This window comes from Chaetodon auriga, chromosome 20, assembly GCF_051107435.1.
Source record: "Chaetodon auriga isolate fChaAug3 chromosome 20, fChaAug3.hap1, whole genome shotgun sequence".
NCBI lineage: Eukaryota > Metazoa > Chordata > Actinopteri > Chaetodontiformes > Chaetodontidae > Chaetodon > Chaetodon auriga.
The window spans coordinates 19,413,238-19,485,326 of NC_135093.1; positions in this window are offsets into that span (position 1 = coordinate 19,413,238).

Sequence of the window (72,089 nt, forward strand, 5' to 3'; positions counted from 1 at the left end):
GACGATTCTGGAATGGAATGTTCGTCAACATTCTAAAAGCAAAGACTGACGATTCTGGAATGGAATGTTCGTCAACATTCTAAATCACATGTTTGACAGTTCTAGAATGGAATGTTCGCCGACATTCTAAATCACATGTTTGACAATTCTAGAATGGAATGTTCATGATCATTCTAAATCACATTGTCTCACAATTCTAGAATGGAATGTTCGTCAACCTTTTAAAACACGTTTGACAGTTCTACAATGTAATGTTCATCAACATTCTAAATCACATTTTTGACTAATCTAGAATGGAATGTTCGCCAACATTCTAATAGCAATGTCTGACCATTCTGGAATGGAATGTTCGTAAACATTCTAAATCACATGTTTGACAATTCTAGAATGGAATGTTCGCCGACATTCTAAAAGCAATGTCTGACCATTGTAGAATGGAATGTTCGTCAACATTCTAAATCACATGTTTGACAATTCTGGAATGGAATGTTCGCCAACCTTCTAAAAGCAATGTCTGACCATTGTAGAATGGAATGTTCGTCAACATTCTAAATCACATGTTTGATAATTCTAGAATGGAATGTTCACCAACATTCTAATAGCAATGTCTGACCATTCTGGAATGGAATGTTCGTCAACATTCTAAATCACATGTTTGGCAATTCTAGAATGGAATGTTCGTCAACATCCTAATAGCAATGCTTGACAGTTCTAGAATGGAATGTTCGTCAGAATTCCAGAACTTAGTTTGAATGTTTGAAAATTCTAGAATGTAATGTTCGCCAACATTCTAAATCACGTTTGACAATTCTTGAATGGAATGCTCGTCAACATTCTAAATCACATGTTTGACAATTCTAGAATGGAATGTTCATGATCATTCTAAATCACATTGTCTGACAATTCTAGAAAGGAATGTTCGTCAACCTTCTAAAACACGTTTGACAGTTCTACAATGTAATGTTCGTCAACATTCTAAATCACATTTTTGACAATTCTTGAATGGAATGCTCGTCAATATTCTAAATCACATGTTTGACAATTCTAGAATGGAATGTTCGCCAACATTCTAATAGCAATGTCTGACCATTCTGGAATGGAATGTTCGTCAACATTCTAAATCACATGTTTGACAATTCTAGAATGGAATGTTCGCCAACATTCTAAATCACATTTTTGACAATTGTAGAATGGAATGTTCGTGATCATTCTAAATCACATTGTCTGACAATTCTCGAATGGAATGTTCGCCAACATTCTAAAAACAATGTTTGACGATTCTAGAATGGAATGTTTGTCAACATTCTAGAATGGGATGTTCGTCAACATTCTAAATCACATGTTTGACAATTCTATAATGGAATGTTCGCCAGCATTCTAAATCACATTTTTGACAATTCTAGAATGTAATGTTCGCCAACATTCTAAATCACATTTTTGACAATTCTAGAATGGAATGGTCGCCAACATTCTAAAATCAATGTCTGACGATTCTAGAATGGAATGTTTGTCAACGTTCTAGAATGGAATGTTCGTCAACATTCTGAATGACATTGTCTGACAATTCTAGAATTGAATGTTCGCCAACATTCTAAAAACAATGTCTGATGATTCTGGAATGGAATGTTCGTCAACATTTTAAAAGCACATGTTTGACAATTCTAGAATGGAATGTTCGTCAACATTCTGAATGACATTGTCTGACAATTCTAGAATTGAATGTTCGCCAACATTCTAAAAACAATGTCTGACGATTCTGGAATGGAATGTTCGTCAACATTTTAAAAGCACATGTTTGACAATTCTAGAATGGAATGTTCGCCGAGATTCTAAAAGCAATGTCTGACGATTCTGGAATGGAATGTTCGTCAACATTCGAAATCACATTGTCCAACAATTCTAGAATGGAACGTTCGCCGACATCCTAAAAGCAATGTCTGACCATTCTGGAATGGAATTTTCGTCAACATTCTAAATCAAATGTTTGACAATTCTAGTATGGAATGTTAGTCAGAATTCCATAACGTTGTTTGAATGGTTGAAAATTCTAGAATGGAATGTTCGCCAACATTCTAAAAGCAATATTTGACGATTCTGGAATGGAATGTTCGTCAACATTCTAAAAGCAAAGACTGACGATTCTGGAATGGAATGTTCGTCAACATTCTAAATCACATGTTTGACAGTTCTAGAATGGAATGTTCGCCGACATTCTAAATCACATGTTTGACAATTCTAGAATGGAATGTTCATGATCATTCTAAATCACATTGTCTCACAATTCTAGAATGGAATGTTCGTCAACCTTTTAAAACACGTTTGACAGTTCTACAATGTAATGTTCATCAACATTCTAAATCACATTTTTGACTAATCTAGAATGGAATGTTCGCCAACATTCTAATAGCAATGTCTGACCATTCTGGAATGGAATGTTCGTAAACATTCTAAATCACATGTTTGACAATTCTAGAATGGAATGTTCGCCGACATTCTAAAAGCAATGTCTGACCATTGTAGAATGGAATGTTCGTCAACATTCTAAATCACATGTTTGACAATTCTGGAATGGAATGTTCGCCAACCTTCTAAAAGCAATGTCTGACCATTGTAGAATGGAATGTTCGTCAACATTCTAAATCACATGTTTGATAATTCTAGAATGGAATGTTCACCAACATTCTAATAGCAATGTCTGACCATTCTGGAATGGAATGTTCGTCAACATTCTAAATCACATGTTTGGCAATTCTAGAATGGAATGTTCGTCAACATCCTAATAGCAATGCTTGACAGTTCTAGAATGGAATGTTCGTCAGAATTCCAGAACTTAGTTTGAATGTTTGAAAATTCTAGAATGTAATGTTCGCCAACATTCTAAATCACGTTTGACAATTCTTGAATGGAATGCTCGTCAACATTCTAAATCACATGTTTGACAATTCTAGAATGGAATGTTCATGATCATTCTAAATCACATTGTCTGACAATTCTAGAAAGGAATGTTCGTCAACCTTCTAAAACACGTTTGACAGTTCTACAATGTAATGTTCGTCAACATTCTAAATCACATTTTTGACAATTCTTGAATGGAATGCTCGTCAATATTCTAAATCACATGTTTGACAATTCTAGAATGGAATGTTCGCCAACATTCTAATAGCAATGTCTGACCATTCTGGAATGGAATGTTCGTCAACATTCTAAATCACATGTTTGACAATTCTAGAATGGAATGTTCGCCAACATTCTAAATCACATTTTTGACAATTGTAGAATGGAATGTTCGTGATCATTCTAAATCACATTGTCTGACAATTCTCGAATGGAATGTTCGCCAACATTCTAAAAACAATGTTTGACGATTCTAGAATGGAATGTTTGTCAACATTCTAGAATGGGATGTTCGTCAACATTCTAAATCACATGTTTGACAATTCTATAATGGAATGTTCGCCAGCATTCTAAATCACATTTTTGACAATTCTAGAATGTAATGTTCGCCAACATTCTAAATCACATTTTTGACAATTCTAGAATGGAATGGTCGCCAACATTCTAAAATCAATGTCTGACGATTCTAGAATGGAATGTTTGTCAACGTTCTAGAATGGAATGTTCGTCAACATTCTGAATGACATTGTCTGACAATTCTAGAATTGAATGTTCGCCAACATTCTAAAAACAATGTCTGATGATTCTGGAATGGAATGTTCGTCAACATTTTAAAAGCACATGTTTGACAATTCTAGAATGGAATGTTCGTCAACATTCTGAATGACATTGTCTGACAATTCTAGAATTGAATGTTCGCCAACATTCTAAAAACAATGTCTGACGATTCTGGAATGGAATGTTCGTCAACATTTTAAAAGCACATGTTTGACAATTCTAGAATGGAATGTTCGCCGAGATTCTAAAAGCAATGTCTGACGATTCTGGAATGGAATGTTCGTCAACATTCGAAATCACATTGTCCAACAATTCTAGAATGGAACGTTCGCCGACATCCTAAAAGCAATGTCTGACCATTCTGGAATGGAATTTTCGTCAACATTCTAAATCAAATGTTTGACAATTCTAGTATGGAATGTTAGTCAGAATTCCATAACGTTGTTTGAATGTTTGAAAATTCTAGAATGGAATGTTCGCCAACATTCTAAAAGCAATATTTGACGATTCTGGAATGGAATGTTCGTCAACATTCTAAAAGCAAAGACTGACGATTCTGGAATGGAATGTTCGTCAACATTCTAAATCACATGTTTGACAGTTCTAGAATGGAATGTTCGCCGACATTCTAAATCACATGTTTGACAATTCTAGAATGGAATGTTCATGATCATTCTAAATCACATTGTCTCACAATTCTAGAATGGAATGTTCGTCAACCTTTTAAAACACGTTTGACAGTTCTACAATGTAATGTTCATCAACATTCTAAATCACATTTTTGACTAATCTAGAATGGAATGTTCGCCAACATTCTAATAGCAATGTCTGACCATTCTGGAATGGAATGTTCGTCAACATTCTAAATCACATGTTTGACAATTCTAGAATGGAATGTTCGCCGACATTCTAAAAGCAATGTCTGACCATTGTAGAATGGAATGTTCGTCAACATTCTAAATCACATGTTTGACAGTTCTAGAATGGAATGTTCGCCGACATTCTAAATCACATGTTCGACAATTCTAGAATGGAATGTTCGCCAACATTCTAATAGCAATGTCTGACCATTCTGGAATGGAATGTTCGTCAACATTCTAAATCACATGTTTGACAATTCTAGAATGGAATGTTTGCCGACATTCTAAATCACATGTTTGACAATTCTAGAATGGAATGCTCGTCAACATCCTAATAGCAATGCTTGACAGTTCTAGAATGGAATGTTCGTCAGAATTCCAGAACTTAGTTTGAATGTTTGAAAATTCTAGAATGTAATGTTCGCCAACATTCTAAATCACGTTTGACAATTCTTGAATGGAATGCTCGTCAACATTCTAAATCACATGTTTGACAATTCTAGAATGGAATGTTCATGATCATTCTAAATCACATTGTCTGACAATTCTAGAAAGGAATGTTCGTCAACCTTCTAAAACACGTTTGACAGTTCTACAATGTAATGTTCGTCAACATTCTAAATCACATTTTTGACAATTCTTGAATGGAATGCTCGTCAATATTCTAAATCACATGTTTGACAATTCTAGAATGGAATGTTCGCCAACATTCTAATAGCAATGTCTGACCATTCTAGAATGGAATGTTCGCCGACATTCTAAATCACATGTTTGACAATTCTAGAATGGAATGTTCGCCAACATTCTAATAGCAATGTCTGACCATTCTGGAATGGAATGTTCGTCAACATTCTAAATCACATTGTCTCACAATTCTAGAATGGAATGGTGGCCGACATTCTAAAAGCAATGTCTGACCATTGTAGAATGGAATGTTCGTCAACATTCTAAATCACATGTTTGACAGTTCTAGAATGGAATGTTCGCTAACATTCTAAATCACATTTTTGACAAGTCTAGAATGGAATGTTCGCCAACATTCTAATAGCAATGTCTGACCATTCTGGAATGGAATGTTCGTCAACATTCTAAATCACATGTTTGACAATTCTAGAATGGAATGTTCGCCGACATTCTAAAAGCAATGTCTGACCATTGTAGAATGGAATGTTCGTCAACATTCTAAATCACATGTTTGACAGTTCTAGAATGGAATGTTCGCCGACATTCTAAATCACATGTTCGACAATTCTAGAATGGAATGTTCGCCAACATTCTAATAGCAATGTCTGACCATTCTGGAATGGAATGTTCGTCAACATTCTAAATCACATGTTTGACAATTCTAGAATGGAATGTTTGCCGACATTCTAAATCACATGTTTGACAATTCTAGAATGGAATGCTCGTCAACATCCTAATAGCAATGCTTGACAGTTCTAGAATGGAATGTTCGTCAGAATTCCAGAACTTAGTTTGAATGTTTGAAAATTCTAGAATGTAATGTTCGCCAACATTCTAAATCACGTTTGACAATTCTTGAATGGAATGCTCGTCAACATTCTAAATCACATGTTTGACAATTCTAGAATGGAATGTTCATGATCATTCTAAATCACATTGTCTGACAATTCTAGAAAGGAATGTTCGTCAACCTTCTAAAACACGTTTGACAGTTCTACAATGTAATGTTCGTCAACATTCTAAATCACATTTTTGACAATTCTTGAATGGAATGCTCGTCAATATTCTAAATCACATGTTTGACAATTCTAGAATGGAATGTTCGCCAACATTCTAATAGCAATGTCTGACCATTCTAGAATGGAATGTTCGCCGACATTCTAAATCACATGTTTGACAATTCTAGAATGGAATGTTCGCCAACATTCTAATAGCAATGTCTGACCATTCTGGAATGGAATGTTCGTCAACATTCTAAATCACATTGTCTCACAATTCTAGAATGGAATGTTCGTCAACCTTTTAAAACACGTTTGACAGTTCTACAATGTAATGTTCATCAACATTCTAAATCACATTTTTGACTAATCTAGAATGGAATGTTCGCCAACATTCTAATAGCAATGTCTGACCATTCTGGAATGGAATGTTCGTCAACATTCTAAATCACATGTTTGACAATTCTAGAATGGAATGTTCGCCGACATTCTAAAAGCAATGTCTGACCATTGTAGAATGGAATGTTCGTCAACATTCTAAATCACATGTTTGACAGTTCTAGAATGGAATGTTCGCCGACATTCTAAATCACATGTTCGACAATTCTAGAATGGAATGTTCGCCAACATTCTAATAGCAATGTCTGACCATTCTGGAATGGAATGTTCGTCAACATTCTAAATCACATGTTTGACAATTCTAGAATGGAATGTTTGCCGACATTCTAAATCACATGTTTGACAATTCTAGAATGGAATGCTCGTCAACATCCTAATAGCAATGCTTGACAGTTCTAGAATGGAATGTTCGTCAGAATTCCAGAACTTAGTTTGAATGTTTGAAAATTCTAGAATGTAATGTTCGCCAACATTCTAAATCACGTTTGACAATTCTTGAATGGAATGCTCGTCAACATTCTAAATCACATGTTTGACAATTCTAGAATGGAATGTTCATGATCATTCTAAATCACATTGTCTGACAATTCTAGAAAGGAATGTTCGTCAACCTTCTAAAACACGTTTGACAGTTCTACAATGTAATGTTCGTCAACATTCTAAATCACATTTTTGACAATTCTTGAATGGAATGCTCGTCAATATTCTAAATCACATGTTTGACAATTCTAGAATGGAATGTTCGCCAACATTCTAATAGCAATGTCTGACCATTCTAGAATGGAATGTTCGCCGACATTCTAAATCACATGTTTGACAATTCTAGAATGGAATGTTCGCCAACATTCTAATAGCAATGTCTGACCATTCTGGAATGGAATGTTCGTCAACATTCTAAATCACATTGTCTCACAATTCTAGAATGGAATGGTGGCCGACATTCTAAAAGCAATGTCTGACCATTGTAGAATGGAATGTTCGTCAACATTCTAAATCACATGTTTGACAGTTCTAGAATGGAATGTTCGCTAACATTCTAAATCACATTTTTGACAAGTCTAGAATGGAATGTTCGCCAACATTCTAATAGCAATGTCTGACCATTCTGGAATGGAATGTTCGTCAACATTCTAAATCACATGTTTGACAATTCTAGAATGGAATGTTCGCCGACATTCTAAAAGCAATGTCTGACCATTGTAGAATGGAATGTTCGTCAACATTCTAAATCACATGTTTGACAGTTCTAGAATGGAATGTTCGCCGACATTCTAAATCACATGTTCGACAATTCTAGAATGGAATGTTCGCCAACATTCTAATAGCAATGTCTGACCATTCTGGAATGGAATGTTCGTCAACATTCTAAATCACATGTTTGACAATTCTAGAATGGAATGTTTGCCGACATTCTAAATCACATGTTTGACAATTCTAGAATGGAATGCTCGTCAACATCCTAATAGCAATGCTTGACAGTTCTAGAATGGAATGTTCGTCAGAATTCCAGAACTTAGTTTGAATGTTTGAAAATTCTAGAATGTAATGTTCGCCAACATTCTAAATCACGTTTGACAATTCTTGAATGGAATGCTCGTCAACATTCTAAATCACATGTTTGACAATTCTAGAATGGAATGTTCATGATCATTCTAAATCACATTGTCTGACAATTCTAGAAAGGAATGTTCGTCAACCTTCTAAAACACGTTTGACAGTTCTACAATGTAATGTTCGTCAACATTCTAAATCACATTTTTGACAATTCTTGAATGGAATGCTCGTCAATATTCTAAATCACATGTTTGACAATTCTAGAATGGAATGTTCGCCAACATTCTAATAGCAATGTCTGACCATTCTAGAATGGAATGTTCGCCGACATTCTAAATCACATGTTTGACAATTCTAGAATGGAATGTTCGCCAACATTCTAATAGCAATGTCTGACCATTCTGGAATGGAATGTTCGTCAACATTCTAAATCACATTGTCTCACAATTCTAGAATGGAATGGTGGCCGACATTCTAAAAGCAATGTCTGACCATTGTAGAATGGAATGTTCGTCAACATTCTAAATCACATGTTTGACAGTTCTAGAATGGAATGTTCGCTAACATTCTAAATCACATTTTTGACAAGTCTAGAATGGAATGTTCGCCAACATTCTAATAGCAATGTCTGACCATTCTGGAATGGAATGTTCGTCAACATTCTAAATCACATGTTTGACAATTCTAGAATGGAATGTTCGCCGACATTCTAAAAGCAATGTCTGACCATTGTAGAATGGAATGTTCGTCAACATTCTAAATCACATGTTTGACAGTTCTAGAATGGAATGTTCGCCGACATTCTAAATCACATGTTCGACAATTCTAGAATGGAATGTTCGCCAACATTCTAATAGCAATGTCTGACCATTCTGGAATGGAATGTTCGTCAACATTCTAAATCACATGTTTGACAATTCTAGAATGGAATGTTTGCCGACATTCTAAATCACATGTTTGACAATTCTAGAATGGAATGCTCGTCAACATCCTAATAGCAATGCTTGACAGTTCTAGAATGGAATGTTCGTCAGAATTCCAGAACTTAGTTTGAATGTTTGAAAATTCTAGAATGTAATGTTCGCCAACATTCTAAATCACGTTTGACAATTCTTGAATGGAATGCTCGTCAACATTCTAAATCACATGTTTGACAATTCTAGAATGGAATGTTCATGATCATTCTAAATCACATTGTCTGACAATTCTAGAAAGGAATGTTCGTCAACCTTCTAAAACACGTTTGACAGTTCTACAATGTAATGTTCGTCAACATTCTAAATCACATTTTTGACAATTCTTGAATGGAATGCTCGTCAATATTCTAAATCACATGTTTGACAATTCTAGAATGGAATGTTCGCCAACATTCTAATAGCAATGTCTGACCATTCTGGAATGGAATGTTCGTCAACATTCTAAATCACATGTTTGACAATTCTAGAATGGAATGTTCGCCAACATTCTAAATCACATTTTTGACAATTGTAGAATGGAATGTTCGTGATCATTCTAAATCACATTGTCTGACAATTCTCGAATGGAATGTTCGCCAACATTCTAAAAACAATGTTTGACGATTCTAGAATGGAATGTTTGTCAACATTCTAGAATGGGATGTTCGTCAACATTCTAAATCACATGTTTGACAATTCTATAATGGAATGTTCGCCAGCATTCTAAATCACATTTTTGACAATTCTAGAATGTAATGTTCGCCAACATTCTAAATCACATTTTTGACAATTCTAGAATGGAATGGTCGCCAACATTCTAAAATCAATGTCTGACGATTCTAGAATGGAATGTTTGTCAACGTTCTAGAATGGAATGTTCGTCAACATTCTGAATGACATTGTCTGACAATTCTAGAATTGAATGTTCGCCAACATTCTAAAAACAATGTCTGATGATTCTGGAATGGAATGTTCGTCAACATTTTAAAAGCACATGTTTGACAATTCTAGAATGGAATGTTCGTCAACATTCTGAATGACATTGTCTGACAATTCTAGAATTGAATGTTCGCCAACATTCTAAAAACAATGTCTGACGATTCTGGAATGGAATGTTCGTCAACATTTTAAAAGCACATGTTTGACAATTCTAGAATGGAATGTTCGCCGAGATTCTAAAAGCAATGTCTGACGATTCTGGAATGGAATGTTCGTCAACATTCGAAATCACATTGTCCAACAATTCTAGAATGGAACGTTCGCCGACATCCTAAAAGCAATGTCTGACCATTCTGGAATGGAATTTTCGTCAACATTCTAAATCAAATGTTTGACAATTCTAGTATGGAATGTTAGTCAGAATTCCATAACGTTGTTTGAATGGTTGAAAATTCTAGAATGGAATGTTCGCCAACATTCTAAAAGCAATATTTGACGATTCTGGAATGGAATGTTCGTCAACATTCTAAAAGCAAAGACTGACGATTCTGGAATGGAATGTTCGTCAACATTCTAAATCACATGTTTGACAGTTCTAGAATGGAATGTTCGCCGACATTCTAAATCACATGTTTGACAATTCTAGAATGGAATGTTCATGATCATTCTAAATCACATTGTCTCACAATTCTAGAATGGAATGTTCGTCAACCTTTTAAAACACGTTTGACAGTTCTACAATGTAATGTTCATCAACATTCTAAATCACATTTTTGACTAATCTAGAATGGAATGTTCGCCAACATTCTAATAGCAATGTCTGACCATTCTGGAATGGAATGTTCGTAAACATTCTAAATCACATGTTTGACAATTCTAGAATGGAATGTTCGCCGACATTCTAAAAGCAATGTCTGACCATTGTAGAATGGAATGTTCGTCAACATTCTAAATCACATGTTTGACAATTCTGGAATGGAATGTTCGCCAACCTTCTAAAAGCAATGTCTGACCATTGTAGAATGGAATGTTCGTCAACATTCTAAATCACATGTTTGATAATTCTAGAATGGAATGTTCACCAACATTCTAATAGCAATGTCTGACCATTCTGGAATGGAATGTTCGTCAACATTCTAAATCACATGTTTGGCAATTCTAGAATGGAATGTTCGTCAACATCCTAATAGCAATGCTTGACAGTTCTAGAATGGAATGTTCGTCAGAATTCCAGAACTTAGTTTGAATGTTTGAAAATTCTAGAATGTAATGTTCGCCAACATTCTAAATCACGTTTGACAATTCTTGAATGGAATGCTCGTCAACATTCTAAATCACATGTTTGACAATTCTAGAATGGAATGTTCATGATCATTCTAAATCACATTGTCTGACAATTCTAGAAAGGAATGTTCGTCAACCTTCTAAAACACGTTTGACAGTTCTACAATGTAATGTTCGTCAACATTCTAAATCACATTTTTGACAATTCTTGAATGGAATGCTCGTCAATATTCTAAATCACATGTTTGACAATTCTAGAATGGAATGTTCGCCAACATTCTAATAGCAATGTCTGACCATTCTGGAATGGAATGTTCGTCAACATTCTAAATCACATGTTTGACAATTCTAGAATGGAATGTTCGCCAACATTCTAAATCACATTTTTGACAATTGTAGAATGGAATGTTCGTGATCATTCTAAATCACATTGTCTGACAATTCTCGAATGGAATGTTCGCCAACATTCTAAAAACAATGTTTGACGATTCTAGAATGGAATGTTTGTCAACATTCTAGAATGGGATGTTCGTCAACATTCTAAATCACATGTTTGACAATTCTATAATGGAATGTTCGCCAGCATTCTAAATCACATTTTTGACAATTCTAGAATGTAATGTTCGCCAACATTCTAAATCACATTTTTGACAATTCTAGAATGGAATGGTCGCCAACATTCTAAAATCAATGTCTGACGATTCTAGAATGGAATGTTTGTCAACGTTCTAGAATGGAATGTTCGTCAACATTCTGAATGACATTGTCTGACAATTCTAGAATTGAATGTTCGCCAACATTCTAAAAACAATGTCTGATGATTCTGGAATGGAATGTTCGTCAACATTTTAAAAGCACATGTTTGACAATTCTAGAATGGAATGTTCGTCAACATTCTGAATGACATTGTCTGACAATTCTAGAATTGAATGTTCGCCAACATTCTAAAAACAATGTCTGACGATTCTGGAATGGAATGTTCGTCAACATTTTAAAAGCACATGTTTGACAATTCTAGAATGGAATGTTCGCCGAGATTCTAAAAGCAATGTCTGACAATTCTGGAATGGAATGTTCGTCAACATTCGAAATCACATTGTCCAACAATTCTAGAATGGAACGTTCGCCGACATCCTAAAAGCAATGTCTGACCATTCTGGAATGGAATTTTCGTCAACATTCTAAATCAAATGTTTGACAATTCTAGTATGGAATGTTAGTCAGAATTCCATAACGTTGTTTGAATGTTTGAAAATTCTAGAATGGAATGTTCGCCAACATTCTAAAAGCAATATTTGACGATTCTGGAATGGAATGTTCGTCAACATTCTAAAAGCAAAGACTGACGATTCTGGAATGGAATGTTCATCAACATTCTAAATCACATGTTTGACAGTTCTAGAATGGAATGTTCGCCGACATTCTAAATCACATGTTTGACAATTCTAGAATGGAATGTTCATGATCATTCTAAATCACATTGTCTCACAATTCTAGAATGGAATGTTCGTCAACCTTTTAAAACACGTTTGACAGTTCTACAATGTAATGTTCATCAACATTCTAAATCACATTTTTGACTAATCTAGAATGGAATGTTCGCCAACATTCTAATAGCAATGTCTGACCATTCTGGAATGGAATGTTCGTCAACATTCTAAATCACATGTTTGACAATTCTAGAATGGAATGTTCGCCGACATTCTAAAAGCAATGTCTGACCATTGTAGAATGGAATGTTCGTCAACATTCTAAATCACATGTTTGACAGTTCTAGAATGGAATGTTCGCCGACATTCTAAATCACATGTTCGACAATTCTAGAATGGAATGTTCGCCAACATTCTAATAGCAATGTCTGACCATTCTGGAATGGAATGTTTGTCAACATTCTAAATCACATGTTTGACAATTCTAGAATGGAATGTTTGCCGACATTCTAAATCACATGTTTGACAATTCTAGAATGGAATGCTCGTCAACATCCTAATAGCAATGCTTGACAGTTCTAGAATGGAATGTTCGTCAGAATTCCAGAACTTAGTTTGAATGTTTGAAAATTCTAGAATGTAATGTTCGCCAACATTCTAAATCACGTTTGACAATTCTTGAATGGAATGCTCGTCAACATTCTAAATCACATGTTTGACAATTCTAGAATGGAATGTTCATGATCATTCTAAATCACATTGTCTGACAATTCTAGAAAGGAATGTTCGTCAACCTTCTAAAACACGTTTGACAGTTCTACAATGTAATGTTCGTCAACATTCTAAATCACATTTTTGACAATTCTTGAATGGAATGCTCGTCAATATTCTAAATCACATGTTTGACAATTCTAGAATGGAATGTTCGCCAACATTCTAATAGCAATGTCTGACCATTCTGGAATGGAATGTTCGTCAACATTCTAAATCACATGTTTGACAATTCTAGAATGGAATGTTCGCCAACATTCTAAATCACATTTTTGACAATTGTAGAATGGAATGTTCGTGATCATTCTAAATCACATTGTCTGACAATTCTCGAATGGAATGTTCGCCAACATTCTAAAAACAATGTTTGACGATTCTAGAATGGAATGTTTGTCAACATTCTAGAATGGGATGTTCGTCAACATTCTAAATCACATGTTTGACAATTCTATAATGGAATGTTCGCCAGCATTCTAAATCACATTTTTGACAATTCTAGAATGTAATGTTCGCCAACATTCTAAATCACATTTTTGACAATTCTAGAATGGAATGGTCGCCAACATTCTAAAATCAATGTCTGACGATTCTAGAATGGAATGTTTGTCAACGTTCTAGAATGGAATGTTCGTCAACATTCTGAATGACATTGTCTGACAATTCTAGAATTGAATGTTCGCCAACATTCTAAAAACAATGTCTGATGATTCTGGAATGGAATGTTCGTCAACATTTTAAAAGCACATGTTTGACAATTCTAGAATGGAATGTTCGTCAACATTCTGAATGACATTGTCTGACAATTCTAGAATTGAATGTTCGCCAACATTCTAAAAACAATGTCTGACGATTCTGGAATGGAATGTTCGTCAACATTTTAAAAGCACATGTTTGACAATTCTAGAATGGAATGTTCGCCGAGATTCTAAAAGCAATGTCTGACGATTCTGGAATGGAATGTTCGTCAACATTCGAAATCACATTGTCCAACAATTCTAGAATGGAACGTTCGCCGACATCCTAAAAGCAATGTCTGACCATTCTGGAATGGAATTTTCGTCAACATTCTAAATCAAATGTTTGACAATTCTAGTATGGAATGTTAGTCAGAATTCCATAACGTTGTTTGAATGGTTGAAAATTCTAGAATGGAATGTTCGCCAACATTCTAAAAGCAATATTTGACGATTCTGGAATGGAATGTTCGTCAACATTCTAAAAGCAAAGACTGACGATTCTGGAATGGAATGTTCGTCAACATTCTAAATCACATGTTTGACAGTTCTAGAATGGAATGTTCGCCGACATTCTAAATCACATGTTTGACAATTCTAGAATGGAATGTTCATGATCATTCTAAATCACATTGTCTCACAATTCTAGAATGGAATGTTCGTCAACCTTTTAAAACACGTTTGACAGTTCTACAATGTAATGTTCATCAACATTCTAAATCACATTTTTGACTAATCTAGAATGGAATGTTCGCCAACATTCTAATAGCAATGTCTGACCATTCTGGAATGGAATGTTCGTAAACATTCTAAATCACATGTTTGACAATTCTAGAATGGAATGTTCGCCGACATTCTCAAAGCAATGTCTGACCATTGTAGAATGGAATGTTCGTCAACATTCTAAATCACATGTTTGACAATTCTGGAATGGAATGTTCGCCAACCTTCTAAAAGCAATGTCTGACCATTGTAGAATGGAATGTTCGTCAACATTCTAAATCACATGTTTGATAATTCTAGAATGGAATGTTCACCAACATTCTAATAGCAATGTCTGACCATTCTGGAATGGAATGTTCGTCAACATTCTAAATCACATGTTTGACAATTCTAGAATGGAATGTTTGCCGACATTCTAAATCACATGTTTGACAATTCTAGAATGGAATGCTCGTCAACATCCTAATAGCAATGCTTGACAGTTCTAGAATGGAATGTTCGTCAGAATTCCAGAACTTAGTTTGAATGTTTGAAAATTCTAGAATGTAATGTTCGCCAACATTCTAAATCACGTTTGACAATTCTTGAATGGAATGCTCGTCAACATTCTAAATCACATGTTTGACAATTCTAGAATGGAATGTTCATGATCATTCTAAATCACATTGTCTGACAATTCTAGAAAGGAATGTTCGTCAACCTTCTAAAACACGTTTGACAGTTCTACAATGTAATGTTCGTCAACATTCTAAATCACATTTTTGACAATTCTTGAATGGAATGCTCGTCAATATTCTAAATCACATGTTTGACAATTCTAGAATGGAATGTTCGCCAACATTCTAAATCACATTTTTGACAATTGTAGAATGGAATGTTCGTGATCATTCTAAATCACATTGTCTGACAATTCTCGAATGGAATGTTCGCCAACATTCTAAAAACAATGTTTGACGATTCTAGAATGGAATGTTTGTCAACATTCTAGAATGGGATGTTCGTCAACATTCTAAATCACATGTTTGACAATTCTATAATGGAATGTTCGCCAGCATTCTAAATCACATTTTTGACAATTCTAGAATGTAATGTTCGCCAACATTCTAAATCACATTTTTGACAATTCTAGAATGGAATGGTCGCCAACATTCTAAAATCAATGTCTGACGATTCTAGAATGGAATGTTTGTCAACGTTCTAGAATGGAATGTTCGTCAACATTCTGAATGACATTGTCTGACAATTCTAGAATTGAATGTTCGCCAACATTCTAAAAACAATGTCTGATGATTCTGGAATGGAATGTTCGTCAACATTTTAAAAGCACATGTTTGACAATTCTAGAATGGAATGTTCGTCAACATTCTGAATGACATTGTCTGACAATTCTAGAATTGAATGTTCGCCAACATTCTAAAAACAATGTCTGACGATTCTGGAATGGAATGTTCGTCAACATTTTAAAAGCACATGTTTGACAATTCTAGAATGGAATGTTCGCCGAGATTCTAAAAGCAATGTCTGACGATTCTGGAATGGAATGTTCGTCAACATTCGAAATCACATTGTCCAACAATTCTAGAATGGAACGTTCGCCGACATCCTAAAAGCAATGTCTGACCATTCTGGAATGGAATTTTCGTCAACATTCTAAATCAAATGTTTGACAATTCTAGTATGGAATGTTAGTCAGAATTCCATAACGTTGTTTGAATGGTTGAAAATTCTAGAATGGAATGTTCGCCAACATTCTAAAAGCAATATTTGACGATTCTGGAATGGAATGTTCGTCAACATTCTAAAAGCAAAGACTGACGATTCTGGAATGGAATGTTCGTCAACATTCTAAATCACATGTTTGACAGTTCTAGAATGGAATGTTCGCCGACATTCTAAATCACATGTTTGACAATTCTAGAATGGAATGTTCATGATCATTCTAAATCACATTGTCTCACAATTCTAGAATGGAATGTTCGTCAACCTTTTAAAACACGTTTGACAGTTCTACAATGTAATGTTCATCAACATTCTAAATCACATTTTTGACTAATCTAGAATGGAATGTTCGCCAACATTCTAATAGCAATGTCTGACCATTCTGGAATGGAATGTTCGTAAACATTCTAAATCACATGTTTGACAATTCTAGAATGGAATGTTCGCCGACATTCTCAAAGCAATGTCTGACCATTGTAGAATGGAATGTTCGTCAACATTCTAAATCACATGTTTGACAATTCTGGAATGGAATGTTCGCCAACCTTCTAAAAGCAATGTCTGACCATTGTAGAATGGAATGTTCGTCAACATTCTAAATCACATGTTTGATAATTCTAGAATGGAATGTTCACCAACATTCTAATAGCAATGTCTGACCATTCTGGAATGGAATGTTCGTCAACATTCTAAATCACATGTTTGGCAATTCTAGAATGGAATGTTCGTCAACATCCTAATAGCAATGCTTGACAGTTCTAGAATGGAATGTTCGTCAGAATTCCAGAACTTAGTTTGAATGTTTGAAAATTCTAGAATGTAATGTTCGCCAACATTCTAAATCACGTTTGACAATTCTTGAATGGAATGCTCGTCAACATTCTAAATCACATGTTTGACAATTCTAGAATGGAATGTTCATGATCATTCTAAATCACATTGTCTGACAATTCTAGAAAGGAATGTTCGTCAACCTTCTAAAACACGTTTGACAGTTCTACAATGTAATGTTCGTCAACATTCTAAATCACATTTTTGACAATTCTTGAATGGAATGCTCGTCAATATTCTAAATCACATGTTTGACAATTCTAGAATGGAATGTTCGCCAACATTCTAATAGCAATGTCTGACCATTCTGGAATGGAATGTTCGTCAACATTCTAAATCACATGTTTGACAATTCTAGAATGGAATGTTCGCCAACATTCTAAATCACATTTTTGACAATTGTAGAATGGAATGTTCGTGATCATTCTAAATCACATTGTCTGACAATTCTCGAATGGAATGTTCGCCAACATTCTAAAAACAATGTTTGACGATTCTAGAATGGAATGTTTGTCAACATTCTAGAATGGGATGTTCGTCAACATTCTAAATCACATGTTTGACAATTCTATAATGGAATGTTCGCCAGCATTCTAAATCACATTTTTGACAATTCTAGAATGTAATGTTCGCCAACATTCTAAATCACATTTTTGACAATTCTAGAATGGAATGGTCGCCAACATTCTAAAATCAATGTCTGACGATTCTAGAATGGAATGTTTGTCAACGTTCTAGAATGGAATGTTCGTCAACATTCTGAATGACATTGTCTGACAATTCTAGAATTGAATGTTCGCCAACATTCTAAAAACAATGTCTGATGATTCTGGAATGGAATGTTCGTCAACATTTTAAAAGCACATGTTTGACAATTCTAGAATGGAATGTTCGTCAACATTCTGAATGACATTGTCTGACAATTCTAGAATTGAATGTTCGCCAACATTCTAAAAACAATGTCTGACGATTCTGGAATGGAATGTTCGTCAACATTTTAAAAGCACATGTTTGACAATTCTAGAATGGAATGTTCGCCGAGATTCTAAAAGCAATGTCTGACGATTCTGGAATGGAATGTTCGTCAACATTCGAAATCACATTGTCCAACAATTCTAGAATGGAACGTTCGCCGACATCCTAAAAGCAATGTCTGACCATTCTGGAATGGAATTTTCGTCAACATTCTAAATCAAATGTTTGACAATTCTAGTATGGAATGTTAGTCAGAATTCCATAACGTTGTTTGAATGTTTGAAAATTCTAGAATGGAATGTTCGCCAACATTCTAAAAGCAATATTTGACGATTCTGGAATGGAATGTTCGTCAACATTCTAAAAGCAAAGACTGACGATTCTGGAATGGAATGTTCGTCAACATTCTAAATCACATGTTTGACAGTTCTAGAATGGAATGTTCGCCGACATTCTAAATCACATGTTTGACAATTCTAGAATGGAATGTTCATGATCATTCTAAATCACATTGTCTCACAATTCTAGAATGGAATGTTCGTCAACCTTTTAAAACACGTTTGACAGTTCTACAATGTAATGTTCATCAACATTCTAAATCACATTTTTGACTAATCTAGAATGGAATGTTCGCCAACATTCTAATAGCAATGTCTGACCATTCTGGAATGGAATGTTCGTCAACATTCTAAATCACATGTTTGACAATTCTAGAATGGAATGTTCGCCGACATTCTAAAAGCAATGTCTGACCATTGTAGAATGGAATGTTCGTCAACATTCTAAATCACATGTTTGACAGTTCTAGAATGGAATGTTCGCCGACATTCTAAATCACATGTTCGACAATTCTAGAATGGAATGTTCGCCAACATTCTAATAGCAATGTCCGACCATTCTGGAATGGAATGTTCGTCAACATTCTAAATCACATGTTTGACAATTCTAGAATGGAATGTTTGCCGACATTCTAAATCACATGTTTGACAATTCTAGAATGGAATGCTCGTCAACATCCTAATAGCAATGCTTGACAGTTCTAGAATGGAATGTTCGTCAGAATTCCAGAACTTAGTTTGAATGTTTGAAAATTCTAGAATGTAATGTTCGCCAACATTCTAAATCACGTTTGACAATTCTTGAATGGAATGCTCGTCAACATTCTAAATCACATGTTTGACAATTCTAGAATGGAATGTTCATGATCATTCTAAATCACATTGTCTGACAATTCTAGAAAGGAATGTTCGTCAACCTTCTAAAACACGTTTGACAGTTCTACAATGTAATGTTCGTCAACATTCTAAATCACATTTTTGACAATTCTTGAATGGAATGCTCGTCAATATTCTAAATCACATGTTTGACAATTCTAGAATGGAATGTTCGCCAACATTCTAATAGCAATGTCTGACCATTCTAGAATGGAATGTTCGCCGACATTCTAAATCACATGTTTGACAATTCTAGAATGGAATGTTCGCCAACATTCTAATAGCAATGTCTGACCATTCTGGAATGGAATGTTCGTCAACATTCTAAATCACATTGTCTCACAATTCTAGAATGGAATGGTGGCCGACATTCTAAAAGCAATGTCTGACCATTGTAGAATGGAATGTTCGTCAACATTCTAAATCACATGTTTGACAGTTCTAGAATGGAATGTTCGCTAACATTCTAAATCACATTTTTGACAAGTCTAGAATGGAATATTCGTGATCATTCTAAATCACATTGTCTGACAATTCTATAATGGAATGTTCGCCGACTATCTAAAAGCAATGCCTGACCATTATAGAATGGAATGTTCGTCAACATTCTAAATCACATATTTGACAAATCTAGGATGGAATGTTCTCCAACATTCTAATAGCAATGTCTGACCATTCTGGAATGTAATGTTCGCTAACATTCTAAATCACATGTTTGACAATTCTAGAATGGAATGTTCACCGACATTCTAAAAGCAATGTCTGACCATTGTAGAATGGAATGTTCATCAACATTCTAAATCACATGTTTGACAGTTCTAGAATGGAATGTTCGCCGACATTCTAAATCACGTTTGGCAATTCTAGAATGAAATGTTCGTCAGAATTCCAGAACTTAGTTTGAATGTTTGAAAATTCTAGAATGTAATGTTCGCCAACGTTCTAAATCACGTTTGACAATTCTTGAATGGAATGCTCGTCAACATTCTAAATCACATGTTTGACAATTCTAGAATGGAATGTTCATGATCATTCTCAATCACATTGCCTGACAATTCTAGAAAGGAATGTTCGTCAACCTTCTAAAACACGTTTGACAGTTCTACAATGTAATGTTCGTCAACATTCTAAATCACATTTTTGACAATTCTTGAATGGAATGCTCGTCAATATTCTAAATCACATGTTTGACAATTCTAGAATGGAATGTTCGCCAACATTCTAATAGCAATGTCTGACCATTCTGGAATGGAATGTTCGTCAACATTCTAAATCACATGTTTGAGAATTCTAGAATGGAATGTTTGCCGACATTCTAAAAGCAATGTCTGACCATTGTAGAATGGAATGTTCGTCAACCTTCTAAATCACGTTTGACAGTTCTAGAATGTAATGTTCGCCAACATTCTAAATCACATGTTTGACAATTCTTGAATGGAATGCTCGTCAACGTTCTAAATCACATGTTTGACAATTTTAGGATGGAATGTTCTCCGACATTCTGATAGCAATGTCTGACCATTCTGGAATGTAATGTTCGCTAACATTCTAAATCACATTTTTGTCAGTTCTAGAATGTAAAGTTTGCCAAAATTCTAAATTACATTTTTGACAATTCTAGAAACTAATGTTCGCCGACATTCTACACGCAATGTCTGACAATTCTAGAATGGAATGTTCGTCAACATTCTAAATCACATGTTGGACAATTCTAGAATGGAATGCTCGTCAACATTCTAAATCACGTTTGACAATTCTTGAATGGAATGCTCGTCAACATTCTAAATCACGTTTGACAATTCTAGAATGGAATGTTCGCCGACATTCTAAATCACATGTTTGACAATTCTAGAATGGAATGCTCGTCAATATTCTAAATCACATGTTTGACAATTCTAGAATGGAATGTTCGCCAACATTCTAAATCACATGTTTGACAATTCTAGAATGGAATGTTCGCCAACATTCTAAAAACAATGTCTGACGATTCTGGAATGGAATGTTCGCCAACATTCTAAAAGCAATGTCTGACCATTCTGGATTGGAATTTTCGTCAACATTCTAAATCAAATGTTTGACAATTCTAGATTGGAATGTTCGCCGACATTCTAAAAGCAATGTCTGACCATTCTAGAATGGAATGTTCGTCAACATTCTAAATCACATATTTGACAGTTCTAGAATGTAATGTTCGCCAACATTCTAAATCACATTTTTGACAATTCTAGAATGTAATGTTCGCCGACATTCTACACGCAATGTCTGACAATTCTCGAATGGAATGTTCGCCAACATTCTAAAAACAATGTTTGACGATTCTAGAATGGAATGTTTGTCAACATTCTAGAATGGGATGTTCGTCAACATTCTAAATCACATGTTTGACAATTCTATAATGGAATGTTCGCCAGCATTCTAAATTACATTTTTGACAATTCTAGAAACTAATGTTCGCCGACATTCTACACGCAATGTCTGACAATTCTAGAATGGAATGTTCGTCAACATTCTAAATCACATGTTTGACAATTCTAGAATGGAATGCTCGTCAACATTCTAAATCACGTTTGACAATTCTTGAATGGAATGCTCGTCAACATTCTAAATCACGTTTGACAATTCTAGAATGGAATGTTCGTCAACATTCTAAATCACATGTTTGACAATTCTGGAATGGAATGTTCGCCAACCTTCTAAAAGCAATGTCTGACCATTGTAGAATGGAATGTTCGTCAACATTCTAAATCACATGTTTGATAATTCTAGAATGGAATGTTCACCAACATTCTAATAGCAATGTCTGACCATTCTGGAATGGAATGTTCGTCAACATTCTAAATCACATGTTTGGCAATTCTAGAATGGAATGTTCGTCAACATCCTAATAGCAATGCTTGACAGTTCTAGAATGGAATGTTCGTCAGAATTCCAGAACTTAGTTTGAATGTTTGAAAATTCTAGAATGTAATGTTCGCCAACATTCTAAATCACGTTTGACAATTCTTGAATGGAATGCTCGTCAACATTCTAAATCACATGTTTGACAATTCTAGAATGGAATGTTCATGATCATTCTAAATCACATTGTCTGACAATTCTAGAAAGGAATGTTCGTCAACCTTCTAAAACACGTTTGACAGTTCTACAATGTAATGTTCGTCAACATTCTAAATCACATTTTTGACAATTCTTGAATGGAATGCTCGTCAATATTCTAAATCACATGTTTGACAATTCTAGAATGGAATGTTCGCCAACATTCTAATAGCAATGTCTGACCATTCTGGAATGGAATGTTCGCCGACATTCTAAATCACATGTTTGACAATTCTAGAATGGAATGTTCGCCAACATTCTAAATCACATTTTTGACAATTGTAGAATGGAATGTTCGTGATCATTCTAAATCACATTGTCTGACAATTCTCGAATGGAATGTTCGCCAACATTCTAAAAACAATGTTTGACGATTCTAGAATGGAATGTTTGTCAACATTCTAGAATGGGATGTTCGTCAACATTCTAAATCACATGTTTGACAATTCTATAATGGAATGTTCGCCAGCATTCTAAATCACATTTTTGACAATTCTAGAATGTAATGTTCGCCAACATTCTAAATCACATTTTTGACAATTCTAGAATGGAATGGTCGCCAACATTCTAAAATCAATGTCTGACAGTTCTAGAATGGAATGTTTGTCAACGTTCTAGAATGGAATGTTCGTCAACATTCTGAATGACATTGTCTGACAATTCTAGAATTGAATGTTCGCCAACATTCTAAAAACAATGTCTGATGATTCTGGAATGGAATGTTCGTCAACATTTTAAAAGCACATGTTTGACAATTCTAGAATGGAATGTTCGTCAACATTCTGAATGACATTGTCTGACAATTCTAGAATTGAATGTTCGCCAACATTCTAAAAACAATGTCTGACGATTCTGGAATGGAATGTTCGTCAACATTTTAAAAGCACATGTTTGACAATTCTAGAATGGAATGTTCGCCGAGATTCTAAAAGCAATGTCTGACGATTCTGGAATGGAATGTTCGTCAACATTCCAAATCACATTGTCCAACAATTCTAGAATGGAATGTTCGCCGACATCCTAAAAGCAATGTCTGACCATTCTGGAATGGAATTTTCGTCAACATTCTAAATCAAATGTTTGACAATTCTAGTATGGAATGTTAGTCAGAATTCCATAACGTTGTTTGAATGTCTGAAAATTCTAGAATGGAATGTTCGCCAACATTCTAAAAGCAATATTTGACGATTCTGGAATGGAATGTTCGTCAACATTCTAAAAGCAAAGACTGACGATTCTGGAATGGAATGTTCGTCAACATTCTAAATCACATGTTTGACAGTTCTAGAATGGAATGTTCGCCGACATTCTAAATCACATGTTTGACAATTCTAGAATGGAATGTTCATGATCATTCTAAATCACATTGTCTCACAATTCTAGAATGGAATGTTCGTCAACCTTTTAAAACACGTTTGACAGTTCTACAATGTAATGTTCATCAACATTCTAAATCACATTTTTGACTAATCTAGAATGGAATGTTCGCCAACATTCTAATAGCAATGTCTGACCATTCTGGAATGGAATGTTCGTCAACATTCTAAATCACATGTTTGACAATTCTAGAATGGAATGTTCGCCGACATTCTAAAAGCAATGTCTGACCATTGTAGAATGGAATGTTCGTCAACATTCTAAATCACATGTTTGACAGTTCTAGAATGGAATGTTCGCCGACATTCTAAATCACATGTTCGACAATTCTAGAATGGAATGTTCGCCAACATTCTAATAGCAATGTCTGACCATTCTGGAATGGAATGTTCGTCAACATTCTAAATCACATGTTTGACAATTCTAGAATGGAATGTTTGCCGACATTCTAAATCACATGTTTGACAATTCTAGAATGGAATGCTCGTCAACATCCTAATAGCAATGCTTGACAGTTCTAGAATGGACATCCTAATAGCAATGCTTGACAGTTCTAGAATGGAATGTTCGTCAGAATTCCAGAACTTAGTTTGAATGTTTGATAATTCTAGAATGTAATGTTCGCCAACATTCTAAATCACGTTTGACAATTCTTGAATGGAATGCTCGTCAACATTCTAAATCACATGTTTGACAATTCTAGAATGGAATGTTCATGATCATTCTAAATCACATTGTCTGACAATTCTAGAAAGGAATGTTCGCCAACATTCTAATAGCAATGTCTGACCATTCTGGAATGGAATGTTCGTCAACATTCTAAATCACATTGTCTCACAATTCTAGAATGGAATGGTGGCCGACATTCTAAAAGCAATGTCTGACCATTGTAGAATGGAATGTTCGTCAACATTCTAAATCACATGTTTGACAGTTCTAGAATGGAATGTTCGCTAACATTCTAAATAACATTTTTGACAAGTCTAGAATGGAATATTCGTGATCATTCTAAATCACATTGTCTGACAATTCTATAATGGAATGTTCGCCGACTATCTAAAAGCAATGCCTGACCATTATAGAATGGGATGTTCGTCAACATTCTAAATCACATGTTTGACAATTCTATAATGGAATGTTCGCCAGCATTCTAAATCACATTTTTGACAATTCTAGAATGTAATGTTCGCCAACATTCTAAATCACATTTTTGACAATTCTAGAATGGAATGGTCGCCAACATTCTAAAATCAATGTCTGACGATTCTAGAATGGAATGTTTGTCAACGTTCTAGAATGGAATGTTCGTCAACATTCTGAATGACATTGTCTGACAATTCTAGAATTGAATGTTCGCCAACATTCTAAAAACAATGTCTGATGATTCTGGAATGGAATGTTCGTCAACATTTTAAAAGCACATGTTTGACAATTCTAGAATGGAATGTTCGTCAACATTCTGAATGACATTGTCTGACAATTCTAGAATTGAATGTTCGCCAACATTCTAAAAACAATGTCTGACGATTCTGGAATGGAATGTTCGTCAACATTTTAAAAGCACATGTTTGACAATTCTAGAATGGAATGTTCGCCGAGATTCTAAAAGCAATGTCTGACGATTCTGGAATGGAATGTTCGTCAACATTCCAAATCACATTGTCCAACAATTCTAGAATGGAATGTTCGCCGACATCCTAAAAGCAATGTCTGACCATTCTGGAATGGAATTTTCGTCAACATTCTAAATCAAATGTTTGACAATTCTAGTATGGAATGTTAGTCAGAATTCCATAACGTTGTTTGAATGTCTGAAAATTCTAGAATGGAATGTTCGCCAACATTCTAAAAGCAATATTTGACGATTCTGGAATGGAATGTTCGTCAACATTCTAAAAGCAAAGACTGACGATTCTGGAATGGAATGTTCGTCAACATTCTAAATCACATGTTTGACAGTTCTAGAATGGAATGTTCGCCGACATTCTAAATCACATGTTTGACAATTCTAGAATGGAATGTTCATGATCATTCTAAATCACATTGTCTCACAATTCTAGAATGGAATGTTCGTCAACCTTTTAAAACACGTTTGACAGTTCTACAATGTAATGTTCATCAACATTCTAAATCACATTTTTGACTAATCTAGAATGGAATGTTCGCCAACATTCTAATAGCAATGTCTGACCATTCTGGAATGGAATGTTCGTCAACATTCTAAATCACATGTTTGACAATTCTAGAATGGAATGTTCGCCGACATTCTAAAAGCAATGTCTGACCATTGTAGAATGGAATGTTCGTCAACATTCTAAATCACATGTTTGACAGTTCTAGAATGGAATGTTCGCCGACATTCTAAATCACATGTTCGACAATTCTAGAATGGAATGTTCGCCAACATTCTAATAGCAATGTCTGACCATTCTGGAATGGAATGTTCGTCAACATTCTAAATCACATGTTTGACAATTCTAGAATGGAATGTTTGCCGACATTCTAAATCACATGTTTGACAATTCTAGAATGGAATGCTCGTCAACATCCTAATAGCAATGCTTGACAGTTCTAGAATGGACATCCTAATAGCAATGCTTGACAGTTCTAGAATGGAATGTTCGTCAGAATTCCAGAACTTAGTTTGAATGTTTGATAATTCTAGAATGTAATGTTCGCCAACATTCTAAATCACGTTTGACAATTCTTGAATGGAATGCTCGTCAACATTCTAAATCACATGTTTGACAATTCTAGAATGGAATGTTCATGATCATTCTAAATCACATTGTCTGACAATTCTAGAAAGGAATGTTCGCCAACATTCTAATAGCAATGTCTGACCATTCTGGAATGGAATGTTCGTCAACATTCTAAATCACATTGTCTCACAATTCTAGAATGGAATGGTGGCCGACATTCTAAAAGCAATGTCTGACCATTGTAGAATGGAATGTTCGTCAACATTCTAAATCACATGTTTGACAGTTCTAGAATGGAATGTTCGCTAACATTCTAAATAACATTTTTGACAAGTCTAGAATGGAATATTCGTGATCATTCTAAATCACATTGTCTGACAATTCTATAATGGAATGTTCGCCGACTATCTAAAAGCAATGCCTGACCATTATAGAATGGGATGTTCGTCAACATTCTAAATCACATGTTTGACAATTCTATAATGGAATGTTCGCCAGCATTCTAAATCACATTTTTGACAATTCTAGAATGTAATGTTCGCCAACATTCTAAATCACATTTTTGACAATTCTAGAATGGAATGGTCGCCAACATTCTAAAATCAATGTCTGACGATTCTAGAATGGAATGTTTGTCAACGTTCTAGAATGGAATGTTCGTCAACATTCTGAATGACATTGTCTGACAATTCTAGAATTGAATGTTCGCCAACATTCTAAAAACAATGTCTGATGATTCTGGAATGGAATGTTCGTCAACATTTTAAAAGCACATGTTTGACAATTCTAGAATGGAATGTTCGTCAACATTCTGAATGACATTGTCTGACAATTCTAGAATTGAATGTTCGCCAACATTCTAAAAACAATGTCTGACGATTCTGGAATGGAATGTTCGTCAACATTTTAAAAGCACATGTTTGACAATTCTAGAATGGAATGTTCGCCGAGATTCTAAAAGCAATGTCTGACGATTCTGGAATGGAATGTTCGTCAACATTCCAAATCACATTGTCCAACAATTCTAGAATGGAATGTTCGCCGACATCCTAAAAGCAATGTCTGACCATTCTGGAATGGAATTTTCGTCAACATTCTAAATCAAATGTTTGACAATTCTAGTATGGAATGTTAGTCAGAATTCCATAACGTTGTTTGAATGTCTGAAAATTCTAGAATGGAATGTTCGCCAACATTCTAAAAGCAATATTTGACGATTCTGGAATGGAATGTTCGTCAACATTCTAAAAGCAAAGACTGACGATTCTGGAATGGAATGTTCGTCAACATTCTAAATCACATGTTTGACAGTTCTAGAATGGAATGTTCGCCGACATTCTAAATCACATGTTTGACAATTCTAGAATGGAATGTTCATGATCATTCTAAATCACATTGTCTCACAATTCTAGAATGGAATGTTCGTCAACCTTTTAAAACACGTTTGACAGTTCTACAATGTAATGTTCATCAACATTCTAAATCACATTTTTGACTAATCTAGAATGGAATGTTCGCCAACATTCTAATAGCAATGTCTGACCATTCTGGAATGGAATGTTCGTCAACATTCTAAATCACATGTTTGACAATTCTAGAATGGAATGTTCGCCGACATTCTAAAAGCAATGTCTGACCATTGTAGAATGGAATGTTCGTCAACATTCTAAATCACATGTTTGACAGTTCTAGAATGGAATGTTCGCCGACATTCTAAATCACATGTTCGACAATTCTAGAATGGAATGTTCGCCAACATTCTAATAGCAATGTCTGACCATTCTGGAATGGAATGTTCGTCAACATTCTAAATCACATGTTTGACAATTCTAGAATGGAATGTTTGCCGACATTCTAAATCACATGTTTGACAATTCTAGAATGGAATGCTCGTCAACATCCTAATAGCAATGCTTGACAGTTCTAGAATGGACATCCTAATAGCAATGCTTGACAGTTCTAGAATGGAATGTTCGTCAGAATTCCAGAACTTAGTTTGAATGTTTGATAATTCTAGAATGTAATGTTCGCCAACATTCTAAATCACGTTTGACAATTCTTGAATGGAATGCTCGTCAACATTCTAAATCACATGTTTGACAATTCTAGAATGGAATGTTCATGATCATTCTAAATCACATTGTCTGACAATTCTAGAAAGGAATGTTCGCCAACATTCTAATAGCAATGTCTGACCATTCTGGAATGGAATGTTCGTCAACATTCTAAATCACATTGTCTCACAATTCTAGAATGGAATGGTGGCCGACATTCTAAAAGCAATGTCTGACCATTGTAGAATGGAATGTTCGTCAACATTCTAAATCACATGTTTGACAGTTCTAGAATGGAATGTTCGCTAACATTCTAAATAACATTTTTGACAAGTCTAGAATGGAATATTCGTGATCATTCTAAATCACATTGTCTGACAATTCTATAATGGAATGTTCGCCGACTATCTAAAAGCAATGCCTGACCATTATAGAATGGGATGTTCGTCAACATTCTAAATCACATGTTTGACAATTCTATAATGGAATGTTCGCCAGCATTCTAAATCACATTTTTGACAATTCTAGAATGTAATGTTCGCCAACATTCTAAATCACATTTTTGACAATTCTAGAATGGAATGGTCGCCAACATTCTAAAATCAATGTCTGACGATTCTAGAATGGAATGTTTGTCAACGTTCTAGAATGGAATGTTCGTCAACATTCTGAATGACATTGTCTGACAATTCTAGAATTGAATGTTCGCCAACATTCTAAAAACAATGTCTGATGATTCTGGAATGGAATGTTCGTCAACATTTTAAAAGCACATGTTTGACAATTCTAGAATGGAATGTTCATCAACATTCTGAATGACATTGTCTGACAATTCTAGAATTGAATGTTCGCCAACATTCTAAAAACAATGTCTGACGATTCTGGAATGGAATGTTCGTCAACATTTTAAAAGCACATGTTTGACAATTCTAGAATGGAATGTTCGCCGAGATTCTAAAAGCAATGTCTGACGATTCTGGAATGGAATGTTCGTCAACATTCCAAATCACATTGTCCAACAATTCTAGAATGGAATGTTCGCCGACATCCTAAAAGCAATGTCTGACCATTCTGGAATGGAATTTTCGTCAACATTCTAAATCAAATGTTTGACAATTCTAGTATGGAATGTTAGTCAGAATTCCATAACGTTGTTTGAATGTCTGAAAATTCTAGAATGGAATGTTCGCCAACATTCTAAAAGCAATATTTGACGATTCTGGAATGGAATGTTCGTCAACATTCTAAAAGCAAAGACTGACGATTCTGGAATGGAATGTTCGTCAACATTCTAAATCACATGTTTGACAGTTCTAGAATGGAATGTTCGCCGACATTCTAAATCACATGTTTGACAATTCTAGAATGGAATGTTCATGATCATTCTAAATCACATTGTCTCACAATTCTAGAATGGAATGTTCGTCAACCTTTTAAAACACGTTTGACAGTTCTACAATGTAATGTTCATCAACATTCTAAATCACATTTTTGACTAATCTAGAATGGAATGTTCGCCAACATTCTAATAGCAATGTCTGACCATTCTGGAATGGAATGTTCGTCAACATTCTAAATCACATGTTTGACAATTCTAGAATGGAATGTTCGCCGACATTCTAAAAGCAATGTCTGACCATTGTAGAATGGAATGTTCGTCAACATTCTAAATCACATGTTTGACAGTTCTAGAATGGAATGTTCGCCGACATTCTAAATCACATGTTCGACAATTCTAGAATGGAATGTTCGCCAACATTCTAATAGCAATGTCTGACCATTCTGGAATGGAATGTTCGTCAACATTCTAAATCACATGTTTGACAATTCTAGAATGGAATGTTTGCCGACATTCTAAATCACATGTTTGACAATTCTAGAATGGAATGCTCGTCAACATCCTAATAGCAATGCTTGACAGTTCTAGAATGGAATGTTCGTCAGAATTCCAGAACTTAGTTTGAATGTTTGATAATTCTAGAATGTAATGTTCGCCAACATTCTAAATCACGTTTGACAATTCTTGAATGGAATGCTCGTCAACATTCTAAATCACATGTTTGACAATTCTAGAATGGAATGTTCATGATCATTCTAAATCACATTGTCTGACAATTCTAGAAAGGAATGTTCGTCAACCTTCTAAAACACGTTTGACAGTTCTACAATGTAATGTTCGTCAACATTCTAAATCACATTTTTGACAATTCTTGAATGGAATGCTCGTCAATATTCTAAATCACATGTTTGACAATTCTAGAATGGAATGTTCGCCAACATTCTAATAGCAATGTCTGACCATTCTGGAATGGAATGTTCGCCGACATTCTAAATCACATGTTTGACAATTCTAGAATGGAATGTTCGCCAACATTCTAATAGCAATGTCTGACCATTCTGGAATGGAATGTTCGTCAACATTCTAAATCACATTGTCTCACAATTCTAGAATGGAATGGTGGCCGACATTCTAAAAGCAATGTCTGACCATTGTAGAATGGAATGTTCGTCAACATTCTAAATCACATGTTTGACAGTTCTAGAATGGAATGTTCGCTAACATTCTAAATAACATTTTTGACAAGTCTAGAATGGAATATTCTTGATCATTCTAAATCACATTGTCTGACAATTCTATAATGGAATGTTCGCCGACTATCTAAAAGCAATGCCTGACCATTATAGAATGGGATGTTCGTCAACATTCTAAATCACATGTTTGACAATTCTATAATGGAATGTTCGCCAGCATTCTAAATCACATTTTTGACAATTCTAGAATGTAATGTTCGCCAACATTCTAAATCACATTTTTGACAATTCTAGAATGGAATGGTCGCCAACATTCTAAAATCAATGTCTGACGATTCTAGAATGGAATGTTTGTCAACGTTCTAGAATGGAATGTTCGTCAACATTTTGAATGACATTGTCTGACAATTCTAGAATTGAATGTTCGCCAACATTCTAAAAACAATGTCTGATGATTCTGGAATGGAATGTTCGTCAACATTTTAAAAGCACATGTTTGACAATTCTAGAATGGAATGTTCGTCAACATTCTGAATGACATTGTCTGACAATTCTAGAATTGAATGTTCGCCAACATTCTAAAAACAATGTCTGACGATTCTGGAATGGAATGTTCGTCAACATTTTAAAAGCACATGTTTGACAATTCTAGAATGGAATGTTCGCCGAGATTCTAAAAGCAATGTCTGACGATTCTGGAATGGAATGTTCGTCAACATTCCAAATCACATTGTCCAACAATTCTAGAATGGAATGTTCGCCGACATCCTAAAAGCAATGTCTGACCATTCTGGAATGGAATTTTCGTCAACATTCTAAATCAAATGTTTGACAATTCTAGTATGGAATGTTAGTCAGAATTCCATAACGTTGTTTGAATGTCTGAAAATTCTAGAATGGAATGTTCGCCAACATTCTAAAAGCAATATTTGACGATTCTGGAATGGAATGTTCGTCAACATTCTAAAAGCAAAGACTGACGATTCTGGAATGGAATGTTCGTCAACATTCTAAATCACATGTTTGACAGTTCTAGAATGGAATGTTCGCCGACATTCTAAATCACATGTTTGACAATTCTAGAATGGAATGTTCATGATCATTCTAAATCACATTGTCTCACAATTCTAGAATGGAATGTTCGTCAACCTTTTAAAACACGTTTGACAGTTCTACAATGTAATGTTCATCAACATTCTAAATCACATTTTTGACTAATCTAGAATGGAATGTTCGCCAACATTCTAATAGCAATGTCTGACCATTCTGGAATGGAATGTTCGTCAACATTCTAAATCACATATTTGACAAATCTAGGATGGAATGTTCTCCAACATTCTAATAGCAATGTCTGACCATTCTGGAATGTAATGTTCGCTAACATTCTAAATCACATGTTTGACAATTCTAGAATGGAATGTTCACCGACATTCTAAAAGCAATGTCTGACCATTGTAGAATGGAATGTTCATCAACATTCTAAATCACATGTTTGACAGTTCTAGAATGGAATGTTCGCCGACATTCTAAATCACGTTTGGCAATTCTAGAATGAAATGTTCGTCAGAATTCCAGAACTTAGTTTGAATGTTTGAAAATTCTAGAATGTAATGTTCGCCAACGTTCTAAATCACGTTTGACAATTCTTGAATGGAATGCTCGTCAACATTCTAAATCACATGTTTGACAATTCTAGAATGGAATGTTCATGATCATTCTCAATCACATTGCCTGACAATTCTAGAAAGGAATGTTCGTCAACCTTCTAAAACACGTTTGACAGTTCTACAATGTAATGTTCGTCAACATTCTAAATCACATTTTTGACAATTCTTGAATGGAATGCTCGTCGATATTCTAAATCACATGTTTGACAATTCTAGAATGGAATGTTCGCCAACATTCTAATAGCAATGTCTGACCATTCTGGAATGGAATGTTCGTCAACATTCTAAATCACATGTTTGAGAATTCTAGAATGGAATGTTTGCCGACATTCTAAAAGCAATGTCTGACGATTGTAGAATGGAATGTTCATCAACATTCTAAATCACATGTTTGACAATTCTTGAATGGAATGCTCGTCAACGTTCTAAATCACATGTTTGACAATTTTAGGATGGAATGTTCTCCGACATTCTGATAGCAATGTCTGACCATTCTGGAATGTAATGTTCGCTAACATTCTAAATCACATTTTTGTCAGTTCTAGAATGTAAAGTTTGCCAAAATTCTAAATTACATTTTTGACAATTCTAGAAACTAATGTTCGCCGACATTCTACACGCAATGTCTGACAATTCTAGAATGGAATGTTCGTCAACATTCTAAATCACATGTTTGACAATTCTAGAATGGAATGCTCGTCAACATTCTAAATCACGTTTGACAATTCTTGAATGGAATGCTCGTCAACATTCTAAATCACGTTTGACAATTCTAGAATGGAATGTTCGCCGACATTCTAAATCACATGTTTGACAATTCTAGAATGGAATGCTCGTCAATATTCTAAATCACATGTTTGACAATTCTAGAATGGAATGTTCGCCAACATTCTAATAGCAATGTCTGACCATTCTGGAATGGAATGTTCGTCAACATTCTAAATCACATGTTTGACAATTCTAGAATGGAATGTTCGCCAACCTTCTAAAAGCAATGTCTGACCATTGTAGAATGGAATGTTCGTCAACATTCTAAATCACATGTTTGATAATTCTAGAATGGAATGTTCACCAACATTCTAATAGCAATGTCTGACCATTCTGGAATGGAATGTTCGTCAACATTCTAAATCACATGTTTGGCAATTCTAGAATGGAATGTTCGTCAACATCCTAATAGCAATGCTTGACAGTTCTAGAATGGAATGTTCGTCAGAATTCCAGAACTTAGTTTGAATGTTTGAAAATTCTAGAATGTAATGTTCGCCAACATTCTAAATCACGTTTGACAATTCTTGAATGGAATGCTCGTCAACATTCTAAATCACATGTTTGACAATTCTAGAATGGAATGTTCATGATCATTCTAAATCACATTGTCTGACAATTCTAGAAAGGAATGTTCGTCAACCTTCTAAAACACGTTTGACAGTTCTACAATGTAATGTTCGTCAACATTCTAAATCACATTTTTGACAATTCTTGAATGGAATGCTCGTCAATATTCTAAATCACATGTTTGACAATTCTAGAATGGAATGTTCGCCAACATTCTAAATCACATGTTTGACAATTCTAGAATGGAATGTTCGCCAACATTCTAAATCACGTTTTTGACAATTGTAGAATGGAATGTTCGTGATCATTCTAAATCACATTGTCTGACAATTCTCGAATGGAATGTTCGCCAACATTCTAAAAACAATGTTTGACGATTCTAGAATGGAATGTTTGTCAACATTCTAGAATGGGATGTTCGTCAACATTCTAAATCACATGTTTGACAATTCTATAATGGAATGTTCGCCAGCATTCTAAATCACATTTTTGACAATTCTAGAATGTAATGTTCGCCAACATTCTAAATCACATTTTTGACAATTCTAGAATGGAATGGTCGCCAACATTCTAAAATCAATGTCTGACGATTCTAGAATGGAATGTTTGTCAACGTTCTAGAATGGAATGTTCGTCAACATTCTGAATGACATTGTCTGACAATTCTAGAATTGAATGTTCGCCAACATTCTAAAAACAATGTCTGATGATTCTGGAATGGAATGTTCGTCAACATTTTAAAAGCACATGTTTGACAATTCTAGAATGGAATGTTCGTCAACATTCTGAATGACATTGTCTGACAATTCTAGAATTGAATGTTCGCCAACATTCTAAAAACAATGTCTGACGATTCTGGAATGGAATGTTCGTCAACATTTTAAAAGCACATGTTTGACAATTCTAGAATGGAATGTTCGCCGAGATTCTAAAAGCAATGTCTGACGATTCTGGAATGGAATGTTCGTCAACATTAGAAATCACATTGTCCAACAATTCTAGAATGGAATGTTCGCCGACATCCTAAAAGCAATGTCTGACCATTCTGGAATGGAATTTTCGTCAACATTCTAAATCAAATGTTTGACAATTCTAGTATGGAATGTTAGTCAGAATTCCATAACGTTGTTTGAATGTTTGAAAATTCTAGAATGGAATGTTCGCCAACATTCTAAAAGCAATATTTGACGATTCTGGAATGGAATGTTCGTCAACATTCTAAAAGCAAAGACTGACGATTCTGGAATGGAATGTTCGTCAACATTCTAAATCACATGTTTGACAGTTCTAGAATGGAATGTTCGCCGACATTCTAAATCACATGTTTGACAATTCTAGAATGGAATGTTCATGATCATTCTAAATCACATTGTCTCACAATTCTAGAATGGAATGTTCGTCAACCTTTTAAAACACGTTTGACAGTTCTACAATGTAATGTTCATCAACATTCTAAATCACATTTTTGACTAATCTAGAATGGAATGTTCGCCAACATTCTAATAGCAATGTCTGACCATTCTGGAATGGAATGTTCGTCAACATTCTAAATCACATGTTTGACAATTCTAGAATGGAATGTTCGCCGACATTCTAAAAGCAATGTCTGACCATTGTAGAATGGAATGTTCGTCAACATTCTAAATCACATGTTTGACAGTTCTAGAATGGAATGTTCGCCGACATTCTAAATCACATGTTCGACAATTCTAGAATGGAATGTTCGCCAACATTCTAATAGCAATGTCTGACCATTCTGGAATGGAATGTTCGTCAACATTCTAAATCACATGTTTGACAATTCTAGAATGGAATGTTTGCCGACATTCTAAATCACATGTTTGACAATTCTAGAATGGAATGCTCGTCAACATCCTAATAGCAATGCTTGACAGTTCTAGAATGGAATGTTCGTCAGAATTCCAGAACTTAGTTTGAATGTTTGATAATTCTAGAATGTAATGTTCATGATCATTCTAAATCACATTGTCTCACAATTCTAGAATGGAATGTTCGTCAACCTTTTAAAACACGTTTGACAGTTCTACAATGTAATGTTCATCAACATTCTAAATCACATTTTTGACTAATCTAGAATGGAATGTTCGCCAACATTCTAATAGCAATGTCTGACCATTCTGGAATGGAATGTTCGTCAACATTCTAAATCACATATTTGACAAATCTAGGATGGAATGTTCTCCAACATTCTAATAGCAATGTCTGACCATTCTGGAATGTAATGTTCGCTAACATTCTAAATCACATGTTTGACAATTCTAGAATGGAATGTTCACCGACATTCTAAAAGCAATGTCTGACCATTGTAGAATGGAATGTTCATCAACATTCTAAATCACATGTTTGACAGTTCTAGAATGGAATGTTCGCCGACATTCTAAATCACGTTTGGCAATTCTAGAATGAAATGTTCGTCAGAATTCCAGAACTTAGTTTGAATGTTTGAAAATTCTAGAATGTAATGTTCGCCAACGTTCTAAATCACGTTTGACAATTCTTGAATGGAATGCTCGTCAACATTCTAAATCACATGTTTGACAATTCTAGAATGGAATGTTCATGATCATTCTCAATCACATTGCCTGACAATTCTAGAAAGGAATGTTCGTCAACCTTCTAAAACACGTTTGACAGTTCTACAATGTGATGTTCGTCAACATTCTAAATCACATTTTTGACAATTCTTGAATGGAATGCTCGTCGATATTCTAAATCACATGTTTGACAATTCTAGAATGGAATGTTCGCCAACATTCTAATAGCAATGTCTGACCATTCTGGAATGGAATGTTCGTCAACATTCTAAATCACATGTTTGAGAATTCTAGAATGGAATGTTTGCCGACATTCTAAAAGCAATGTCTGACGATTGTAGAATGGAATGTTCATCAACATTCTAAATCACATGTTTGACAATTCTTGAATGGAATGCTCGTCAACGTTCTAAATCACATGTTTGACAATTTTAGGATGGAATGTTCTCCGACATTCTGATAGCAATGTCTGACCATTCTGGAATGTAATGTTCGCTAACATTCTAAATCACATTTTTGTCAGTTCTAGAATGTAAAGTTTGCCAAAATTCTAAATTACATTTTTGACAATTCTAGAAACTAATGTTCGCCGACATTCTACACGCAATGTCTGACAATTCTAGAATGGAATGTTCGTCAACATTCTAAATCACATGTTTGACAATTCTAGAATGGAATGCTCGTCAACATTCTAAATCACGTTTGACAATTCTTGAATGGAATGCTCGTCAACATTCTAAATCACGTTTGACAATTCTAGAATGGAATGTTCGCCGACATTCTAAATCACATGTTTGACAATTCTAGAATGGAATGCTCGTCAATATTCTAAATCACATGTTTGACAATTCTAGAATGGAATGTTCGCCAACATTCTAATAGCAATGTCTGACCATTCTGGAATGGAATGTTCGTCAACATTCTAAATCACATGTTTGACAATTCTAGAATGGAATGTTCGCCAACCTTCTAAAAGCAATGTCTGACCATTGTAGAATGGAATGTTCGTCAACATTCTAAATCACATGTTTGATAATTCTAGAATGGAATGTTCACCAACATTCTAATAGCAATGTCTGACCATTCTGGAATGGAATGTTCGTCAACCTTCTAAAACACGTTTGACAGTTCTACAATGTAATGTTCGTCAACATTCTAAATCACATTTTTGACAATTCTTGAATGGAATGCTCGTCAATATTCTAAATCACATGTTTGACAATTCTAGAATGGAATGTTCGCCAACATTCTAATAGCAATGTCTGACCATTCTGGAATGGAATGTTCGTCAACATTCTAAATCACATGTTTGACAATTCTAGAATGGAATGTTCGCCAACATTCTAAATCACGTTTTTGACAATTGTAGAATGGAATGTTCGTGATCATTCTAAATCACATTGTCTGACAATTCTCGAATGGAATGTTCGCCAACATTCTAAAAACAATGTTTGACGATTCTAGAATGGAATGTTTGTCAACATTCTAGAATGGGATGTTCGTCAACATTCTAAATCACATGTTTGACAATTCTATAATGGAATGTTCGCCAGCATTCTAAATCACATTTTTGACAATTCTAGAATGTAATGTTCGCCAACATTCTAAATCACATTTTTGACAATTCTAGAATGGAATGGTCGCCAACATTCTAAAATCAATGTCTGACGATTCTAGAATGGAATGTTTGTCAACGTTCTAGAATGGAATGTTCGTCAACATTCTGAATGACATTGTCTGACAATTCTAGAATTGAATGTTCGCCAACATTCTAAAAACAATGTCTGATGATTCTGGAATGGAATGTTCGTCAACATTTTAAAAGCACATGTTTGACAATTCTAGAATGGAATGTTCGTCAACATTCTGAATGACATTGTCTGACAATTCTAGAATTGAATGTTCGCCAACATTCTAAAAACAATGTCTGACGATTCTGGAATGGAATGTTCGTCAACATTTTAAAAGCACATGTTTGACAATTCTAGAATGGAATGTTCGCCGAGATTCTAAAAGCAATGTCTGACGATTCTGGAATGGAATGTTCGTCAACATTCGAAATCACATTGTCCAACAATTCTAGAATGGAATGTTCGCCGACATCCTAAAAGCAATGTCTGACCATTCTGGAATGGAATTTTCGTCAACATTCTAAATCAAATGTTTGACAATTCTAGTATGGAATGTTAGTCAGAATTCCATAACGTTGTTTGAATGTTTGAAAATTCTAGAATGGAATGTTCGCCAACATTCTAAAAGCAATATTTGACGATTCTGGAATGGAATGTTCGTCAACATTCTAAAAGCAAAGACTGACGATTCTGGAATGGAATGTTCGTCAACATTCTAAATCACATGTTTGACAGTTCTAGAATGGAATGTTCGCCGACATTCTAAATCACATGTTTGACAATTCTAGAATGGAATGTTCATGATCATTCTAAATCACATTGTCTCACAATTCTAGAATGGAATGTTCGTCAACCTTTTAAAACACGTTTGACAGTTCTACAATGTAATGTTCATCAACATTCTAAATCACATTTTTGACTAATCTAGAATGGAATGTTCGCCAACATTCTAATAGCAATGTCTGACCATTCTGGAATGGAATGTTCGTCAACATTCTAAATCACATGTTTGACAATTCTAGAATGGAATGTTCGCCGACATTCTAAAAGCAATGTCTGACCATTGTAGAATGGAATGTTCGTCAACATTCTAAATCACATGTTTGACAGTTCTAGAATGGAATGTTCGCCGACATTCTAAATCACATGTTCGACAATTCTAGAATGGAATGTTCGCCAACATTCTAATAGCAATGTCTGACCATTCTGGAATGGAATGTTCGTCAACATTCTAAATCACATGTTTGACAATTCTAGAATGGAATGTTTGCCGACATTCTAAATCACATGTTTGACAATTCTAGAATGGAATGCTCGTCAACATCCTAATAGCAATGCTTGACAGTTCTAGAATGGAATGTTCGTCAGAATTCCAGAACTTAGTTTGAATGTTTGATAATTCTAGAATGTAATGTTCGCCAACATTCTAAATCACGTTTGACAATTCTTGAATGGAATGCTCGTCAACATTCTAAATCACATGTTTGACAATTCTAGAATGGAATGTTCATGATCATTCTAAATCACATTGTCTGACAATTCTAGAAAGGAATGTTCGTCAACCTTCTAAAACACGTTTGACAGTTCTACAATGTAATGTTCGTCAACATTCTAAATCACATTTTTGACAATTCTTGAATGGAATGCTCGTCAATATTCTAAATCACATGTTTGACAATTCTAGAATGGAATGTTCGCCAACATTCTAATAGCAATGTCTGACCATTCTGGAATGGAATGTTCGCCGACATTCTAAATCACATGTTTGACAATTCTAGAATGGAATGTTCGCCAACATTCTAATAGCAATGTCTGACCATTCTGGAATGGAATGTTCGCCGACATTCTAAATCACATGTTTGACAATTCTAGAATGGAATGTTCGCCAACATTCTAATAGCAATGTCTCACCATTCTGGAATGGAATGTTCGTCAACATTCTAAATCACATTGTCTCACAATTCTATAATGGAATGTTCGCCGACTATCTAAAAGCAATGCCTGACCATTATAGAATGGAATGTTCGTCAACATTCTAAATCACATATTTGACAAATCTAGGATGGAATGTTCTCCAACATTCTAATAGCAATGTCTGACCATTCTGGAATGTAATGTTCGCTAACATTCTAAATCACATGTTTGACAATTCTAGAATGGAATGTTCACCGACATTCTAAAAGCAATGTCTGACCATTGTAGAATGGAATGTTCATCAACATTCTAAATCACATGTTTGACAGTTCTAGAATGGAATGTTCGCCGACATTCTAAATCACGTTTGGCAATTCTAGAATGAAATGTTCGTCAGAATTCCAGAACTTAGTTTGAATGTTTGAAAATTCTAGAATGTAATGTTCGCCAACGTTCTAAATCACGTTTGACAATTCTTGAATGGAATGCTCGTCAACATTCTAAATCACATGTTTGACAATTCTAGAATGGAATGTTCATGATCATTCTCAATCACATTGCCTGACAATTCTAGAAAGGAATGTTCGTCAACCTTCTAAAACACGTTTGACAGTTCTACAATGTAATGTTCGTCAACATTCTAAATCACATTTTTGACAATTCTTGAATGGAATGCTCGTCGATATTCTAAATCACATGTTTGACAATTCTAGAATGGAATGTTCGCCAACATTCTAATAGCAATGTCTGACCATTCTGGAATGGAATGTTCGTCAACATTCTAAATCACATGTTTGAGAATTCTAGAATGGAATGTTTGCCGACATTCTAAAAGCAATGTCTGACGATTGTAGAATGGAATGTTCATCAACATTCTAAATCACATGTTTGACAATTCTTGAATGGAATGCTCGTCAACGTTCTAAATCACATGTTTGACAATTTTAGGATGGAATGTTCTCCGACATTCTGATAGCAATGTCTGACCATTCTGGAATGTAATGTTCGCTAACATTCTAAATCACATTTTTGTCAGTTCTAGAATGTAAAGTTTGCCAAAATTCTAAATTACATTTTTGACAATTCTAGAAACTAATGTTCGCCGACATTCTACACGCAATGTCTGACAATTCTAGAATGGAATGTTCGTCAACATTCTAAATCACATGTTTGACAATTCTAGAATGGAATGCTCGTCAACATTCTAAATCACGTTTGACAATTCTTGAATGGAATGCTCGTCAACATTCTAAATCACGTTTGACAATTCTAGAATGGAATGTTCGCCGACATTCTAAATCACATGTTTGACAATTCTAGAATGGAATGCTCGTCAATATTCTAAATCACATGTTTGACAATTCTAGAATGGAATGTTCGCCAACATTCTAATAGCAATGTCTGACCATTCTGGAATGGAATGTTCGTCAACATTCTAAATCACATGTTTGACAATTCTAGAATGGAATGTTCGCCAACCTTCTAAAAGCAATGTCTGACCATTGTAGAATGGAATGTTCGTCAACATTCTAAATCACATGTTTGATAATTCTAGAATGGAATGTTCACCAACATTCTAATAGCAATGTCTGACCATTCTGGAATGGAATGTTCGTCAACATTCTAAATCACATGTTTGGCAATTCTAGAATGGAATGTTCGTCAACATCCTAATAGCAATGCTTGACAGTTCTAGAATGGAATGTTCGTCAGAATTCCAGAACTTAGTTTGAATGTTTGAAAATTCTAGAATGTAATGTTCGCCAACATTCTAAATCACGTTTGACAATTCTTGAATGGAATGCTCGTCAACATTCTAAATCACATGTTTGACAATTCTAGAATGGAATGTTCATGATCATTCTAAATCACATTGTCTGACAATTCTAGAAAGGAATGTTCGTCAACCTTCTAAAACACGTTTGACAGTTCTACAATGTAATGTTCGTCAACATTCTAAATCACATTTTTGACAATTCTTGAATGGAATGCTCGTCAATATTCTAAATCACATGTTTGACAATTCTAGAATGGAATGTTCGCCAACATTCTAATAGCAATGTCTGACCATTCTGGAATGGAATGTTCGTCAACATTCTAAATCACATGTTTGACAATTCTAGAATGGAATGTTCGCCAACATTCTAAATCACGTTTTTGACAATTGTAGAATGGAATGTTCGTGATCATTCTAAATCACATTGTCTGACAATTCTCGAATGGAATGTTCGCCAACATTCTAAAAACAATGTTTGACGATTCTAGAATGGAATGTTTGTCAACATTCTAGAATGGGATGTTCGTCAACATTCTAAATCACATGTTTGACAATTCTATAATGGAATGTTCGCCAGCATTCTAAATCACATTTTTGACAATTCTAGAATGTAATGTTCGCCAACATTCTAAATCACATTTTTGACAATTCTAGAATGGAATGGTCGCCAACATTCTAAAATCAATGTCTGACGATTCTAGAATGGAATGTTTGTCAACGTTCTAGAATGGAATGTTCGTCAACATTCTGAATGACATTGTCTGACAATTCTAGAATTGAATGTTCGCCAACATTCTAAAAACAATGTCTGATGATTCTGGAATGGAATGTTCGTCAACATTTTAAAAGCACATGTTTGACAATTCTAGAATGGAATGTTCGTCAACATTCTGAATGACATTGTCTGACAATTCTAGAATTGAATGTTCGCCAACATTCTAAAAACAATGTCTGACGATTCTGGAATGGAATGTTCGTCAACATTTTAAAAGCACATGTTTGACAATTCTAGAATGGAATGTTCGCCGAGATTCTAAAAGCAATGTCTGACGATTCTGGAATGGAATGTTCGTCAACATTCGAAATCACATTGTCCAACAATTCTAGAATGGAATGTTCGCCGACATCCTAAAAGCAATGTCTGACCATTCTGGAATGGAATTTTCGTCAACATTCTAAATCAAATGTTTGACAATTCTAGTATGGAATGTTAGTCAGAATTCCATAACGTTGTTTGAATGTTTGAAAATTCTAGAATGGAATGTTCGCCAACATTCTAAAAGCAATATTTGACGATTCTGGAATGGAATGTTCGTCAACATTCTAAAAGCAAAGACTGACGATTCTGGAATGGAATGTTCGTCAACATTCTAAATCACATGTTTGACAGTTCTAGAATGGAATGTTCGCCGACATTCTAAATCACATGTTTGACAATTCTAGAATGGAATGTTCATGATCATTCTAAATCACATTGTCTCACAATTCTAGAATGGAATGTTCGTCAACCTTTTAAAACACGTTTGACAGTTCTACAATGTAATGTTCATCAACATTCTAAATCACATTTTTGACTAATCTAGAATGGAATGTTCGTCAACATTCTAAATCACATGTTTGACAATTCTAGAATGGAATGCTCGTCAACATTCTAAATCACGTTTGACAATTCTTGAATGGAATGCTCGTCAACATTCTAAATCACGTTTGACAATTCTAGAATGGAATGTTCGCCGACATTCTAAATCACATGTTTGACAATTCTAGAATGGAATGCTCGTCAATATTCTAAATCACATGTTTGACAATTCTAGAATGGAATGTTCGCCAACATTCTAATAGCAATGTCTGACCATTCTGGAATGGAATGTTCGTCAACATTCTAAATCACATGTTTGACAATTCTAGAATGGAATGTTCGCCAACCTTCTAAAAGCAATGTCTGACCATTGTAGAATGGAATGTTCGTCAACATTCTAAATCACATGTTTGATAATTCTAGAATGGAATGTTCACCAACATTCTAATAGCAATGTCTGACCATTCTGGAATGGAATGTTCGTCAACATTCTAAATCACATGTTTGGCAATTCTAGAATGGAATGTTCGTCAACATCCTAATAGCAATGCTTGACAGTTCTAGAATGGAATGTTCGTCAGAATTCCAGAACTTAGTTTGAATGTTTGAAAATTCTAGAATGTAATGTTCGCCAACATTCTAAATCACGTTTGACAATTCTTGAATGGAATGCTCGTCAACATTCTAAATCACATGTTTGACAATTCTAGAATGGAATGTTCATGATCATTCTAAATCACATTGTCTGACAATTCTAGAAAGGAATGTTCGTCAACCTTCTAAAACACGTTTGACAGTTCTACAATGTAATGTTCGTCAACATTCTAAATCACATTTTTGACAATTCTTGAATGGAATGCTCGTCAATATTCTAAATCACATGTTTGACAATTCTAGAATGGAATGTTCGCCAACATTCTAATAGCAATGTCTGACCATTCTGGAATGGAATGTTCGTCAACATTCTAAATCACATGTTTGACAATTCTAGAATGGAATGTTCGCCAACATTCTAAATCACGTTTTTGACAATTGTAGAATGGAATGTTCGTGATCATTCTAAATCACATTGTCTGACAATTCTCGAATGGAATGTTCGCCAACATTCTAAAAACAATGTTTGACGATTCTAGAATGGAATGTTTGTCAACATTCTAGAATGGGATGTTCGTCAACATTCTAAATCACATGTTTGACAATTCTATAATGGAATGTTCGCCAGCATTCTAAATCACATTTTTGACAATTCTAGAATGTAATGTTCGCCAACATTCTAAATCACATTTTTGACAATTCTAGAATGGAATGGTCGCCAACATTCTAAAATCAATGTCTGACGATTCTAGAATGGAATGTTTGTCAACGTTCTAGAATGGAATGTTCGTCAACATTCTGAATGACATTGTCTGACAATTCTAGAATTGAATGTTCGCCAACATTCTAAAAACAATGTCTGATGATTCTGGAATGGAATGTTCGTCAACATTTTAAAAGCACATGTTTGACAATTCTAGAATGGAATGTTCGTCAACATTCTGAATGACATTGTCTGACAATTCTAGAATTGAATGTTCGCCAACATTCTAAAAACAATGTCTGACGATTCTGGAATGGAATGTTCGTCAACATTTTAAAAGCACATGTTTGACAATTCTAGAATGGAATGTTCGCCGAGATTCTAAAAGCAATGTCTGACGATTCTGGAATGGAATGTTCGTCAACATTCGAAATCACATTGTCCAACAATTCTAGAATGGAATGTTCGCCGACATCCTAAAAGCAATGTCTGACCATTCTGGAATGGAATTTTCGTCAACATTCTAAATCAAATGTTTGACAATTCTAGTATGGAATGTTAGTCAGAATTCCATAACGTTGTTTGAATGTTTGAAAATTCTAGAATGGAATGTTCGCCAACATTCTAAAAGCAATATTTGACGATTCTGGAATGGAATGTTCGTCAACATTCTAAAAGCAAAGACTGACGATTCTGGAATGGAATGTTCGTCAACATTCTAAATCACATGTTTGACAGTTCTAGAATGGAATGTTCGCCGACATTCTAAATCACATGTTTGACAATTCTAGAATGGAATGTTCATGATCATTCTAAATCACATTGTCTCACAATTCTAGAATGGAATGTTCGTCAACCTTTTAAAACACGTTTGACAGTTCTACAATGTAATGTTCATCAACATTCTAAATCACATTTTTGACTAATCTAGAATGGAATGTTCGTCAACATTCTAAATCACATGTTTGACAATTCTAGAATGGAATGCTCGTCAACATTCTAAATCACGTTTGACAATTCTTGAATGGAATGCTCGTCAACATTCTAAATCACGTTTGACAATTCTAGAATGGAATGTTCGCCGACATTCTAAATCACATGTTTGACAATTCTAGAATGGAATGCTCGTCAATATTCTAAATCACATGTTTGACAATTCTAGAATGGAATGTTCGCCAACATTCTAATAGCAATGTCTGACCATTCTGGAATGGAATGTTCGTCAACATTCTAAATCACATGTTTGACAATTCTAGAATGGAATGTTCGCCAACCTTCTAAAAGCAATGTCTGACCATTGTAGAATGGAATGTTCGTCAACATTCTAAATCACATGTTTGATAATTCTAGAATGGAATGTTCACCAACATTCTAATAGCAATGTCTGACCATTCTGGAATGGAATGTTCATCAACATTCTAAATCACATGTTTGACAGTTCTAGAATGGAATGTTCGCCGACATTCTAAATCACGTTTGGCAATTCTAGAATGAAATGTTCGTCAGAATTCCAGAACTTAGTTTGAATGTTTGAAAATTCTAGAATGTAATGTTCGCCAACGTTCTAAATCACGTTTGACAATTCTTGAATGGAATGCTCGTCAACATTCTAAATCACATGTTTGACAATTCTAGAATGGAATGTTCATGATCATTCTCAATCACATTGCCTGACAATTCTAGAAAGGAATGTTCGTCAACCTTCTAAAACACGTTTGACAGTTCTACAATGTAATGTTCGTCAACATTCTAAATCACATTTTTGACAATTCTTGAATGGAATGCTCGTCGATATTCTAAATCACATGTTTGACAATTCTAGAATGGAATGTTCGCCAACATTCTAATAGCAATGTCTGACCATTCTGGAATGGAATGTTCGTCAACATTCTAAATCACATGTTTGAGAATTCTAGAATGGAATGTTTGCCGACATTCTAAAAGCAATGTCTGACGATTGTAGAATGGAATGTTCATCAACATTCTAAATCACATGTTTGACAATTCTTGAATGGAATGCTCGTCAACGTTCTAAATCACATGTTTGACAATTTTAGGATGGAATGTTCTCCGACATTCTGATAGCAATGTCTGACCATTCTGGAATGTAATGTTCGCTAACATTCTAAATCACATTTTTGTCAGTTCTAGAATGTAAAGTTTGCCAAAATTCTAAATTACATTTTTGACAATTCTAGAAACTAATGTTCGCCGACATTCTACACGCAATGTCTGACAATTCTAGAATGGAATGTTCGTCAACATTCTAAATCACATGTTTGACAATTCTAGAATGGAATGCTCGTCAACATTCTAAATCACGTTTGACAATTCTTGAATGGAATGCTCGTCAACATTCTAAATCACGTTTGACAATTCTAGAATGGAATGTTCGCCGACATTCTAAATCACATGTTTGACAATTCTAGAATGGAATGCTCGTCAATATTCTAAATCACATGTTTGACAATTCTAGAATGGAATGTTCGCCAACATTCTAATAGCAATGTCTGACCATTCTGGAATGGAATGTTCGTCAACATTCTAAATCACATGTTTGACAATTCTAGAATGGAATGTTCGCCAACCTTCTAAAAGCAATGTCTGACCATTGTAGAATGGAATGTTCGTCAACATTCTAAATCACATGTTTGATAATTCTAGAATGGAATGTTCACCAACATTCTAATAGCAATGTCTGACCATTCTGGAATGGAATGTTCGTCAACATTCTAAATCACATGTTTGGCAATTCTAGAATGGAATGTTCGTCAACATCCTAATAGCAATGCTTGACAGTTCTAGAATGGAATGTTCGTCAGAATTCCAGAACTTAGTTTGAATGTTTGAAAATTCTAGAATGTAATGTTCGCCAACATTCTAAATCACGTTTGACAATTCTTGAATGGAATGCTCGTCAACATTCTAAATCACATGTTTGACAATTCTAGAATGGAATGTTCATGATCATTCTAAATCACATTGTCTGACAATTCTAGAAAGGAATGTTCGTCAACCTTCTAAAACACGTTTGACAGTTCTACAATGTAATGTTCGTCAACATTCTAAATCACATTTTTGACAATTCTTGAATGGAATGCTCGTCAATATTCTAAATCACATGTTTGACAATTCTAGAATGGAATGTTCGCCAACATTCTAATAGCAATGTCTGACCATTCTGGAATGGAATGTTCGTCAACATTCTAAATCACATGTTTGACAATTCTAGAATGGAATGTTCGCCAACATTCTAAATCACGTTTTTGACAATTGTAGAATGGAATGTTCGTGATCATTCTAAATCACATTGTCTGACAATTCTCGAATGGAATGTTCGCCAACATTCTAAAAACAATGTTTGACGATTCTAGAATGGAATGTTTGTCAACATTCTAGAATGGGATGTTCGTCAACATTCTAAATCACATGTTTGACAATTCTATAATGGAATGTTCGCCAGCATTCTAAATCACATTTTTGACAATTCTAGAATGTAATGTTCGCCAACATTCTAAATCACATTTTTGACAATTCTAGAATGGAATGGTCGCCAACATTCTAAAATCAATGTCTGACGATTCTAGAATGGAATGTTTGTCAACGTTCTAGAATGGAATGTTCGTCAACATTCTGAATGACATTGTCTGACAATTCTAGAATTGAATGTTCGCCAACATTCTAAAAACAATGTCTGATGATTCTGGAATGGAATGTTCGTCAACATTTTAAAAGCACATGTTTGACAATTCTAGAATGGAATGTTCGTCAACATTCTGAATGACATTGTCTGACAATTCTAGAATTGAATGTTCGCCAACATTCTAAAAACAATGTCTGACGATTCTGGAATGGAATGTTCGTCAACATTTTAAAAGCACATGTTTGACAATTCTAGAATGGAATGTTCGCCGAGATTCTAAAAGCAATGTCTGACGATTCTGGAATGGAATGTTCGTCAACATTCGAAATCACATTGTCCAACAATTCTAGAATGGAATGTTCGCCGACATCCTAAAAGCAATGTCTGACCATTCTGGAATGGAATTTTCGTCAACATTCTAAATCAAATGTTTGACAATTCTAGTATGGAATGTTAGTCAGAATTCCATAACGTTGTTTGAATGTTTGAAAATTCTAGAATGGAATGTTCGCCAACATTCTAAAAGCAATATTTGACGATTCTGGAATGGAATGTTCGTCAACATTCTAAAAGCAAAGACTGACGATTCTGGAATGGAATGTTCGTCAACATTCTAAATCACATGTTTGACAGTTCTAGAATGGAATGTTCGCCGACATTCTAAATCACATGTTTGACAATTCTAGAATGGAATGTTCATGATCATTCTAAATCACATTGTCTCACAATTCTAGAATGGAATGTTCGTCAACCTTTTAAAACACGTTTGACAGTTCTACAATGTAATGTTCATCAACATTCTAAATCACATTTTTGACTAATCTAGAATGGAATGTTCGTCAACATTCTAAATCACATGTTTGACAATTCTAGAATGGAATGCTCGTCAACATTCTAAATCACGTTTGACAATTCTTGAATGGAATGCTCGTCAACATTCTAAATCACGTTTGACAATTCTAGAATGGAATGTTCGCCGACATTCTAAATCACATGTTTGACAATTCTAGAATGGAATGCTCGTCAATATTCTAAATCACATGTTTGACAATTCTAGAATGGAATGTTCGCCAACATTCTAATAGCAATGTCTGACCATTCTGGAATGGAATGTTCGTCAACATTCTAAATCACATGTTTGACAATTCTAGAATGGAATGTTCGCCAACCTTCTAAAAGCAATGTCTGACCATTGTAGAATGGAATGTTCGTCAACATTCTAAATCACATGTTTGATAATTCTAGAATGGAATGTTCACCAACATTCTAATAGCAATGTCTGACCATTCTGGAATGGAATGTTCGTCAACATTCTAAATCACATGTTTGGCAATTCTAGAATGGAATGTTCGTCAACATCCTAATAGCAATGCTTGACAGTTCTAGAATGGAATGTTCGTCAGAATTCCAGAACTTAGTTTGAATGTTTGAAAATTCTAGAATGTAATGTTCGCCAACATTCTAAATCACGTTTGACAATTCTTGAATGGAATGCTCGTCAACATTCTAAATCACATGTTTGACAATTCTAGAATGGAATGTTCATGATCATTCTAAATCACATTGTCTGACAATTCTAGAAAGGAATGTTCGTCAACCTTCTAAAACACGTTTGACAGTTCTACAATGTAATGTTCGTCAACATTCTAAATCACATTTTTGACAATTCTTGAATGGAATGCTCGTCAATATTCTAAATCACATGTTTGACAATTCTAGAATGGAATGTTCGCCAACATTCTAATAGCAATGTCTGACCATTCTGGAATGGAATGTTCGTCAACATTCTAAATCACATGTTTGACAATTCTAGAATGGAATGTTCGCCAACATTCTAAATCACGTTTTTGACAATTGTAGAATGGAATGTTCGTGATCATTCTAAATCACATTGTCTGACAATTCTCGAATGGAATGTTCGCCAACATTCTAAAAACAATGTTTGACGATTCTAGAATGGAATGTTTGTCAACATTCTAGAATGGGATGTTCGTCAACATTCTAAATCACATGTTTGACAATTCTATAATGGAATGTTCGCCAGCATTCTAAATCACATTTTTGACAATTCTAGAATGTAATGTTCGCCAACATTCTAAATCACATTTTTGACAATTCTAGAATGGAATGGTCGCCAACATTCTAAAATCAATGTCTGACGATTCTAGAATGGAATGTTTGTCAACGTTCTAGAATGGAATGTTCGTCAACATTCTGAATGACATTGTCTGACAATTCTAGAATTGAATGTTCGCCAACATTCTAAAAACAATGTCTGATGATTCTGGAATGGAATGTTCGTCAACATTTTAAAAGCACATGTTTGACAATTCTAGAATGGAATGTTCGTCAACATTCTGAATGACATTGTCTGACAATTCTAGAATTGAATGTTCGCCAACATTCTAAAAACAATGTCTGACGATTCTGGAATGGAATGTTCGTCAACATTTTAAAAGCACATGTTTGACAATTCTAGAATGGAATGTTCGCCGAGATTCTAAAAGCAATGTCTGACGATTCTGGAATGGAATGTTCGTCAACATTCGAAATCACATTGTCCAACAATTCTAGAATGGAATGTTCGCCGACATCCTAAAAGCAATGTCTGACCATTCTGGAATGGAATTTTCGTCAACATTCTAAATCAAATGTTTGACAATTCTAGTATGGAATGTTAGTCAGAATTCCATAACGTTGTTTGAATGTTTGAAAATTCTAGAATGGAATGTTCGCCAACATTCTAAAAGCAATATTTGACGATTCTGGAATGGAATGTTCGTCAACATTCTAAAAGCAAAGACTGACGATTCTGGAATGGAATGTTCGTCAACATTCTAAATCACATGTTTGACAGTTCTAGAATGGAATGTTCGCCGACATTCTAAATCACATGTTTGACAATTCTAGAATGGAATGTTCATGATCATTCTAAATCACATTGTCTCACAATTCTAGAATGGAATGTTCGTCAACCTTTTAAAACACGTTTGACAGTTCTACAATGTAATGTTCATCAACATTCTAAATCACATTTTTGACTAATCTAGAATGGAATGTTCGTCAACATTCTAAATCACATGTTTGACAATTCTAGAATGGAATGCTCGTCAACATTCTAAATCACGTTTGACAATTCTTGAATGGAATGCTCGTCAACATTCTAAATCACGTTTGACAATTCTAGAATGGAATGTTCGCCGACATTCTAAATCACATGTTTGACAATTCTAGAATGGAATGCTCGTCAATATTCTAAATCACATGTTTGACAATTCTAGAATGGAATGTTCGCCAACATTCTAATAGCAATGTCTGACCATTCTGGAATGGAATGTTCGTCAACATTCTAAATCACATGTTTGACAATTCTAGAATGGAATGTTCGCCAACCTTCTAAAAGCAATGTCTGACCATTGTAGAATGGAATGTTCGTCAACATTCTAAATCACATGTTTGATAATTCTAGAATGGAATGTTCACCAACATTCTAATAGCAATGTCTGACCATTCTGGAATGGAATGTTCGTCAACATTCTAAATCACATGTTTGGCAATTCTAGAATGGAATGTTCGTCAACATCCTAATAGCAATGCTTGACAGTTCTAGAATGGAATGTTCGTCAGAATTCCAGAACTTAGTTTGAATGTTTGAAAATTCTAGAATGTAATGTTCGCCAACATTCTAAATCACGTTTGACAATTCTTGAATGGAATGCTCGTCAACATTCTAAATCACATGTTTGACAATTCTAGAATGGAATGTTCATGATCATTCTAAATCACATTGTCTGACAATTCTAGAAAGGAATGTTCGTCAACCTTCTAAAACACGTTTGACAGTTCTACAATGTAATGTTCGTCAACATTCTAAATCACATTTTTGACAATTCTTGAATGGAATGCTCGTCAATATTCTAAATCACATGTTTGACAATTCTAGAATGGAATGTTCGCCAACATTCTAAATCACGTTTTTGACAATTGTAGAATGGAATGTTCGTGATCATTCTAAATCACATTGTCTGACAATTCTCGAATGGAATGTTCGCCAACATTCTAAAAACAATGTTTGACGATTCTAGAATGGAATGTTTGTCAACATTCTAGAATGGGATGTTCGTCAACATTCTAAATCACATGTTTGACAATTCTATAATGGAATGTTCGCCAGCATTCTAAATCACATTTTTGACAATTCTAGAATGTAATGTTCGCCAACATTCTAAATCACATTTTTGACAATTCTAGAATGGAATGGTCGCCAACATTCTAAAATCAATGTCTGACGATTCTAGAATGGAATGTTTGTCAACGTTCTAGAATGGAATGTTCGTCAACATTCTGAATGACATTGTCTGACAATTCTAGAATTGAATGTTCGCCAACATTCTAAAAACAATGTCTGATGATTCTGGAATGGAATGTTCGTCAACATTTTAAAAGCACATGTTTGACAATTCTAGAATGGAATGTTCGTCAACATTCTGAATGACATTGTCTGACAATTCTAGAATTGAATGTTCGCCAACATTCTAAAAACAATGTCTGACGATTCTGGAATGGAATGTTCGTCAACATTTTAAAAGCACATGTTTGACAATTCTAGAATGGAATGTTCGCCGAGATTCTAAAAGCAATGTCTGACGATTCTGGAATGGAATGTTCGTCAACATTCGAAATCACATTGTCCAACAATTCTAGAATGGAATGTTCGCCGACATCCTAAAAGCAATGTCTGACCATTCTGGAATGGAATTTTCGTCAACATTCTAAATCAAATGTTTGACAATTCTAGTATGGAATGTTAGTCAGAATTCCATAACGTTGTTTGAATGTTTGAAAATTCTAGAATGGAATGTTCGCCAACATTCTAAAAGCAATATTTGACGATTCTGGAATGGAATGTTCGTCAACATTCTAAAAGCAAAGACTGACGATTCTGGAATGGAATGTTCGTCAACATTCTAAATCACATGTTTGACAGTTCTAGAATGGAATGTTCGCCGACATTCTAAATCACATGTTTGACAATTCTAGAATGGAATGTTCATGATCATTCTAAATCACATTGTCTCACAATTCTAGAATGGAATGTTCGTCAACCTTTTAAAACACGTTTGACAGTTCTACAATGTAATGTTCATCAACATTCTAAATCACATTTTTGACTAATCTAGAATGGAATGTTCGTCAACATTCTAAATCACATGTTTGACAATTCTAGAATGGAATGCTCGTCAACATTCTAAATCACGTTTGACAATTCTTGAATGGAATGCTCGTCAACATTCTAAATCACGTTTGACAATTCTAGAATGGAATGTTCGCCGACATTCTAAATCACATGTTTGACAATTCTAGAATGGAATGCTCGTCAATATTCTAAATCACATGTTTGACAATTCTAGAATGGAATGTTCGCCAACATTCTAATAGCAATGTCTGACCATTCTGGAATGGAATGTTCGTCAACATTCTAAATCACATGTTTGACAATTCTAGAATGGAATGTTCGCCAACCTTCTAAAAGCAATGTCTGACCATTGTAGAATGGAATGTTCGTCAACATTCTAAATCACATGTTTGATAATTCTAGAATGGAATGTTCACCAACATTCTAATAGCAATGTCTGACCATTCTGGAATGGAATGTTCGTCAACATTCTAAATCACATGTTTGGCAATTCTAGAATGGAATGTTCGTCAACATCCTAATAGCAATGCTTGACAGTTCTAGAATGGAATGTTCGTCAGAATTCCAGAACTTAGTTTGAATGTTTGAAAATTCTAGAATGTAATGTTCGCCAACATTCTAAATCACGTTTGACAATTCTTGAATGGAATGCTCGTCAACATTCTAAATCACATGTTTGACAATTCTAGAATGGAATGTTCATGATCATTCTAAATCACATTGTCTGACAATTCTAGAAAGGAATGTTCGTCAACCTTCTAAAACACGTTTGACAGTTCTACAATGTAATGTTCGTCAACATTCTAAATCACATTTTTGACAATTCTTGAATGGAATGCTCGTCAATATTCTAAATCACATGTTTGACAATTCTAGAATGGAATGTTCGCCAACATTCTAATAGCAATGTCTGACCATTCTGGAATGGAATGTTCGTCAACATTCTAAATCACATGTTTGACAATTCTAGAATGGAATGTTCGCCAACATTCTAAATCACGTTTTTGACAATTGTAGAATGGAATGTTCGTGATCATTCTAAATCACATTGTCTGACAATTCTCGAATGGAATGTTCGCCAACATTCTAAAAACAATGTTTGACGATTCTAGAATGGAATGTTTGTCAACATTCTAGAATGGGATGTTCGTCAACATTCTAAATCACATGTTTGACAATTCTATAATGGAATGTTCGCCAGCATTCTAAATCACATTTTTGACAATTCTAGAATGTAATGTTCGCCAACATTCTAAATCACATTTTTGACAATTCTAGAATGGAATGGTCGCCAACATTCTAAAATCAATGTCTGACGATTCTAGAATGGAATGTTTGTCAACGTTCTAGAATGGAATGTTCGTCAACATTCTGAATGACATTGTCTGACAATTCTAGAATTGAATGTTCGCCAACATTCTAAAAACAATGTCTGATGATTCTGGAATGGAATGTTCGTCAACATTTTAAAAGCACATGTTTGACAATTCTAGAATGGAATGTTCGTCAACATTCTGAATGACATTGTCTGACAATTCTAGAATTGAATGTTCGCCAACATTCTAAAAACAATGTCTGACGATTCTGGAATGGAATGTTCGTCAACATTTTAAAAGCACATGTTTGACAATTCTAGAATGGAATGTTCGCCGAGATTCTAAAAGCAATGTCTGACGATTCTGGAATGGAATGTTCGTCAACATTCGAAATCACATTGTCCAACAATTCTAGAATGGAATGTTCGCCGACATCCTAAAAGCAATGTCTGACCATTCTGGAATGGAATTTTCGTCAACATTCTAAATCAAATGTTTGACAATTCTAGTATGGAATGTTAGTCAGAATTCCATAACGTTGTTTGAATGTTTGAAAATTCTAGAATGGAATGTTCGCCAACATTCTAAAAGCAATATTTGACGATTCTGGAATGGAATGTTCGTCAACATTCTAAAAGCAAAGACTGACGATTCTGGAATGGAATGTTCGTCAACATTCTAAATCACATGTTTGACAGTTCTAGAATGGAATGTTCGCCGACATTCTAAATCACATGTTTGACAATTCTAGAATGGAATGTTCATGATCATTCTAAATCACATTGTCTCACAATTCTAGAATGGAATGTTCGTCAACCTTTTAAAACACGTTTGACAGTTCTACAATGTAATGTTCATCAACATTCTAAATCACATTTTTGACTAATCTAGAATGGAATGTTCGTCAACATTCTAAATCACATGTTTGACAATTCTATAATGGAATGCTCGTCAACATTCTAAATCACGTTTGACAATTCTTGAATGGAATGCTCGTCAACATTCTAAATCACGTTTGACAATTCTAGAATGGAATGTTCGCCGACATTCTAAATCACATGTTTGACAATTCTAGAATGGAATGCTCGTCAATATTCTAAATCACATGTTTGACAATTCTAGAATGGAATGTTCGCCAACATTCTAATAGCAATGTCTGACCATTCTGGAATGGAATGTTCGTCAACATTCTAAATCACATGTTTGACAATTCTAGAATGGAATGTTCGCCAACCTTCTAAAAGCAATGTCTGACCATTGTAGAATGGAATGTTCGTCAACATTCTAAATCACATGTTTGATAATTCTAGAATGGAATGTTCACCAACATTCTAATAGCAATGTCTGACCATTCTGGAATGGAATGTTCGTCAACATTCTAAATCACATGTTTGGCAATTCTAGAATGGAATGTTCGTCAACATCCTAATAGCAATGCTTGACAGTTCTAGAATGGAATGTTCGTCAGAATTCCAGAACTTAGTTTGAATGTTTGAAAATTCTAGAATGTAATGTTCGCCAACATTCTAAATCACGTTTGACAATTCTTGAATGGAATGCTCGTCAACATTCTAAATCACATGTTTGACAATTCTAGAATGGAATGTTCATGATCATTCTAAATCACATTGTCTGACAATTCTAGAAAGGAATGTTCGTCAACCTTCTAAAACACGTTTGACAGTTCTACAATGTAATGTTCGTCAACATTCTAAATCACATTTTTGACAATTCTTGAATGGAATGCTCGTCAATATTCTAAATCACATGTTTGACAATTCTAGAATGGAATGTTCGCCAACATTCTAATAGCAATGTCTGACCATTCTGGAATGGAATGTTCGTCAACATTCTAAATCACATGTTTGACAATTCTAGAATGGAATGTTCGCCAACATTCTAAATCACGTTTTTGACAATTGTAGAATGGAATGTTCGTGATCATTCTAAATCACATTGTCTGACAATTCTCGAATGGAATGTTCGCCAACATTCTAAAAACAATGTTTGACGATTCTAGAATGGAATGTTTGTCAACATTCTAGAATGGGATGTTCGTCAACATTCTAAATCACATGTTTGACAATTCTATAATGGAATGTTCGCCAGCATTCTAAATCACATTTTTGACAATTCTAGAATGTAATGTTCGCCAACATTCTAAATCACATGTTTGACAATTCTATAATGGAATGTTCGCCAGCATTCTAAATCACATTTTTGACAATTCTAGAATGTAATGTTCGCCAACATTCTAAATCACATTTTTGACAATTCTAGAATGGAATGGTCGCCAACATTCTAAAATCAATGTCTGACGATTCTAGAATGGAATGTTTGTCAACGTTCTAGAATGGAATGTTCGTCAACATTCTGAATGACATTGTCTGACAATTCTAGAATTGAATGTTCGCCAACATTCTAAAAACAATGTCTGATGATTCTGGAATGGAATGTTCGTCAACATTTTAAAAGCACATGTTTGACAATTCTAGAATGGAATGTTCGTCAACATTCTGAATGACATTGTCTGACAATTCTAGAATTGAATGTTCGCCAACATTCTAAAAACAATGTCTGACGATTCTGGAATGGAATGTTCGTCAACATTTTAAAAGCACATGTTTGACAATTCTAGAATGGAATGTTCGCCGAGATTCTAAAAGCAATGTCTGACGATTCTGGAATGGAATGTTCGTCAACATTCGAAATCACATTGTCCAACAATTCTAGAATGGAATGTTCGCCGACATCCTAAAAGCAATGTCTGACCATTCTGGAATGGAATTTTCGTCAACATTCTAAATCAAATGTTTGACAATTCTAGTATGGAATGTTAGTCAGAATTCCATAACGTTGTTTGAATGTTTGAAAATTCTAGAATGGAATGTTCGCCAACATTCTAAAAGCAATATTTGACGATTCTGGAATGGAATGTTCGTCAACATTCTAAAAGCAAAGACTGACGATTCTGGAATGGAATGTTCGTCAACATTCTAAATCACATGTTTGACAGTTCTAGAATGGAATGTTCGCCGACATTCTAAATCACATGTTTGACAATTCTAGAATGGAATGTTCATGATCATTCTAAATCACATTGTCTCACAATTCTAGAATGGAATGTTCGTCAACCTTTTAAAACACGTTTGACAGTTCTACAATGTAATGTTCATCAACATTCTAAATCACATTTTTGACTAATCTAGAATGGAATGTTCGCCAACATTCTAATAGCAATGTCTGACCATTCTGGAATGGAATGTTCGTCAACATTCTAAATCACATGTTTGACAATTCTAGAATGGAATGTTCGCCGACATTCTAAAAGCAATGTCTGACGATTCTGGAATGGAATGTTCGTCAACATTCGAAATCACATTGTCCAACAATTCTAGAATGGAATGTTCGCCGACATCCTAAAAGCAATGTCTGACCATTCTGGAATGGAATTTTCGTCAACATTCTAAATCAAATGTTTGACAATTCTAGTATGGAATGTTAGTCAGAATTCCATAACGTTGTTTGAATGTTTGAAAATTCTAGAATGGAATGTTCGCCAACATTCTAAAAGCAATATTTGACGATTCTGGAATGGAATGTTCGTCAACATTCTAAAAGCAAAGACTGACGATTCTGGAATGGAATGTTCGTCAACATTCTAAATCACATGTTTGACAGTTCTAGAATGGAATGTTCGCCGACATTCTAAATCACATGTTTGACAATTCTAGAATGGAATGTTCATGATCATTCTAAATCACATTGTCTCACAATTCTAGAATGGAATGTTCGTCAACCTTTTAAAACACGTTTGACAGTTCTACAATGTAATGTTCATCAACATTCTAAATCACATTTTTGACTAATCTAGAATGGAATGTTCGTCAACATTCTAAATCACATGTTTGACAATTCTATAATGGAATGCTCGTCAACATTCTAAATCACGTTTGACAATTCTTGAATGGAATGCTCGTCAACATTCTAAATCACGTTTGACAATTCTAGAATGGAATGTTCGCCGACATTCTAAATCACATGTTTGACAATTCTAGAATGGAATGCTCGTCAATATTCTAAATCACATGTTTGACAATTCTAGAATGGAATGTTCGCCAACATTCTAATAGCAATGTCTGACCATTCTGGAATGGAATGTTCGTCAACATTCTAAATCACATGTTTGACAATTCTAGAATGGAATGTTCGCCAACCTTCTAAAAGCAATGTCTGACCATTGTAGAATGGAATGTTCGTCAACATTCTAAATCACATGTTTGATAATTCTAGAATGGAATGTTCACCAACATTCTAATAGCAATGTCTGACCATTCTGGAATGGAATGTTCGTCAACATTCTAAATCACATGTTTGGCAATTCTAGAATGGAATGTTCGTCAACATCCTAATAGCAATGCTTGACAGTTCTAGAATGGAATGTTCGTCAGAATTCCAGAACTTAGTTTGAATGTTTGAAAATTCTAGAATGTAATGTTCGCCAACATTCTAAATCACGTTTGACAATTCTTGAATGGAATGCTCGTCAACATTCTAAATCACATGTTTGACAATTCTAGAATGGAATGTTCATGATCATTCTAAATCACATTGTCTGACAATTCTAGAAAGGAATGTTCGTCAACCTTCTAAAACACGTTTGACAGTTCTACAATGTAATGTTCGTCAACATTCTAAATCACATTTTTGACAATTCTTGAATGGAATGCTCGTCAATATTCTAAATCACATGTTTGACAATTCTAGAATGGAATGTTCGCCAACATTCTAATAGCAATGTCTGACCATTCTGGAATGGAATGTTCGTCAACATTCTAAATCACATGTTTGACAATTCTAGAATGGAATGTTCGCCAACATTCTAAATCACGTTTTTGACAATTGTAGAATGGAATGTTCGTGATCATTCTAAATCACATTGTCTGACAATTCTCGAATGGAATGTTCGCCAACATTCTAAAAACAATGTTTGACGATTCTAGAATGGAATGTTTGTCAACATTCTAGAATGGGATGTTCGTCAACATTCTAAATCACATGTTTGACAATTCTATAATGGAATGTTCGCCAGCATTCTAAATCACATTTTTGACAATTCTAGAATGTAATGTTCGCCAACATTCTAAATCACATTTTTGACAATTCTAGAATGGAATGGTCGCCAACATTCTAAAATCAATGTCTGACGATTCTAGAATGGAATGTTTGTCAACGTTCTAGAATGGAATGTTCGTCAACATTCTGAATGACTTTGTCTGACAATTCTAGAATTGAATGTTCGCCAACATTCTAAAAACAATGTCTGATGATTCTGGAATGGAATGTTCGTCAACATTTTAAAAGCACATGTTTGACAATTCTAGAATGGAATGTTCGTCAACATTCTGAATGACATTGTCTGACAATTCTAGAATTGAATGTTCGCCAACATTCTAAAAACAATGTCTGACGATTCTGGAATGGAATGTTCGTCAACATTTTAAAAGCACATGTTTGACAATTCTAGAATGGAATGTTCGCCGAGATTCTAAAAGCAATGTCTGACGATTCTGGAATGGAATGTTCGTCAACATTCGAAATCACATTGTCCAACAATTCTAGAATGGAATGTTCGCCGACATCCTAAAAGCAATGTCTGACCATTCTGGAATGGAATTTTCGTCAACATTCTAAATCAAATGTTTGACAATTCTAGTATGGAATGTTAGTCAGAATTCCATAACGTTGTTTGAATGTTTGAAAATTCTAGAATGGAATGTTCGCCAACATTCTAAAAGCAATATTTGACGATTCTGGAATGGAATGTTCGTCAACATTCTAAAAGCAAAGACTGACGATTCTGGAATGGAATGTTCGTCAATATTCTAAATCACATGTTTGACAATTCTAGAATGGAATGTTCGCCAACATTCTAATAGCAATGTCTGACCATTCTGGAATGGAATGTTCGTCAACATTCTAAATCACATGTTTGACAATTCTAGAATGGAATGTTCGCCAACCTTCTAAAAGCAATGTCTGACCATTGTAGAATGGAATGTTCGTCAACATTCTAAATCACATGTTTGACAATTCTAGAATGGAATGCTCGTCAATATTCTAAATCACATGTTTGACAATTCTAGAATGGAATGTTCGCCAACATTCTAATAGCAATGTCTGACCATTCTGGAATGGAATGTTCGTCAACATTCTAAATCACATGTTTGACAATTCTAGAATGGAATGTTCGCCAACCTTCTAAAAGCAATGTCTGACCATTGTAGAATGGAATGTTCGTCAACATTCTAAATCACATGTTTGATAATTCTAGAATGGAATGTTCACCAACATTCTAATAGCAATGTCTGACCATTCTGGAATGGAATGTTCGTCAACATTCTAAATCACATGTTTGGCAATTCTAGAATGGAATGTTCGTCAACATCCTAATAGCAATGCTTGACAGTTCTAGAATGGAATGTTCGTCAGAATTCCAGAACTTAGTTTGAATGTTTGAAAATTCTAGAATGTAATGTTCGCCAACATTCTAAATCACGTTTGACAATTCTTGAATGGAATGCTCGTCAACATTCTAAATCACATGTTTGACAATTCTAGAATGGAATGTTCATGATCATTCTAAATCACATTGTCTGACAATTCTAGAAAGGAATGTTCGTCAACCTTCTAAAACACGTTTGACAGTTCTACAATGTAATGTTCGTCAACATTCTAAATCACATTTTTGACAATTCTTGAATGGAATGCTCGTCAATATTCTAAATAACATGTTTGACAATTCTAGAATGGAATGTTCGCCAACATTCTAATAGCAATGTCTGACCATTCTGGAATGGAATGTTCGTCAACATTCTAAATCACATGTTTGACAATTCTAGAATGGAATGTTCGCCAACATTCTAAATCACGTTTTTGACAATTGTAGAATGGAATGTTCGTGATCATTCTAAATCACATTGTCTGACAATTCTCGAATGGAATGTTCGCCAACATTCTAAAAACAATGTTTGACGATTCTAGAATGGAATGTTTGTCAACATTCTAGAATGGGATGTTCGTCAACATTCTAAATCACATGTTTGACAATTCTATAATGGAATGTTCGCCAGCATTCTAAATCACATTTTTGACAATTCTAGAATGTAATGTTCGCCAACATTCTAAATCACATTTTTGACAATTCTAGAATGGAATGGTCGCCAACATTCTAAAATCAATGTCTGACGATTCTAGAATGGAATGTTTGTCAACGTTCTAGAATGGAATGTTCGTCAACATTCTGAATGACATTGTCTGACAATTCTAGAATTGAATGTTCGCCAACATTCTAAAAACAATGTCTGATGATTCTGGAATGGAATGTTCGTCAACATTTTAAAAGCACATGTTTGACAATTCTAGAATGGAATGTTCGTCAACATTCTGAATGACATTGTCTGACAATTCTAGAATTGAATGTTCGCCAACATTCTAAAAACAATGTCTGACGATTCTGGAATGGAATGTTCGTCAACATTTTAAAAGCACATGTTTGACAATTCTAGAATGGAATGTTCGCCGAGATTCTAAAAGCAATGTCTGACGATTCTGGAATGGAATGTTCGTCAACATTCGAAATCACATTGTCCAACAATTCTAGAATGGAATGTTCGCCGACATCCTAAAAGCAATGTCTGACCATTCTGGAATGGAATTTTCGTCAACATTCTAAATCAAATGTTTGACAATTCTAGTATGGAATGTTAGTCAGAATTCCATAACGTTGTTTGAATGTTTGAAAATTCTAGAATGGAATGTTCGCCAACATTCTAAAAGCAATATTTGACGATTCTGGAATGGAATGTTCGTCAACATTCTAAAAGCAAAGACTGACGATTCTGGAATGGAATGTTCGTCAACATTCTAAATCACATGTTTGACAGTTCTAGAATGGAATGTTCGCCGACATTCTAAATCACATGTTTGACAATTCTAGAATGGAATGTTCATGATCATTCTAAATCACATTGTCTCACAATTCTAGAATGGAATGTTCGTCAACCTTTTAAAACACGTTTGACAGTTCTACAATGTAATGTTCATCAACATTCTAAATCACATTTTTGACTAATCTAGAATGGAATGTTCGCCAACATTCTAATAGCAATGTCTGACCATTCTGGAATGGAATGTTCGTCAACATTCTAAATCACATGTTTGACAATTCTAGAATGGAATGTTCGCCGACATTCTAAAAGCAATGTCTGACCATTGTAGAATGGAATGTTCGTCAACATTCTAAATCACATGTTTGACAGTTCTAGAATGGAATGTTCGCCGACATTCTAAATCACATGTTCGACAATTCTAGAATGGAATGTTCGCCAACATTCTAATAGCAATGTCTGACCATTCTGGAATGGAATGTTCGTCAACATTCTAAATCACATGTTTGACAATTCTAGAATGGAATGTTTGCCGACATTCTAAATCACATGTTTGACAATTCTAGAATGGAATGCTCGTCAACATTCTAATAGCAATGTCTGACCATTCTGGAATGGAATGTTCGTCAACATTCTAAATCACATGTTTGGCAATTCTAGAATGGAATGTTCGTCAACATCCTAATAGCAATGCTTGACAGTTCGAGAATGGAATGTTCGTCAGAATTCCAGAACTTAGTTTGAATGTTTGAAAATTCTAGAATGTAATGTTCGCCAACATTCTAAATCACGTTTGACAATTCTTGAATGGAATGCTCGTCAACATTCTAAATCACATGTTTGACAATTCTAGAATGGAATGTTCATGATCATTCTAAATCACATTGTCTGACAATTCTAGAAAGGAATGTTCGTCAACCTTCTAAAACACGTTTGACAGTTCTACAATGTAATGTTCGTCAACATTCTAAATCACATTTTTGACAATTCTTGAATGGAATGCTCGTCAATATTCTAAATCACATGTTTGACAATTCTAGAATGGAATGTTCGCCAACATTCTAATAGCAATGTCTGACCATTCTGGAATGGAATGTTCGTCAACATTCTAAATCACATGTTTGACAATTCTAGAATGGAATGTTCGCCGACATTCTAAAAGCAATGTCTGACCATTGTAGAATGGAATGTTCGTCAACATTCTAAATCACATGTTTGACAGTTCTAGAATGGAATGTTCGCCGACATTCTAAATCACATGTTTGACAATTCTAGAATGGAATGTTCGCCAACATTCTAATAGCAATGTCTGACCATTCTGGAATGGAATGTTCGTCAACATTCTAAATCACATTGTCTCACAATTCTAGAATGGAATGGTGGCCGACATTCTAAAAGCAATGCCTGACCATTATAGAATGGAATGTTCGTCAACATTCTAAATCACATATTTGACAAATCTAGGATGGAATGTTCTCCAACATTCTAATAGCAATGTCTGACCATTCTGGAATGTAATGTTCGCTAACATTCTAAATCACATGTTTGACAATTCTAGAATGGAATGTTCACCGACATTCTAAAAGCAATGTCTGACCATTGTAGAATGGAATGTTCATCAACATTCTAAATCACATGTTTGACAGTTCTAGAATGGAATGTTCGCCGACATTCTAAATCACGTTTGGCAATTCTAGAATGAAATGTTCGTCAGAATTCCAGAACTTAGTTTGAATGTTTGAAAATTCTAGAATGTAATGTTCGCCAACGTTCTAAATCACGTTTGACAATTCTTGAATGGAATGCTCGTCAACATTCTAAATCACATGTTTGACTAATCTAGAATGTAATGTTCGCCAACGTTCTAAATCACGTTTTACAATTCTTGAATGTAATGTTCATCAACATTCTAAATCACATTTTTGACTAATCTAGAATGGAATGTTCGCCAACATTCTAATAGCAATGTCTGACCATTCTGGAATGGAATGTTCGTCAACATTCTGAATCACATGTTTGACAGTTCTAGAATGGAATGTTCGCCGACATTCTAAATCACGTTTGGCAATTCTAGAATGAAATGTTCGTCAGAATTCCAGAACTTAGTTTGAATGTTTGAAAATTCTAGAATGTAATGTTCGCCAACGTTCTAAATCACGTTTGACAATTCTTGAATGGAATGCTCGTCAACATTCTAAATCACATGTTTGACTAATCTAGAATGTAATGTTCGCCAACGTTCTAAATCACGTTTGACAATTCTTGAATGTAATGTTCATCAACATTCTAAATCACATTTTTGACTAATCTAGAATGGAATGTTCGCCAACATTCTAAATCACATGTTTGACAATTCTAGAATGGAATGTTTGCCGACATTCTAAATCACATGTTTGACAATTCTAGAATGGAATGCTTGTCAACATTCTAATAGCAATGTCTGACCATTCTGGAATGGAATGTTCGTCAACATTCTAAATCACATGTTTGGCAATTCTAGAATGGAATGTTCGTCAACATCCTAATAGCAATGCTTGACAGTTCTAGAATGGAATGTTCGTCAGAATTCCAGAACTTAGTTTGAATGTTTGAAAATTCTAGAATGTAATGTTCGCCAACATTCTAAATCACGTTTGACAATTCTTGAATGGAATGCTCGTCAACATTCTAAATCACATGTTTGACAATTCTAGAATGGAATGTTCATGATCATTCTAAATCACATTGTCTGACAATTCTAGAAAGGAATGTTCGTCAACCTTCTAAAACACGTTTGACAGTTCTACAATGTAATGTTCGTCAACATTCTAAATCACATTGTCCAACAATTCTAGAATGGAATGTTCGCCGACATCCTAAAAGCAATGTCTGACCATTCTGGAATGGAATTTTCGTCAACATTCTAAATCAAATGTTTGACAATTCTAGTATGGAATGTTAGTCAGAATTCCATAACGTTGTTTGAATGTTTGAAAATTCTAGAATGGAATGTTCGCCAACATTCTAAAAGCAATATTTGACGATTCTGGAATGGAATGTTCGTCAACATTCTAAAAGCAAAGACTGACGATTCTGGAATGGAATGTTCGTCAACATTCTAAATCACATGTTTGACAGTTCTAGAATGGAATGTTCGCCGACATTCTAAATCACATGTTTGACAATTCTAGAATGGAATGTTCATGATCATTCTAAATCACATTGTCTCACAATTCTAGAATGGAATGTTCGTCAACCTTTTAAAACACGTTTGACAGTTCTACAATGTAATGTTCATCAACATTCTAAATCACATTTTTGACTAATCTAGAATGGAATGTTCGCCAACATTCTAATAGCAATGTCTGACCATTCTGGAATGGAATGTTCGTCAACATTCTAAATCACATGTTTGACAATTCTAGAATGGAATGTTCGCCGACATTCTAAAAGCAATGTCTGACCATTGTAGAATGGAATGTTCGTCAACATTCTAAATCACATGTTTGACAGTTCTAGAATGGAATGTTCGCCGACATTCTAAATCACATGTTCGACAATTCTAGAATGGAATGTTCGCCAACATTCTAATAGCAATGTCTGACCATTCTGGAATGGAATGTTCGTCAACATTCTAAATCACATGTTTGACAATTCTAGAATGGAATGTTTGCCGACATTCTAAATCACATGTTTGACAATTCTAGAATGGAATGCTCGTCAACATTCTAATAGCAATGTCTGACCATTCTGGAATGGAATGTTCGTCAACATTCTAAATCACATGTTTGGCAATTCTAGAATGGAATGTTCGTCAACATCCTAATAGCAATGCTTGACAGTTCTAGAATGGAATGTTCGTCAGAATTCCAGAACTTAGTTTGAATGTTTGAAAATTCAAGAATGTAATGTTCGCCAACATTCTAAATCACGTTTGACAATTCTTGAATGGAATGCTCGTCAACATTCTAAATCACATGTTTGACAATTCTAGAATGGAATGTTCATGATCATTCTAAATCACATTGTCTGACAATTCTAGAAAGGAATGTTCGTCAACCTTCTAAAACACGTTTGACAGTTCTACAATGTAATGTTCGTCAACATTCTAAATCACATTTTTGACAATTCTTGAATGGAATGCTCGTCAATATTCTAAATCACATGTTTGACAATTCTAGAATGGAATGTTCGCCAACATTCTAATAGCAATGTCTGACCATTCTGGAATGGAATGTTCGTCAACATTCTAAATCACATGTTTGACAATTCTAGAATGGAATGTTCACCGACATTCTAAAAGCAATGTCTGACCATTCTGGAATGGAATGTTCGTCAACATTCTAAATCACATGTTTGGCAATTCTAGAATGGAATGTTCGTCAACATCCTAATAGCAATGCTTGACAGTTCTAGAATGGAATGTTCGTCAGAATTCCAGAACTTAGTTTGAATGTTTGAAAATTCTAGAATGTAATGTTCGCCAACATTCTAAATCACGTTTGACAATTCTTGAATGGAATGCTCGTCAACATCCTAAATCACATGTTTGACAATTCTAGAATGGAATGTTCATCAACATTCTAAATCACATTTTTGACTAATCTAGAATGGAATGTTCGCCAACATTCTAATAGCAATGTCTGACCATTCTGGAATGGAATGTTCGTCAACATTCTAAATCACATGTTTGACAATTCTAGAATGGAATGTTCGCCGACATTCTAAAAGCAATGTCTGACCATTGTAGAATGGAATGTTCGTCAACATTCTAAATCACATGTTTGACAATTCTAGAATGGAATGTTCACCGACATTCTAAAAGCAATGTCTGACCATTCTGGAATGGAATGTTCGTCAACATTCTAAATCACATGTTTGGCAATTCTAGAATGGAATGTTCGTCAACATCCTAATAGCAATGCTTGACAATTCTAGAATGGAATGTTCGTCAGAATTCCAGAACTTAGTTTGAATGTTTGAAAATTCTAGAATGTAATGTTCGCCAACATTCTAAATCACGTTTGACAATTCTTGAATGGAATGCTCGTCAACATCCTAAATCACATGTTTGACAATTCTAGAATGGAATGTTCATCAACATTCTAAATCACATTTTTGACTAATCTAGAATGGAATGTTCGCCAACATTCTAATAGCAATGTCTGACCATTCTGGAATGGAATGTTCGTCAACATTCTAAATCACATGTTTGACAATTCTAGAATGGAATGTTCGCCGACATTCTAAAAGCAATGTCTGACCATTGTAGAATGGAATGTTCGTCAACATTCTAAATCACATGTTTGACAGTTCTAGAATGGAATGTTCGCCGACATTCTAAATCACATGTTCGACAATTCTAGAATGGAATGTTCGCCAACATTCTAATAGCAATGTCTGACCATTCTGGAATGGAATGTTCGTCAACATTCTAAATCACATGTTTGACAATTCTAGAATGGAATGTTTGCCGACATTCTAAATCACATGTTTGACAATTCTAGAATGGAATGCTCGTCAACATCCTAATAGCAATGCTTGACAGTTCTAGAATGGAATGTTCGTCAGAATTCCAGAACTTAGTTTGAATGTTTGATAATTCTAGAATGTAATGTTCGCCAACATTCTAAATCACGTTTGACAATTCTTGAATGGAATGCTCGTCAACATTCTAAATCACATGTTTGACAATTCTAGAATGGAATGTTCATGATCATTCTAAATCACATTGTCTGACAATTCTAGAAAGGAATGTTCGTCAACCTTCTAAAACACGTTTGACAGTTCTACAATGTAATGTTCGTCAACATTCTAAATCACATTTTTGACAATTCTTGAATGGAATGCTCGTCAATATTCTAAATCACATGTTTGACAATTCTAGAATGGAATGTTCGCCAACATTCTAATAGCAATGTCTGACCATTCTGGAATGGAATGTTCGCCGACATTCTAAATCACATGGTTGACAATTCTAGAATGGAATGTTCACCGACATTCTAAAAGCAATGTCTGACCATTCTGGAATGGAATGTTCGTCAACATTCTAAATCACATGTTTGGCAATTCTAGAATGGAATGTTCGTCAACATCCTAATAGCAATGCTTGACAGTTCTAGAATGGAATGTTCGTCAGAATTCCAGAACTTAGTTTGAATGTTTGAAAATTCTAGAATGTAATGTTCGCCAACATTCTAAATCACGTTTGACAATTCTTGAATGGAATGCTCGTCAACATCCTAAATCACATGTCTGACCATTCTGGAATGGAATGTTCGTCAACATTCTAAATCACATTGTCTCACAATTCTAGAATGGAATGGTGGCCGACATTCTAAAAGCAATGCCTGACCATTATAGAATGGAATGTTCGTCAACATTCTAAATCACATATTTGACAAATCTAGGATGGAATGTTCTCCAACATTCTAATAGCAATGTCTGACCATTCTGGAATGTAATGTTCGCTAACATTCTAAATCACATGTTTGACAATTCTAGAATGGAATGTTCACCGACATTCTAAAAGCAATGTCTGACCATTGTAGAATGGAATGTTCATCAACATTCTAAATCACATGTTTGACAGTTCTAGAATGGAATGTTCGCCGACATTCTAAATCACGTTTGGCAATTCTAGAATGAAATGTTCGTCAGAATTCCAGAACTTAGTTTGAATGTTTGAAAATTCTAGAATGTAATGTTCGCCAACGTTCTAAATCACGTTTGACAATTCTTGAATGGAATGCTCGTCAACATTCTAAATCACATGTTTGACTAATCTAGAATGTAATGTTCGCCAACGTTCTAAATCACGTTTTACAATTCTTGAATGTAATGTTCATCAACATTCTAAATCACATTTTTGACTAATCTAGAATGGAATGTTCGCCAACATTCTAATAGCAATGTCTGACCATTCTGGAATGGAATGTTCGTCAACATTCTGAATCACATGTTTGACAGTTCTAGAATGGAATGTTCGCCGACATTCTAAATCACGTTTGGCAATTCTAGAATGAAATGTTCGTCAGAATTCCAGAACTTAGTTTGAATGTTTGAAAATTCTAGAATGTAATGTTCGCCAACGTTCTAAATCACGTTTGACAATTCTTGAATGGAATGCTCGTCAACATTCTAAATCACATGTTTGACTAATCTAGAATGTAATGTTCGCCAACGTTCTAAATCACGTTTGACAATTCTTGAATGTAATGTTCATCAACATTCTAAATCACATTTTTGACTAATCTAGAATGGAATGTTCGCCAACATTCTAAATCACATGTTTGACAATTCTAGAATGGAATGTTTGCCGACATTCTAAATCACATGTTTGACAATTCTAGAATGGAATGCTTGTCAACATTCTAATAGCAATGTCTGACCATTCTGGAATGGAATGTTCGTCAACATTCTAAATCACATGTTTGGCAATTCTAGAATGGAATGTTCGTCAACATCCTAATAGCAATGCTTGACAGTTCTAGAATGGAATGTTCGTCAGAATTCCAGAACTTAGTTTGAATGTTTGAAAATTCTAGAATGTAATGTTCGCCAACATTCTAAATCACGTTTGACAATTCTTGAATGGAATGCTCGTCAACATTCTAAATCACATGTTTGACAATTCTAGAATGGAATGTTCATGATCATTCTAAATCACATTGTCTGACAATTCTAGAAAGGAATGTTCGTCAACCTTCTAAAACACGTTTGACAGTTCTACAATGTAATGTTCGTCAACATTCTAAATCACATTGTCCAACAATTCTAGAATGGAATGTTCGCCGACATCCTAAAAGCAATGTCTGACCATTCTGGAATGGAATTTTCGTCAACATTCTAAATCAAATGTTTGACAATTCTAGTATGGAATGTTAGTCAGAATTCCATAACGTTGTTTGAATGTTTGAAAATTCTAGAATGGAATGTTCGCCAACATTCTAAAAGCAATATTTGACGATTCTGGAATGGAATGTTCGTCAACATTCTAAAAGCAAAGACTGACGATTCTGGAATGGAATGTTCGTCAACATTCTAAATCACATGTTTGACAGTTCTAGAATGGAATGTTCGCCGACATTCTAAATCACATGTTTGACAATTCTAGAATGGAATGTTCATGATCATTCTAAATCACATTGTCTCACAATTCTAGAATGGAATGTTCGTCAACCTTTTAAAACACGTTTGACAGTTCTACAATGTAATGTTCATCAACATTCTAAATCACATTTTTGACTAATCTAGAATGGAATGTTCGCCAACATTCTAATAGCAATGTCTGACCATTCTGGAATGGAATGTTCGTCAACATTCTAAATCACATGTTTGACAATTCTAGAATGGAATGTTCGCCGACATTCTAAAAGCAATGTCTGACCATTGTAGAATGGAATGTTCGTCAACATTCTAAATCACATGTTTGACAGTTCTAGAATGGAATGTTCGCCGACATTCTAAATCACATGTTCGACAATTCTAGAATGGAATGTTCGCCAACATTCTAATAGCAATGTCTGACCATTCTGGAATGGAATGTTCGTCAACATTCTAAATCACATGTTTGACAATTCTAGAATGGAATGTTTGCCGACATTCTAAATCACATGTTTGACAATTCTAGAATGGAATGCTCGTCAACATTCTAATAGCAATGTCTGACCATTCTGGAATGGAATGTTCGTCAACATTCTAAATCACATGTTTGGCAATTCTAGAATGGAATGTTCGTCAA